Source organism: Triticum aestivum, chromosome 1D (assembly GCF_018294505.1).
Source record: "Triticum aestivum cultivar Chinese Spring chromosome 1D, IWGSC CS RefSeq v2.1, whole genome shotgun sequence".
In the NCBI taxonomy this organism is placed as follows: domain Eukaryota; kingdom Viridiplantae; phylum Streptophyta; class Magnoliopsida; order Poales; family Poaceae; genus Triticum; species Triticum aestivum.
In genome coordinates, this window is record NC_057796.1 from 389068451 (window position 1) to 389140539 (window position 72089).

Here is a 72089-nt window from a genome sequence, read left to right on the forward strand (position 1 = left end):
TGCATGCCATTCTCTTTCCTTTTTTCTACTACAGAATAATTCCCATGCGTGGTGCACATGAGCCTTATTTATGGTATCCAATTAGCGATTAATGCGTTAATACAGATAACCATTGGAATAGCACACATCTAAATGCAATCGAGTGGTGGAAAATCAAGGAGCTTGGGCACCTAGGTGTCCCAAACTGCCGTCCTATAAACAGTATTCTGATCACGGGATCAGAATAATATTCTGATCATAAACCTGAACTGCCTGAGTAACGCGTCTGAACTTCCCTCTGTACGAACCCGGCCTTCGGGCTATCTTCGCAACCGTGGCTTCCCCCGTGAATTATTCTTGTTAGTCGTGTTCTATATGATGTTAGTGTAATCTAGGAACGTTTTTAGCAACTAAATACCGATTTTAAATAGGAATCTCCCTCGTTGGCGGATTTTGCTCTCGAGTCGTGATGAAATTGCATTTTTTTTTCAATTTTACTGCCTGAGTTGTTCGACCTGAACTTCTCCCAGTGCTAGGTTGAACTTCCGCCAACATTGCCCAGACGGGGCTTGCGATATACCGTTGGAAAGCTATGGACACCAGTATCATGACCCAAGTTAATTTTTTGGCAAAATGTAAGCGGTTTAAGAGCAGTTTTGATAACCGTTTTTTTCCTTATACAAAAAACGTGAATCGTATTTTCGATCGCATTTTTAAACCGTCTATCGGAATGAGGCAAATAATACGGCGTTGGAAAGCTGCTGCAAAACCGCTCCTTCCATATGTTGAAAGTTTTCTCTATTTCCCTATGGATAAAGAGTAATTTGGAAAATCGTAGAATTTCGCAAACGGAACACCCGAGTTCGTATTTTCGATGACATTTCTAAACGGCAAATCCAATTGAGGCAAATAATATGGCGTTGGAAAGCTTATAAAATGCGCTACTTTTTCATGTTAAAAGTTTTCTCTAATTTTCAACGATTTAAAAGTAATGTAGAAAACGATACAAGTTCTATCGAGTTCGTATTTTCGAGCTAATTTTTTAACCGTACGTCCGAATACAGCAAATGATATGGCGTTGGAAAGCTTGAACAAATGCGAAACCTTTTTGTATATATTGTTTCTCCCAATTCCCTACGGTTTTAAGTCAATTTTCAAAATGGCTAAAAACGTATTTTCCTCATAATTTATACAAACTTTATCGGAATGAGGCAAATAATATACCGCTGAAAAGCTACGGAAAATGTGAAACTTTTCCATGTTGTTGGTTTTCTCTGATTCCTAGCCGCTTTCATGTAATTTCGAAAACGGCGAGATCATTCGTTCTGTCTTTATCGCGAAACAGATTCTTCGAAAATGCACCGCGTGAAGAACCTGAACTTCTCGGCACGTGTACCTGAACTTCACTCTGTTTTTCACGTGATTTTTTTGCTCGTAGCTCTGCATCCACTGCTCGTAGCTCTCCATCCACTCACCGGAATTAAGCAAGTAATATACCGGTGGAAAGTTGCTGTAAGCACACAACTTTCCCGTGTTGATCGTTTTTTCATAGTCGCGATGATTTTAAAAGTTTTTCATCTAAAATAAATTCAGCATGGTAGTTGAACTTCGTTCTGTTTTCACGTTGAACTTCTGTGACGTATTTTCATTTGTAATTTTCTAATCCATTCGTCAGTGTTGCACAAATGATATTCCTTTTGTACAAAACTCTCTCACAATAATTTTTTTTACCTTTCTTCGACCGAGGACTTGAACTTATAAAAAACAAAATTTTAGTCTTTGCCTTTTTATTCTTTTTAATACAAAATACACACCGTGTAGACGTGAACTTATGCCAGTTATCAATCTGAACTTCTATCGGTTGTGTGAAAATATCTGAGTTTTTTATAAATATTAATCTGATTTTCTTAATCTTTTTTTATGAATTCCGAAGTGCTCTATTTTTAAAAGTTGAACTTCTTGTTATTTTATTTTTGAACTTCTTGTTTCCAAATCTTTAATAACGAGGGAAATGTGAGTTTTCTATAATCATCGAACTTCTCCATCTTTTTAATATGGACTTCCTGGGTTTTTTTTTCTTAATCTATTTTATGAAATTTTGAAGCGCTCTATTTTTAAAGTTGAACTTCTTGTTATTTAATTTTTGAACTTCTTATTTCCATTCTTTAATAATGAGGAAAATCTGAGTTTTTTATAATCATCGAACTTCTCCATCTTTTTAAATTGAACTTCCTGGTTTATTTTTTTCTTAATCTTTTTTATGAAATTTTTAAAACGTTCTATTTTTAAAAAGTTGAAATTCTTGTTATTTTATTTTTGAACTTCTCGTTTCCATTCTTTAATAACGAGGAAAATCTGAGTTTTCTATAATCATCGAACAAGTCCATCTATTTAATATGGACTTCTTGGTTTATTTTTTTCTTAATCTTTTTTTTTGAAATTTTTTAAACGCTCTATTTTTAAAAAGTTGAACTTCTCGTTATTTTATTTTTTAACTTCTTACTTCCATTCTTTAATAACGAGGAAAATCTGAGTTTTCTATAATCATCGAACTTCTCCATCTATTTAATATGGACTTCTTAGTTTATTTTTTCTTAATCTTTTTTTTTGAAATTTTTTAAACGCTCTATTTTTAAAAATTTGAACTTCTCGTTATTTTATTTTTGAACTTCTTATTTCCATTCTTTAATAACGAGGAAAATCTGAGTTTTCTATAATAATCGAACTTCTCCATCTTTTTAATATGGACTTCTTGGTTTATTTTTTAATCTTTTTACGAAATTTTGAAGCGCTCTATGTTTAAAAGTTAAACTTATTTTTATTTGAATTAACATTTTTTATGTGACGCCTTTTGATTTCTTCATGAATTACAAAAATTGCACTACTGTGTTATTTGAATTTGAACTTCTTAGTTCATTTTTTTATTAATGGGGAATTTTGAGTTTTGTAATCGCTTCATTACTTATATTTGCTTAGTTATTTAAAGTTGAACTTCTAGGTCTTCCTAGAATCGGAGAAAATCTATTTTTAATCCACAAGTTGAACTTCTCTGTTATTTTAATTTGAAGTTCTTTGTTTTATTCTTCAAAAGAAAAAAACAATTTTTAAATAAACTTCAAACTTTAAAAAAATGACATTCGTTTATTTTATTTTTCCTAGAAACGGGAGGAATTTGAGATTTTCGTATACATCGGAGTACTCTGTTTGTTGAATGAACATTTTTCGGTTTCATTATATTACTTTTTACTCTTCTGATCTTGTGGTGTTGGCTTACACTCACACAGAAAACACATTTTTCACATATGAGTTTTGCATACAAACATTTCTTTTATAAGATATTTTTAAGTTCGGTTTTTTTTATGTATGAACTTCTGATTTATTAAAAAAAAGCATACCCATAGCATGAGCACACCATTCACGACCACCACAGGCACGCACACACAACCATCTTATAAAAGAAATTGGTGGCGACACACTGTCGGCTTCCCAAGTTTACTAAATTGGTTCCATTTATCTAAAAATGAGGTTTAGTGGCGATTTTCCTTCTCTGTTGGTACTAGCAGGACTTCACACATTCACCAAACATGCTAGTTACTAGAGAGAAAACCATGCATGCGTAGGGAGCAGTGTGTGGGTACCGCTACCGGCGTGACATTGCGGACCTCGGCCTTACACAACTCGTACTTTTTCGCTTGCTTGTACATCTTGCATGCATCTGAGAACAAAACTGGGTTGCAAACATATGTTATTTCTTTTGCCGAAATTTTCTATGTGCTTCACAAGACAACATCGTGTCCAACCGTGATGAAACCCCAGATCAGGATAGAGAGCCCTTGCTCTACTCTCACGCTCGATGGCAAGGGTAACTAAGAGCAGCAGCCGCGCGAAGGTTCAGGGCCCGTCGTTGGCACGCAAGGCCCGGCCGTTGCTCGGGTTGTACACGACAGCTCATCGGCAGATGGCACGCATCAGCAACGCCTAATGATGTAGGACACCGCTGGCACCCCATGAAGGTCGGGTAGGCAACCCATGAAGGTCAAGTATAATGATGTAGGACACCTCTGGCACCCCATGAAGGTCGGGTAGGCAACCCATGAAGGTCAGGTATTGGGATGGTGCGGAGCCACGTCGGCGGCGTGCAGTTGGCCAGATTCGTGGAGGAGCAGGGCTCCGGCCGATGTAGCCGACGGCAACTACACCACTGGTACTTTCCTTCTGCAAACTTTCAGCATTCTCATGTTACTTGAACCTCTAAAATTATACTTATTGAACTTCATGTGGTTTTTGCAAAGAACTCGCCGGTATTTTTGTTTGTTGAATTTCGTTTTTGGTTTCCAAGGCTTTTTAAACATACGAACTTTACTGTGTTTTCAATGGATTTTGGATTACAACAAGCACCTATGGAGCATCCGCACTTGCACAACAAATTTGACTCTAAGTGCTATATATTTTGTGCAGTATAAAATACATATAACATGGTGCCAAACTGCAGAAAAAGACCAAATCCAAACTGCTCCCATATACTGTACCAAGCTGAACCTCAAGCATGTTACCTCAAGTACGGCCAAACATCAAGACCAGAAGCATTATACCACTACTGAACCTATACGGCCGACTAGCATTAGTATTTTTGAACTGCCCGTGATGGAGCACCTGGCCGTCAACAGCATCACGGGCTGCAGCTTGGCACTGCGCCCTCAGCCCGGAACAACTTGTAGGCAAACTTTTCTGCCTTGTTGAACACAATGTAAGTGAAGGAAAAAAATCACCTAATAACTGGGACAAAATGCATCGTACAAGTGCAGAATAAAAGTTAAGAAGAAACTAGTCTCCTTTTGCTCACATGGGCGGAGTAGCACGGCCTGAGGTGGCGAAGTTGAACAGCCTGTGCGCTGCTCATCTGTTCTCTTCGTGGTGAGTGATTTTTAAACTCCTTCGGTAGTCGTACATGACCTTCTCGCAAAGCAATATGTTCATAACATGAAAAACATCTCGCATGCACCAATAAACAAAAAGGAGAACAAAATTACTGTCAGTGAATCACCTCACAATTAAATCAAGTCTGATGCTCATACATAAAGAAACAATCAAGAATTTTAGTGTGTGCGGCAAAGCGATGCTTTTTTTACCCCACTAGGTGTTACCTAGCTAAAACCTAAATGATCTTATCCTTCTGTGCAACGAACATGCAATCTCCAACTCACCATTTTTCTTCTTCCGTCTTCTTCCTTGTGTGCCCAAATCCCAAGTTCTACCACCGATAGCAACTTAGTTTGTAAAATAAAATAAAATAAAACGTCAGCAGTTTGGCCTTCAGAACGGATTTGGCTGCAGTGCACTGAAAAAGCAATCTGAATGTACTAAAAATATATCTCCGAACCTTGATTCCCCATTACCTCTGAACTGCATTCCGCCTAAAAACTATCATGCGAATTGCTTCTGCAGAATAGGACGAGCTGGTTCGTCATGGTGGTGACTGAAACACAAGGCTTTACAGAAGCACACAAGAAGAATTAGCATTTCACGGCGTTGTTGCATTTTGGAGAAGAAAACTCTTTTTTCCAATATTGAAGGACCTGTGATACTGAACGAACATATCACTACATCCAACTTTTTTGCACCTGCAAATATGTCTGAACTTCAGACAAGAAAGTCACTTAGAAACAATACAGAAACTGGGCATAGTACAGCCGCATGGAACAACAGGTAAGCGAGATGGAGAGAGGATGGACCTTGCAGGCGTCGATGTGCTGGGCAGCCACATGCCACAAAGACCGGGCAGGTGGTGGTCCTGGTAGTAGCCGAGACGGGTGGAGGAACTTGGTCGCGCGGGTTGGCGGGTTGGATTGGAATCCAGGCGACACGGTGGACCGCGTTGGCCGGCGAGGTTGAACTCAGGGCCGGCCCTGAGGGGGGGCGGGAGGGGCGGCCGCCCCGGGCCCCCGATGGCGAAGGGGCCCCCGATGGATTGGTTTCCATACTTACGTGATAGACTCCCCTAACGACGAGTACGAAGGGGCCCCCGACGGATATGTTTCCATACTTACGTGATAGACTCGCCTAAAAATGTAATAGATAGATTTATTCTAATCAGATGGGAAAAAGGTAACAGATTGCAATATTCTCGGCGCAATCTTCTTCTTCCACTACTCCGCTTCTCCCATGGGCAACGAATCAGCCCCAAGATCGACTGCGTCCCGCCCGTGTCTTCTATTCGTGATTTTTCTGCTGCTATGCCTTGTGCGTGATTAGTGGAAGAAGGTACTCCGAGTACAAATTTTCAGATCTCAATCAACCTCCTCTTCAATGCAAATCCCTCTTTTTCTATAAGTCTTTATAGATCGTTCTTTGGTTTCATGAAGATCATCCCCGTACATATCTCTTTCTCACCCTCCAATTTCTTGTGTTGTTTGGGATTAGAGAAGAGGAGCTCTGTTTTTTGTTCGTGACTAGTAAGCAGAAGCGAAATCTTGCAATTTTTTATTTTCTACCAGGTACCTACCTCGTTCCAAGCTTTTGTTACCAATTTTTATTTTACTAACTGAGTTTTTAATGATCCTCAAAACAAACTGTGTTTTTAATTTCTTGTTTCATATGTTTGTGTGCTAATTAGCAAGATGTTATCTACAAAGTATCCATCAGGTAATGAGTAAAGAAAATAACCTTGCATATGAGTTGATTGAGTTTAAGAAAGGAGATATTGGCATATTTCTAGAACTAATACAAGTACTTCTACTAGAAATTCCGAGGAATGTCTTTTGTTACCGTTCAGGAACAACCTAGTGAGAAAATATTAAGTAGGCACGAACCTAATAGAAAAATATAAGTGCGGATTGAAAAAACGACCAAATTTTCTGTGAATGTCTATGACCTTTATTTGTTGGATAGTTGACATGACAAGGCAACACCAATTATAGTGCATCGAGTATTTATTTTTGTGTCCAACATCGAGTATTGCGTTGAATTGAAATAGAGAAAAATGTGGCTTTAGGGCCCCTTTTCGCTGTGTTGCCCCGGGCCCCCGAAATCTCAGGACCGGCCCTGGTTGAACTGAGCGACAGGGGAGGGGCTGGCCGGTCCTGCTGAGTGCGGTGGTGGTGCGGCGGCGGACGGGCCTCGCGCGGCGGCGGGAAGATGTCGCCCAACGGTGACGGGATCTCGCGCGGCGGCGGGAAGATGTCGCCCAACGGCGCGATCCCGCGCGGCAGCGCGGCGGTGGTAGGTGGCCGGAGTTAAGTGGAGGCGGGAAGCACGCCGGAGCCGTGGGGAAGCGGCGGGAGGCGCCAGTCCTGAGAGGCGCGCCGGAGCCAGGTAGGCGGCGGCGGGAGGTTGGTCGGGGAGGTTGTGGGAGGATGCGGGGGGCCGGGGGAGTGGATATGATGGGCGCCGAGGGATTTTTTTCTTTTACTGGAAGTTCGGGTGGGCTGCCTTTTTTCAGATCCAGGAACATCTCCGTGCGCCCCATATATATACTCCATTAACTTTTATGGATCGGCTAGAAATGCCTTTAAAGGAAACCAAAACCTCACGGCCTAGGTATGTACACAATCATTCTTTTATACAATCATTCTCTATTTACAGCTTATAGATGGTACTTTATCTTTTCCTTACCCTAATCCGTATTAAAGTTGAGCATCATATTATCTAAAAGAGAGGTCTTCTAAATTACTCCCTCCGTTTTAAAATAAGTGAACTAAAATCACAACACCTATTTTGGAACGGAGGGAGTAACAAATATCATGTTCTTTGATTGGAATCATGCAGATTTTATTTAGTACTTGAACCGATAAATATTTAAACCAGGTCTACTTGTGTTGAAAACCCATGGGCTTGCTTGGAAGAACCATATTGATTCATTAACTGAAGCCTTTTACATCATAATAGCTTGGAGACCTAGCTTGGAGCCCCGGGTTTACTTTCAAAAACAAAAAAGTAACGCTAGGTTCGAGGTTTTTTCTTCATATCTGCATTTTATCTCTTCCAAGAATATAAGAGATTAGTTAATAACAAAAAGAATGCGAGAAATTAGGTAATTGGAACTTTTCACTTCACATTTGCATTTTTGCCTCTTCCAAGTTGCAACAACCTGAGAGATTAGATAATTGAAAGATGGACGAGAACTTGATGCTCTCGGGTACCCACGCACCATATATGCGCAAAAAAAATTAGTAATTCAAAAAAAGTTCAAAAAATTCTAAATCTTGTTTGGAATCAAAGATGATCAGGTATTGTACTCGTATAAAAAGTTTGGAAAAGAAATGATTCCTATTCACTTCAGGGCAAAAAAGACAAGTTTATGACGATAATATAGCGTGTATGGTACTTGTATATAGCATTTTTTGTCAAATCTTCGACCCAGGATGCAATGAAAGTCATTCTCTGACGAATCTTTTTATACGACTACAATACTTAATCATGTTTGTTACCAAAAAAGAATTGGAATTTTTTCAACTTTTTTTGAATTACTATCTTTTTTTGCATATAGGGTGCGCTGGTACCCAGTTTCTCCTTTGCATATAGGGTGAGCTACTTCAAGCACACATTGATGTCGTGCACACCCAAGATTCGTATATAACATGAGACCCCAAGTAACAGTACAGCGGATCAGACAGGTTCTCCATGTAAAAACAGAGAGACTATCCTGCTAAAATCCTCAGAAGAAAAACATCACCTTGTCCCACACACACACCATACCCATCTACCATGCATTTTGTTCAGGTGTACTAGCTTGTTTCCCTTCTGAAGCTGTTGCGATTGGCTTGCTTGGAGCCATCAGCAGCGCCGGTGGGAGACACGAGGTTGCTCAGCGCCCTCACCATCTGGAGCTTGACCTGGCCCCTCTTCGCCGGAGGCCTCTTCTCCTTGGCGAAGCTGCCGGCGCCGCCGCTGATGTACTGGTACTCGTACTCCATCGCCGCCGATCTTCTTCTTGCTCCTCCTCTCTGCTTCTGTGCTGTGTTGTATTGTGTGTGGAGTCCAAATGCTCACTTGAGGAAGGCATTTATAGGCGTGCACCTTGTTCGCTTCTTATCTCATCTGCAGAATGAAATGCCATGGTGACAAATGATTCAGATACTTGCACTTTCTCTCTTCTCCTACCTGTAAGATACACGCTTGTGTCGTAAGATATTTGCGATAAAGTGACAAAGATCTTCGTCGACCACGGTACAGCAAGACCATAGCACAGCTTTCCTCTCGAAGATATTTATATGGAACTTCCTTTTGAAGATATTTATGTGGAACTTGCTAGGCACACCCCTCACTCTACAGGGTCAACTAGCACTTCACATAAAAGCCCTAATTTTCTGGGGAAGAAATAGGAGTGGATTCAGCAGAATTATGGAAGGGAAAGTTGCCTGTTTATCTTGCTTGTGAAGTTTCTTGTTTTAAGCAAGTCGCTTTTCGCTAACAAATGGGTTTATATCAGGCTTCTAGTAGCTTGTTGCTCAACTTGTTGACAAGTTGCACGTGTGGGTGGAACAATCTAGGATGTAGATGCTTGAAGAATCTGCGGGCCATTGATAAGTCAAGAAATCCCCTGATGATCAGCCGTGGAAAAAATCTATCTATATATACCTATATTAATTCTAGACTCCCAAGAAATTCCCACGTTAATTAGATTTTACGAGCCGTTAATCTGATGGGACCGAGTTATTACGTTCAAGATTAACTATCTGTTTTTCTTTCGGTTTACAAAATTATAACGACTCAGATTAAAGGAAGTCTCCATGTGACCAACGACTCCCCCATATACTCCATGTAACCAACGACTCTCCCATATACGGGCAAGTATTTATTATATTATATTATACCTATACTAATTCTAGACTCCCAAGAAATTTCCATGTTAATTAGATTTTACGAGCCGTTAATCTAGTGGGACCGAGTTATTACAGTCAAGATTAACTATCTGTTTTTTAGATTAACTATCCGTTTTTCTTTCGGTTTACAAAATTACGACGACTCAGATTAAAGGAAGTCTCCATGTGACCAACGACTCCCCCATATACTCCATGTAACCAGACTCTCCCATATACGGGCAAGTATTTATTATCTTAAACTAGAACAATCTACTAATAGTTTCCTCAGAATAAAAAAATCAAGGCCGATGCTACGCATCATTCGGCTGATCCCCGCGCCGGATCAGCCGCCTCTCCAGCCACTCGATCGGTTCCTCTGAAATCGTCACCAGCCGTGGGATCCACGGAGTCAGCTTTCCTTTGCATGGCTCGAGCCGTGGCTGGTTTGCCGCTGAAGCAGTAGCCTTTTTTCTGCTTTGGCAATCGGGCCCATGGGACCTAGCTTCAGAACCTAGCTAGCTCTTAAAAAAAGGCTAACACGCTGTTGTGCGCAATTCTAGAACAACTTAACCTAGCTAGTTTGCTTTGCATGAATCATTTTCTCTCAGACTTACGGTGTATGGGTGCAGTAGCTTGGTAAAAAATAAAAGAAAATGCTATGCGCCAACCGGTTGGTCTTTTGAACAGCCAGCCGTCACATAGCTGTCTAATTTATTTTTATTTTTTGATAAAAGATACTTCCTCCGTTCCATAATATAAAACGTTTCTTGACACTAGTGTAATATCAAAAAATGTCTTACATTATGGGACGGAGGGAGTAGCTCTCTCTCCGATTTCCACTAAGAGAAATCACCAAGTCTTACAGAAAGAAAAAAGAAGACGCAAAAGCTACTACAACAATCTCCCCGGCGAGCACTGGCTGTTGAGAATGAGGGGGAGCCATCCCCCCCCCCCCAAATTTTTAGCCCCCAAAGCACTACAAGTGCTTTGCAACATGAGTCATGTTACACTCAGGGGTTGCAACATGACTCATGTTGCGCTCGAGGATTTTGTTACAAAGATGTTGCGACTACAACTTGGGAGATGTTGCGACGGCCGCAATGTCGGCGATGTTCACTGCAACATGAGCGATGTTGTGCGAGGACGATCGTAACTTGGGAGATGTTGCAACGGCCGCAATGTTGGTGATATTCACTGCAACATGGGCGATGTTGTGCGACGACGACTGTAACTTGGGAGATGTTGCGACGGCCGCAATGTTGGCGATATTCACTGCAACATGGGCGATGTTGTGCGATGTCGACTGTAACTTGGGAGATGTTGCGACGGCCGCAAAGTTGGCGTTTTTTTGCGGTGGTGAGTGTTTGCAACGCCCGCCCAGTTCCAAACCTCCCCGAGCGCACCATCAGTTGCAAACGGTGAGTGCAACATGACTTGTGTTGCAAACGGTGATCGCAGCTAAATAACTAATGTCAACAACCAATTGAGTGGTTTTCGATCGGTTTGAAACGTCAAGTGTTTCCTTGCGCTATTCCGTGCGGCCGACTTTGCAGCACGACAGTCTGGGTTTTCCGTTGATTGCCTTGCAACGTCAAGCATCCGGCTTGCAGCATTCAACGTCGCGTGATCGACTTTGCAACACAGCAATCCTAGTTTGATGTCGATTGGTCTTGGACCGTCAATGTGTCCACCTTCAGCATGCAGCGCCATGAGGCGGGCTTTGCAACATGACCGTTCGGTTTTACAGGAAAAAAAACGGTGGACGAATGGAACATTTTGTATGCCTTCATCAGTACAAGTAGTCATCCAACTTTGCAACACCACACGTCTAGTTCGTAAATTAGGGGCACCCTCTCGATGTTGTTTATGATCAACAGGGTGTACCCAATTTGGCAACTAATACAAATATACAACTGCTCAATCTTTGTACAATAACAATAACCATGGTGTTAATTCTCTAAATGCTAGTGGTGTCTTGTGGTTACTCCAACTGGCTATGTGGCAGCATATTATATTAGCATGTGGAGCGGCGGTGGAGATCAAAAGAACACATGCATGCAAAAGGAATCTAGCTATGGCAGCAAAGGGGCACACTCGTGTAAAAAGGTCAGGGACCAGCAGATGTAGTTCAAAATGAACACAGACGAAGGGAACCCAGGGGACCAGAGTGCACCCGCGTCAAAATCGTGATTAGAGTAGACGATCTGACGGCCCAGCGCTGCGACGCGTCCGTCAAATCCGACGGCTCGGGAGGAGGCTTACGTAGATAGAAAATCAGTCGGTTGATTCTAAGAGTTTTCCAAAAATCAACTAATAAACCTAGACCATCTTCAAGGCCTTCGTGGTAGCAGCCTATGATATGGCCAGCCGTCAAACCCAGGCACTGCACGGCTGCACCACGCAATAAGAAACTGCTGCTGGCCGCCGTTCCGCTGGTCCTCGCTGCCGCCATCAAGTTCAACAGTCGCGAGCTACGCTGATCGCAGGACGATGTTGCCGCCGAATCCATACGTCGACCTGTTGTTGCATGTACGCATTGTTGCCTGCAGTTTTCAAGTCGCAAGCGCTGCACGGCTGCGCCACGCAATAAGAAACTCCTGCTGGCCGCCGTTCCGCTGGTCCTTGCTGCCGCCATCAAGTTCAACTGTCGCAAGCTACGCTGATCGCAGGACGATGTTGCCGCCGAAGCCATACGTCGACCTGTTGTTGCCCGTACGCATTGTTGCCTGCAGTTTTCAAGTCGCTTCTCCTCTTCTTGCTGCGGGCTGCCATCAAGTTCTACTGTCGTGAGCTACGCTGATCGCAGGACGATGTTGCCGCCGAAGCCATACGTCGACCTGTTGTTGCATGTACGCATTGTTGCCTACAGTTTTCAAGTCGCTTCCGCTCTTCTTGCTGCAGGCTGCCATCAAGTTCTACTGTCGTGAGCTACGCTGATCGCAGGACGATGTTGCCGTCGAAGCCATACGTCGACCTGTTGTTGCCTGTACGCATTGTTCCTTGCAGTTTTGCAGTTTTCAAGTCGCTTCTGCTCTTCTTGCTGTGATGCGTGGGGTGTGTGTGATCTAGCTACCAATTAGAGAAAGAAACAGATCTGAAGTGTAGACAATGCTAGAGAAGCTCACAGCTTGCTTCAGGAGAGTTTGACCCAAAGAAAGAAGGGAATACAACCAATTGGAACGAAGGAGAATTTGTGAGCTTGCCATGGAAGAATGATTCCATGCAGCAAAGGTAAACCCTAACTATATTTAGTCATTAGTTGGATATTATGTAGACAGATTCGAGAGATTTATGCTATCTATTTATCTTGGGATTGGTCGCCTTGCGAGCCTGTAATTTAGTTGTAAAACTGGTATTAAACAGTGCGTAATCTAAAATTAAGCGAATGGTAAAAGTTGTGGGATTCACAATAAATTTTCCTACGGGGCCAATTTTGCTCAACTCTGATTTATGGTTTGCAAGCTGTGACTAAAAATCTAATGCTGCATACCGCTGCAGTTTACAGAAGAACAGAAGTGTATATTCCATCAACCTGGAGTAAGAATTACATTATGTTTCAGAATGAAAGTTGTAAATGTCATGAGCATATCATTTTTTTATATTTAGATAAACATAATAAAATATGCAAAGTTAGTTTGAAAGGATTCGCCGACTCACAAGTTCAGGCCCGCAGTATATTTTTGTGTGACAATCTTCGAATAGTTTCCGAAGTGTCTTTGCCTCACAGGTATGGACAGTTGCAGTGCGAGGATAGCTGCAGCTTTCAGTAAGAACTGATTACTGTTTAGAATATTATCCATCAAATTTGAGGAAGAATTACATTATGTCAGAAGCATGAAGTTGTACATATTTTCATCTTGATATCATGTGTGGAATCATTTGCTATGTTTGGAACTTTGGATAAACATATTAAAGATACAAGGTAATTAGTTCTAAACAGTTCACGACGTTTGCCGAGCGACGAATATGGGGTTGTAGTATATTTTTGGATGACAATCATTGAATAGTTTCTTAAGTGAGTTTGCTCGCAGCAGGTAATGCAGCTTGAGGTTATTCCTTCTGTTGATTGGCTGGGGAGTCCACCTGCTACATGGCATCCATGTACAAGGCCATGTTGACGGTGATGTTGATGGCCGCTTCATTCTACAAGCCGCATACATTGCGAGGGCATGAACTGGCTCAGCCCATTCGAGCAGGAAAACTAGGACCCTCAATTATGCCAACTAACACAAAGGATGCTCGGCATACCGTCGAAAAATATATACCACTTTGACATTGTCTTGGCGCCTAACTCATAGGTGTCGGCTACATCTTCTCTCAAGGAAAAAGAACCGTCCACATCAATTTCATTAACTATGTCATAGAGGCATGCATGTTGAGGTATGTAATCATTTGGAATCCATAAGTGGTGTAGCCGTAGCCTGCCTTTATACGCATTTGCAGCAAAATTAAGTATATGCATTACCTGAATTGTTTGTCAGCTGCTCCACGGGGTGCACATAACAAGTACAAGTTCTTCACTAGAGCGAGGAGACAAAAACACATGATATGCCGGGATGCTGCACCATGGCCAACTCTGGATTACCATTTCAAATATAAGACGGCTGTGAATCAACACGTAATATTGTAGTCAGTAAGATTCTCCTTCCCACTGTATAAAGTTAAAAGAATAGATTCCCAAATGACCACGTCCACAATGAGAGGAATTGGTAATATTTAAAAAGTTGAGAGGAATTGTTTCCCAATAATACTGAAGTTTCTTACTCTTAGTTTTTCTAATATGTAAATTTTGTTCACAACTTCTGTGTGAACTTGCAAACAAAACACAATCGAAAAGGTTATACAGTGAAATTTTTGCATGATAAATTAATCTAAAAAACACATTACACATATGCAAGTAACATAATTTTTTTTTAAATCGTTGTGAAAGAGAAGTATAACATCAGACTACCTAAAACATCTTCTACTTGAACACACCAAGATGTTTATTTTTTTAGCTCTGCCACAACTAATGTCTCATTTTTTATATTATTGGCAGGAGTAACAATGATAACCAACATGATGCTCCACAATTCTTCCAAAACAAGTTAATAGTCTCACTGTTCAAAATTGCATCTTATCTAAAATGCATTTCTACAGTATGTTTTCTTTATAAAAAACTTTTAACATGTATAAAGAGAATATGATACCAGTAAAAATGTATAAAGAGGATGTCCTACTGTAAGCATACATGCAGAAATTTAAATGCAGCGTTTGTTCTAGATATATTATTTGGGTCATATGCTACATGTACTTTTCTTGGAATTTTGATTCAAAATTTTATAGAAATTAAATTATTGCAACCTGCAGATATTCAGAGAATTGAAAACTGTAGTTTCAAGACACTTACTTTTGTTTGTAAGTATAAACATAAAATAAAATCCATATAGTTTAAAGTTACACCGGCCTAGGGACAGATACATACATAGACAAACTTAACGGTAGTTGTTATTATTAGCATGGAATGAGACATGGTCAATTGATGATTTTGTGTTGATGATATTTTTGAGGCGCCACTACAACTTCATAGTGGTTAGTCTATATTTGAAAAATATAATATATCTAAATTGATGGCATATAGTCGACAAAAGGCTCGACTTCATCATATGTTGATTGTAAGAAAAACAGATGGTAGTTTCTACATCTTAATATCTAGCCCCGTAGACATTGACAAGGGTATAGACAGTACAACCTTAGGATTATATACATGACTGATTTATATGGGAATTTTTGAAATAGTGCATATAGTAACAAGTAAAGGTGATTCTATAGGATATGCCTTATGAAGGATCAAATGCGAGCGGTCTGATATTTTAGATGATAATCTATTATAAAAACATGAGTTTACACAAGACACGGGAGTTGTATCAAAGTTCTTTTCAGGAAAAATAATTTACTCAGGTCAACAAACAACAATAGTCATTTTTGGCTAAATACAAAACCTGAAATCCTTAGCATAGCTACAACTATGAGAAATTTAGTAACCATTATCATTATGACATGTAATGTCTTCAAAGTAGTTTTCTTCGTAATATTGTACTTCTAGCTGATATGCTTCCAACCCAGCAAAACATAAATGTTCCCAAATCTATCATCTATGACAAAAGAGTTTATATTTAGTATGACTTTCCCACGTTATTTGTATAAAACAAATGCTCCCCCCGTATTTTGTGAAGTCATAGTTAAAGATTTATTTTGCAATTTTTATGTGAATTGAGTTCACTTTCAGAAAAGTCTTTTGTTTCAATGTATGGAGAGTATGCACTTTATATACTACTAGGGGAAAAAGTGTAGATCTACTGTACTTTGCAAATAAAAATGAATGCAAATTATAGCACACACAATGATGAACTCAAAAATATAAATACAATACAAATCTTAAAGTTATAAAAAAATTAGAAAAATAAACAAAGACAAGAGTTGTGCTGACCAATGTATCAAAATCTAAATTAAGAACTCAGGTATATTTGTTACACACAGATACAAGTATATATAAAGTGTAAATATGATGGAAACTATGTTATAGGAAATTCAATTTGTGAAGTGTGCATGGTCCAAATAACAACAATGGCTCAAAATCACAAGAACCATTTATAAATAGTCTATAGTCTAGCCCGTGCGAAAGAAAGGCACGGGCTCTAACTAATTTCATTAAGATGAGAGGATGTGACAAATACAAGAGTTATTAACATGACTGAACAAGATAATTAAAAAGAAAGGAAAGAACACGTACTCTGCAAATCCTGGAAAATGCTTCTGACTGAAGGGACCAAAATTGGTAAAGGAAGTATTGAATACAGTCTATCGTCGTATTTGTCCATCCATGAACATAGCTTTTTCACCATCCGCAAAAAACTTAAACAAAAACAGAGCTTATTCAGCAATTGGGTTTTGCAGGCCTAAAAATAGGAGTACAGAAGTTTGCAGACGAGGGAACATAAATTAATCGTGATGATCAGAAGAAACATAGGAGTACAGAACAATGTTGACATATCACACCACATTTCACGAAAATACACACGAGCTGGGTTCACCGGAAATCTTTATACCCACTCCCAAAGTCCAAATCCCAGAGTCAATCGCTCATTCAGCGAGGGGATTGATCACATGGCCAAGGAACAGTACTGCGCTGGTTCTCTCCTCAACAATGACGAATAAGAAGCCCAAATACTCAATCGTGCAGCTGCGCTCAATGGACGTCGCGAGCGCACGCTCATGGACCGAACGATGCAACAAACTGTTTCCAGATTTGGTAAACTGTCCACCCACTTATTCTATATATGGAAAGATTCTTCAATTACAGTGCGTTGATTTTTCTTCACCTCGTCCGACCAACCGTGTCAACCCAGCGATGACATAACGTGCATTAATTCTGATACAAGAAAATTCAAAAATCTATAACTTTCACATCGCGTGTCCGAATGATGATCCGTTTTCACCGCTGAATTCCTTGTGACAAGCTCTTCAAAACTAGATCTCATATGAATATGTTTTGATGATCTTTTCTAAAAAGCAACTTTGATGATAGATGAGGCAAGTTTAGTGGTAAAGATGAGCAACTTCGATGCTAGAAGAATTGCACGAGGCTCATACCAGGCGCTACGGCGCTGAAGTATGTAACTGATGCCATGCTCCCAGGAAATGCTCGAACGACCTTCAACAAAAGGGTACCTGTACCCGAAACCGACACCCACCATGTGCATAAGTGAATTCGCGTAGTAGCCTCCTACTTAGTTGCGTGCAATAGGTAATAGGTGGTTACATAGTTTGTTGCCTACCATATTGTGAAAGTTGTTCACCGTAAAGTGGAAAGTTGTCTAACATGGTTTCTTAGTTGTCTGCCTCAGAAACCAAGTTGCCTAAATCGCTACGAAGCTTCCCACGAGTGATCCGCAATTGCCTAAAATACTATGAAAGTTGTCCATCAGGGGACCTAAGTTGCCAACACTACTGAGTGCATGGTCGTTGGCTAGTCAGGTCGCGGTGTTAGATGAGAAGTTGCATAGGGGGTTATTAGAAGTTTCATAGCAGGGTGGATCAGACAATTGCCTATAAACGTACGCAAATCCTTAATTTTTGGTTGAGTTGCCTACAAAAATCATTGAAATCTTCAGATCTAATGATGGAAAACACACATGAGTTGGCTAGTCAGGTCGTGACCAGCTTTCCAAAACTAAACTCCACATGAATATGTTCCTTTAATATTTTTAAAAGCAACTTTGATGCTAGATGAGGCAACTTTAGTACTAAACAGAAGCAACTTCACTCCATTAAAAATAACTAATTAGCAACAATAAGAATCTAACTAATGATACAAAACAACTTCGAAACAGAGGTATATAGCATCACAACTTTCCTTCTACCAGAGGCAACTTTAGTGCTAAAAGCAGGCGACTTCACTACATTCTGTGTCCTAGTTAATTTTGTCTAATGTTCTCCTAACTTCCTCGCCAGTACCTCTAATTTGCCTATTGTTCACGCTAGTATGTCGTGTTGGGGAACGTAGTAATTTCAAAAAAATTCCTACGCACACGCAAGATCATGGTGATGCATAGCAACGAGAGGGGAGAGTGTTGTCCACGTACCCTCGTAGACCGAAAGCGGAAGCGTTAGCACAACGCGGTTGATGTAGTCGTACGTCTTCACGATCCGACCGATCAAGTACCGAACGCACGGCACCTCCGAGTTCAGCACACGTTCAGCTCGATGACGTCCCTCGAACTCCGATCCATCCGAGTGTTGAGGGAGAGTTTCGTCAGCACGACGGCGTGTGACGATGATGATGTTCTACCGACGCAGGGCTTCGCCTAAGCACCGCTACAGTATTATCGAGGTGGACTATGGTGGAGGGGGGCACCGCACACGGCTAACAGATCAAATCAATTGTTGTGTCTTTGGGGTGCCCCCCTGCCCCCGTATATAAAGGAGCAAGGGGGGGAGGTGCGGCCGGCCAGGGAGGAGGCGCGCCAGGAGGAGTCCTACTCCCACCGGGAGTAGGACTCCCTCCCTTCCTTGTTGGAATAGGAGAAGGAGGGAAAGAGGAGGAGGAGAGGAAGGAAAGGGGGGCGCCGCCCCCCCTCTCCTTGTCCTATTCGGACTAGGTGGGGAGGGGGGCGCGGCCCTACCCTGGCCGCCTCTCCTCTTCTCCACTAAGGCCCACTATGGCCCATTAACCCCCGGGGGGTTCCGGTAACCCCTCCGGTACTCCGGTAAAATCCCGATTTCACCCGGAACACTTTCGATATCCAAATATAGGCTTCCAATATATCAATCTTCATGTCTCGATCATTTCGAGACTCCTCGTCATGTCCGTGATCACATCCGAGACTCCGAACAACCTTCGGTACATCAAAACTCATAATATAACCATCATCGAAACTTTAAGCGTGCGGACCCTACGGGTTCGAGAACTATGTAGACATGGCCGAGACACGTCTCCGGTCAATAACCAATAGCGGAACCTGGATGCTCATATTGGCTCCCACATATTCTACGAAGATCTTTATCGGTCAGACCGCATAACAACATATGTTGTTCCCTTTGTCATCGGTATGTTACTTGCCCGAGATTAGACCGTCGGTATCTCAATACCTAGTTCAATCTCGTTACCGGCTAGTCTCTTTACTCGTTCCGTAATACATCATCCCGCAACCAACTCATTAGTTGCAATGCTTGCAAGGCTTGAGTGATGTGCATTACCGAGTGGGCCCAGAGATACCACTCCGACAATCGGAGTGACAAATCCTAATCTCGAAATACGCCAACCCAACAAGTACCTTCGGAGACACCTGTAGAGCACCTTTATAATCACCCAGTTACGTTGTGACGTTTGGTAGCACACAAAGTGTTCCTCCGGTAAACGGGAGTTGCATAATCTCATAGTCATAGGAACATGTATAAGTCATGAAGAAAGCAATAGCAACATACTAAACGATCGAGTGCTAAGCTAACGGAATGGGTCAAGTCAATCACATCATTCTCCTAATGATGTGATCCCGTTAATCAAATGACAACTCATGTCTATGGCTAGGAAACATAACCATCTTTGATCAACGAGCTAGTCAAGTAGAGGCATACTAGTGACACTCTGTTTGTCTATGTATTCACACATGTATCATGTTTCCGGTTAATACAATTCTAGCATGAATAATAAACATTTATCATGATATAAGGAAATAAATAATAACTTTATTATTGCCTCTAGGGCATATTTCCTTCAGTCTCCCACTTGCACTAGAGTCAATAATCTAGATTACACAGTAATGATTCTAACACCCATGGAGCCTTGGTGCTGATCATGTTTTGCTCGTGGAAGAGGCTTAGTCAACGGGTCTGCAACATTCAGATCCGTATGTATCTTGCAAATTTCTATGTCTCCCACCTGGACTAGATCCTGGATGGAGTTGAAGCGTCTCTTGATGTGCTTTGTTCTCTTGTGAAATCTGGATTCCTTCGCCAAGGCAATTGCACCAGTATTGTCACAAAAGATTTTCATTGGACCCGATGCACTAGGTATGACACCTAGATCGGATATGAACTCCTTCATCCAGACTCCTTCATTTGCTGCTTCCGAAGCAGCTATGTACTCCGCTTCACACGTAGATCCCGCCACGACGCTTTGTTTAGAACTGCACCAACTGACAGCTCCACCGTTCAATGTAAACACGTATCCGGTTTGCGATTTAGAATCGTCCGGATCAGTGTCAAAGCTTGCATCAACGTAACCATTTACGATGAGCTCTTTGTCACCTCCATAAACGAGAAACATATCCTTAGTCCTTTTCAGGTATTTCAGGATGTTCTTGACCGCTGTCCAGTGATCCACTCCTGGATTACTTTGGTACCTCCCTGCTAGACTTATAGCAAGGCACACATCAGGTCTGGTACACAGCATTGCATACATGATAGAGCCTATGGCTGAAGCATAGGGAACATCTTTCATCTTCTCTCTATCTTCTGCAGTGGTCGGGCATTGAGTCTTACTCAACTTCACACCTTGTAACACAGGCAAGAACCCTTTCTTTGCTTGATCCATTTTGAACTTCTTCAAAACTTTGTCAAGGTATGTGCTTTGTGAAAGTCCAATTAAGCGTCTTGATCTATCTCTATAGATCTTGATGCCCAATATATAAGCAGCTTCACCGAGGTCTTTCATTGAAAAAACTCTTATTCAAGTATCCCTTTATGCTATCCAGAAATTCTATATCATTTCCAATCAGCAATATGTCATCCACATATAATATCAGAAATGCTACAGAGCTCCCACTCACTTTCTTGTAAATACAGGCTTCTCCAAAAGTCTGTACAAAACCAAATGCTTTGATCACACTATCAAAGCGTTTATTCCAACTCCGAGAGGCTTGCACCAGTCCATAAATGGATCGCTGGAGCTTGCACACTTTGTTAGCTCCCTTTGGATCGACAAAACCTTCCGGTTGCATCATATACAACTCTTCTTCTAGAAATCCATTCAGGAATGCAGTTTTACATCCATTTGCCAAATTTCATAATCATAAAATGCGGCAATTGCTAACATGATTCGGACAGACTTAAGCATCGCTACGGGTGAGAAAGTCTCATCGTAGTCAATCCCTTGAACTTGTCGAAAACCTTTTGCAACAAGTCGAGCTTTATAGACAGTAACATTACCGTCAGCGTCAGTCTTCTTCTTGAAGATCCATTTATTTTCAATGGCTTGCCGATCGTCAGGCAAGTCAACCAAAGTCCACACTTTGTTCTCATACATGGATCCCATCTCAGATTTCATGGCCTCAAGCCATTTGGCCGAATCTGGGCTCACCATCGCTTCTTCATAGTTCGTAGGTTCGTCATGGTCTAGTAACATAACCTCCAGAACAGGATTACCGTACCACTCTGGTGCGGATCTTACTCTGGTTGATCTACGAGGTTCAGTAACAACTTGATCTGAAGTTCCATGATCATCATCATTAACTTCCTCACAAATTGGTGTAGACGTCACAGGAGCCGGTTTCTGTGATGAACTACTTTCCAATTAGGGAGCAGGTATGGATACCTCATCAAGTTCTACTTTCCTCCCACTCACTTCTTTCGAGAGAAACTCCTTCTCTAGAAAGGATCCATTCTTAGCAACAAATGTCTTGCCTTCGGATCTGTGATAGAAGGTGTACCCAACAGTCTCCTATGAAGACACATTTCTCCGATTTGGGTTCGAGCTTATCAGGTTGAAGCTTTTTCACATAAGCATCGCAGCCCCAAACTTTAAGAAACGACAACTTTGGTTTCTTGCCAAACCACAGTTCATAAGGCGTCGTCTCAACGGATTTTGATGGTGCCCTATTTAACGTGAATGCAGCCGTCTCTAAAGCATAACCCCAAAACGATAGCGGTAAATCAGTAAGAGACATCATAGATCGCACCATATCTAGTAAAGTACGATTACGACGTTCGGACACACCATTACGCTGTGGTGTTCCGGGTGGCGTGAGTTGCGAAACTATTCCGCATTGTTTCAAATGTAGACCAAACTCGTAACTCAAATATTCTCCTCCACGATCAGATCGTAGAAACTTTATTTTCTTGTTACGATGATTTTCAACTTCACTCTGAAATTCTTTGAACTTTTCAAATGTTTCAGACTTATGTTTCATTAAGTAGATATACCCATATCTGCTTAAATCATCTGTGAAGGTGAGAAAATAACGATATCCGCCACGAGCCTCAACATTCATCGGACCACATACATCTGTATGTATGATTTCCAACAAATCTGTTGCTCTCTCCATAGTTCCGGAGAACGGCGTTTTAGTCATCTTGCCCATGAGGCACGGTTCGCAAGTACCAAGTGATTCATAATCAAGTGGTTCCAAAAGTCCATCAGTATGGAGTTTCTTCATGCGCTTTACACCGATATGACCTAAACGGCAGTGCCACAAATAAGTTGCACTATCATTATCAACTCTGCTTCTTTTGGCTTCAACATTATGAATATGTGTATCACTACTATCGAGATTCATCAAAAATAGACCACTCTTTAAGGGTGCATGACCATAAAAGATATTACTCATATAAATAGAACAACCATTATTCTCTGATTTAAATGAATAACCGTCTCGCATCAAACAAGATCCAGATATAATGTTCATGCTCAACGCTGGCACCAAATAACAATTATTTAGGTCTAATACTAATCCCGAAGGTAGATGTAGAGGTAGCGTGCCGGCGGCGATCACATCGACTTTGGAATCGTTTCCCACGCGCATCGTCACCTCGTCCTTGGCCAGTGTTCACTTAATCTGTAGTCCCTGTTTTGAGTTGCAAATATTAGCAACAGAACCAGTATCAAATACCCAGGTGCTACTGCGAGCTCTGGTAAGGTACACATCAATAACATGTATATCACATATACCTTTGTTCACCTTGCCATCCTTCTTATCCGCCAAATACTTGGGGCAGTTCCGCTTCTAGTGACCAGTCTGCTTGCAGTAGAAGCACTCAGTCTCAGGCTTAGGTCCAGACTTGGGTTTCTTCTCTTGAGCAGCAACTTGTTTGCTGTTCTTCTTGAAGTTCCCCTTCTTCTTCCCTTTGCCCTTTTTCTTGAAACCGGTGGTCTTATTGACCATCAACACTTGATGCTCCTTCTTGATTTCTACCTCTGCAGCCTTTAGCATTGCGAAGAGCTCGGGAATCGTCTTATCCATCCCTTGCATGTTATAGTTCATCACGAAGCTCTTGTATCTTGGTGACAGTGATTGAAGAATTCTGTCAATGACGCTATCATCCGGAAGATTAACTCCCAGTTGAATCAAGTGATTGTTATACCCAGACATTTTGAGTATATGCTCACTGACAAAACTATTCTCCTCCATCTTACAACTGTAGAACTTATTGGAGACTTCATATCTCTCAATCCGGGCGTTTTCTTGAAATATTAACTTCAACTCCTGGAACATCTCATATGCTCCATGACGTTCAAAACATCGCTGAAGTCCCAGTCCTAGGCCGTAAATCATGGCACACTGAACTATCGAGTAGTCATCAGCTTTGCTCTGCCAGACGTTCATAACATCTGGTGTTGCTCCTGCAGCAGGTTCAGCACCTAGCGGTGCTTCTAGGACGTAATTCTTCTGTGCAGCAATGAGGATAATCCTCAAGTTACGGACCCAGTCCGTGTAATTGCTACCATCATCTTTCAACTTTGCTTTCTCAAGGAACGCATTAAAATTCAACGGAACAACAGCACGGGCCATCTATCTACAATCAACATAGACAAGCAAGATACTATCAGGTACTAAGTTCATGATAAATTTAAGTTCAATTTAATCATATTACTTAAGAACTCCCACTTAGATAGACATCCCTCTAATCCTCTAACTGATCACGTGATCAAAATCAACTAAACCATAACCGATCATCACGTGAAATGGAGTAGCTTTCAATGGTGAACATCACTATGTTGATCATATCTACTATATGATTCACGCTCGACCTTTCGGTCTCAGTGTTCCGAGGCCATATCTGCATATGCTAGGCTCGTCAAGTTTAACCTGAGTATTCTGCGTGTGCAAAACTGGCTTGCACCCATTGTAGATGGACGTAGAGCTTATCACACCCGATCATCACGTGGTGTCTGGGCACGACGAACTTTGGCAACAGTGCATACTCAGGAAGAACACTTTTATCTTGAAATTTAGTGAGAGATCATCTTATAGTGCTACCGTCAATCAAAGCAAGATAAGATGCATAAAAGATAAACATCACATGCAATCAATATAAGTGATATGATATGGCCATCATCATCTTGTGCTTGTGATCTCCATCTCCGAAGCACCGTCATGATCACCATCGTCACCGGCGCGACACCTTGATCTCCATCGTAGCATCGTTGTCGTCTCGCCAATCTTATGCTTCTACGACTATCGCTACCGCTTAGTGATAAAGTAAAGCATTACAGGTTGATTGCATTGCATACAATAAAGCGACAACCATATGGTTCCTGCCAGTTGCCGATAACTCGGTTACAAAACATGATCATCTCATACAATAAAATTTAGCATCATGTCTTGACCATATCACATCACAACATGCCATGCAAAAACAAGTTAGACGTCCTCTACTTTGTTGTTGCAAGTTTTACGTGGCTGCTACGGGCTGAGCAAGAACCGTTCTTACCTACGCATCAAAACCACAACGATAGTTTGTCAAGTTGGTGCTGTTTTAACCTTCGCAAGGACCGGGCGTAGCCACACTTGGTTCAACTAAAGTTGGAGAAACTGACACCCGCCAGACACCTGTGTGCAAAGCACGTCGCTAGAACCAGTCTCGTGTAAGCGCACGCGTAATCTCAACAAAAGAAACTAAGTGGGTGTACAATACCGCCGAACCAAAGTATGACATGCTGGTAAGAAGTAAGACTTATATCGCCCACAACTCACTTGTGTTCTACTCGTGCATATGACATCTACGCATAAAACCTGGCTCGGATGCCACTGTTGGGGAACGTAGTAATTTCAAAAAAATTCCTACGCACACGCAAGATCATGGTGATGGATAGCAACGAGAGGGGAGAGTGTTGTCCACGTACCCTCATAGACCGAAAGGGGAAGCGTTAGCACAACGCGGTTGATGTAGTCGTACGTCTTCACGATCCGACCTATCAAGTACCGAATGCACGGCACCTCCGAGTTCAGCACACGTTCAGCTCGATGACGTCCCTCAAACTCCGATCCAGCCGAGTGTTGAGGGAGAGTTTCGTCAGCACGACGGCGTGGTGATGATGATGATGTTCTACCGACGTAGGGCTTCACCTAAGCACCGCTACAGTATTATCGAGGTGGACTATGGTGGAGGAGGCACCGCACACGGCTAAAAGATCAAATCAATTGTTGTGTCTTTGGGGTGCCCCCTGCCCCCGTATATAAAGGAGCAAGGGGGGAGGTGCAGCCGGCCAGGGAGGAGGTGCGCCAGGAGGAGTCCTACTCCCACCGGGAGTAGGACTCCCTCCCTTCCTTGTTGGAATAGGAGAAGGAGGGAAAGAGGAGGAGGAGAGGAAGGAAAGGGGGCGTCGCCCCCCTCTCCTTGTCCTATTCAGACTAGGGGGGAGGGGCGCACGGCCCTGCCCTGGCCGCCTCTCCTCTTCTCCACTAAGGCCCACGATGGCCCATTAACCCCCGAGGGGTTCCGGTAACCCCTCCGGTACTCCGATAAAATGCCGATTTCACCCGGAACACTTCCGATATCCAAATATAGGCTTCCAATATATCAATCTTCATGTCTCGATCATTTCGAGACTCCTCGTCATGTCCGTGATCACATCCGGGACTCCGAACAACCTTCGGTGCATCAAAACTCATAAACTCATAATATAACCGTCATCGAAACTTTAAGCGTGCGGACCCTACGGGTTCGAGAACTATGTAGACATGACCGAGACACGTCTCCGGTCAATAACCAATAGCGGAACCTGGATGCTCATATTGGCTCCCACATATTCTACGAAGATCTTTATCGGTCAGACCGCATAACAACATATGTTGTTCCCTTTGTCATCGGTATGTTACTTGCCCGAGATTCGATCGTCGGTATCTCAATACCTAGTTCAATCTCGTTACCGGCAAGTCTCTTTACTCGTTCCATAATACATCATCCCGCAACCAACTCATTAGTTGCAATGCTGGCAAGGCTTGAGTGATGTGCATTACCGAGTGGGCCCAGAGATACCTCTCCGACAATCAGAGTGACAAATCCTAATCTCGAAATACGCCAACCCAACAAGTACCTTCGGAGACACCTGTAGAGCACCTTTATAATCACCCAGTTACGTTGTGACGTTTGGTAGCACACAAAGTGTTCCTCCGGTAAACGGGAGTTGCATAATCTCATAGTCATAGGAACATGTATAAGTCATGAAGAAAGCAATAGCAACATACTAACCGATCGAGTGCTAAGATAACGGAATGGGTCAAGTCAATCACATCATTCTCCTAATGATGTGATCCCGTTAATCAAATGACAACTCATGTCAATGGCTAGGAAACATAACCATCTTTGATCAACGAGCTAGTCAAGTAGAGGCATACTAGTGACACTCTGTTTGTCTATGTATACACACATGTATTATGTTTCCGGTTAATACAATTCTAGCATGAATAATAAACATTTATCATGATATAAGGAAATAAATAATAACTTTATTATTGCCTCTAGGGCATATTTCCTTCATGTCGTTGTTTCTAAATTGTCTATAATACTATGAAGTCATCTACCGGTGATGCTTTTGTGTCTACTATTGCTAGTTATGGTAGGCAACGTGATGATGAATCTTGGCCACTTTAGAGTGTTTGTAGGCAACTTAGGAAACAATGATAAATAACTTCATAGTATTGTAGGCAACTATTTTGAAAAGTTAGGCAACTGTGCAATAATTGTAGGCAACTAATTACCAATAGCAGGGAACTATACATCAATTATAGGTAATTTATAGCATGTATAGGCAATTGAACATCAAGTGTAGGAACTGACCATCAACAATAGGCAATTGAGCAGTCATGATACGCAAATTGGGATAATGTTAGCAAAATTCATAGATACACACAGTGCAGTGAATTTGCTTTGTATGTAGCACTAAAGTTGCCTTATGTTTTGTGTGATTTTTCTCATTTTTTACGCAAACCAACCTAATAATCAGTCCTACTAGGCCAAAAAGAAAAGTTGCTTCCCTATAGCACTATAGTTGCCTCCATTGCACCCAAAGTTGCCCTTGAATTTTTTTTAACGAAACCTACTCATATAGGATCTAGTTTTGAAGAACTCGCCGTGAGAAACCTAACGGTGAAAACGGAATTGAATTTTGATGCCTGAATCAAAAGTTATGGCTTTTACAACTTTTTGAACCCCAAAATAAATGCACATGGGATAGGATTTAGGTTGATTGCATCGATAGCCATGTGCGTACATGGTATGGCCGAACAATTTCCTTTTCTAGTGTCGATAGTTGGACAAAAGGACATGTAATTACTATATACGGTTGTGCGCTCCAGACAACAAACGAGCGCCGCGGCGCTCTCTAGCCACGTCCAATAAGAAGGGCTGGTCCGCCACGAAATCCACTGGAGGCCGTGGCTGCTGGGGAACGTAGTAATTTCAAAAAAATTCTTACGCACACACAGGATCATGGTGATGCATAGCAACGAGAGGGGAGAGTGTGTCCACGTACCCTCGTAGACCGAAAGCGGAAGCGTTAGCACAACGTGGTTGATGTAGTCGTACGTCTTCACGATCCGACCGATCCGAGTACCGAACGTACGGCACCTCCGAGTTCAGCACACGTTCAGCTCGATGACGTTCCTCGAACTCCGATCCAGCCGAGCTTTGAGGGAGAGTTCCGCCAGCATGACGGCGTGGTGACGGTGATGATGATGCTACCGACGCAGGGCTTCGCCTAAGCACCGCTATGATATTATCGAGGTGGAATATGGTGGAGGGGGGCACCGCACATGGCTAAGAGATCAAGAGATCAATTGTTGTGTCTATGGGGTGCCCCCCTCCTCCGTATATAAAGGGGGGAGGAGGAGAGGGCCGGCCAAGGGGAGGAGGCGCGCCCAAGGGGGGCAATCCTACTCCAAGTAGGATTCCCCCCTCTTTCCTAGTCCAGGTAGGAGAGGGGAAGGAAGGGGAGGAGAAGAAGAAGGAAAGGGGGCCCGGCCCCCTAGTCCAATTCGGTTTGGGCTAGGGGGGCCGCGCGCCTCTAGCTGGCCGCCTCTCCTCTTCCACCACTTGGGCCCATGAGGCCCAATAACCCCCCGGGAGGTTCCGGTAACCTCCCGGTTTCTCCGGTATTTATCTGATAACCCCCGGAACTCATCCGGTGTCCGAATATAACATTCCAATATATCAATCTTAACGTCTCGACCATTTCGAGACTCCTCGTCATGTCCGTGATCATATCCGGGACTCCGAACTACCTTCGGTACATCAAAACACAAAACTCATAATACCGATCATCATCTAACTTTAAGCGTGCGGACCCTACAGGTTCGAGAACTATGTAGACATGACCGAGACACGTCTTCGGTCAATAACCAATAGCGGAACCTGGATGCTCATATTGGCTCCTACATATTCTACGAAGATCTTTATCGGTCAAACCGCATAACAACATACGTTGTTCCCTTTGTCATCGGTATGTTACTTGCCCGAGATTCGATCGTCAGTATCTCAATACCTAGTTCAATCTCATTACCGGCAAGTCTCTTTACTCGTTCCGTAATACATCATCTCGCAACTAACTCATTAGTTACAATGCTTGCAAGGCTTATAGTGATGTGCATTACCGAGAGGGCCTAGAGATACCTCTCCGACAATCGGAGTGACAAATCCTAATATCAAAATACGCATACCCAACAAGTACCTTCGAAGACACCTGTAGAGCACCTTTATAATCACCCAGTTACGTTGTGACATTTGGTAGCACACAAAGTGTTCCTCCGGTAAATGGGAGTTGCATAATCTCATAGTCATAGGAACATGTGTAAGTCATGAAGGAAGCAATAGCAACATACTAAACGATCAAGTGCTAAGCTAACAGAATGGGTCAAGTCAATCACATCATTCTCCTAATGATGTGATCCCGTTAATCAAATGACAACTCATGTCCATGGCTAGGAAACTTAACCATCTTTGATTAACGAGCTAATCAAGTAGAGGCATACTAGTGACACTATGTTTGTCTATGTATTCACACATGTATTATGTTTCCGGATAATACAATTCTAGCATGAATAATAAACATTTATCATGATATGAGGAAATAAATAATAACTTTATTATTGCCTATAGGGCATATTTCCTTCACTCTCCCACTTGCACTAGAGTCAATAATCTGGATTACAAAGTAATGATTCTAACACCCATGGAGTTTTGGTGCTGATCATGTTTTGCTCGTGGAAGAGGCTTAGTCAACGGGTCTGCAACATTCAGATCCGTATGTATCTTGCAAATCTCTATGTCTCCCACCTGGACGTGGTCCCAGATGGATTTGAAGCGTCTTTTGATGTGCTTGGTTCTCTTGTGAAATCTGGATTCCTTTGCCAAGGCAATTGCACCAGTATTGTCACAAGAGATTTTCATTGGACCCAATGCACTAGGTATGACACCTCGATCGGATATGAACTCCTTCATCCAGAATCCTTCATTTGCTGCTTCCGAAGCATCTATGTACTCCGCTTCACACGTAGATCCCGCCACGACGCTTTGTTTAGAACTTCACCAACTGACAGCTCCACCGTTCAATGTAAACACGTATCCGGTTTGCGATTTAGAATCGTCCGGATCAGTGTCAAAGCTTGCATCGACGTAACCATTTACGACTAGCTCTTTGTCACCTCCATAAACGAGAAACATATCCTTAGTCCTTTTCAGGTATTTCAGGATGTTCTTGACTGCTGTCCAGTGATCCACTCCTAGATTACTTTGGTACCTCCCTGCTAGGCTAATAGCAAGACACACATCAGGTCTGGTACACAGCATTGCATACATGATAGAGCCTATGGCTGAAGCATAGGGAACATCTTTCATTTTCTCTCTATCTTCTGCAGTGGAAGGGCATTGAGTCTGACTCAACTTCACACCTTGTAACACAGGCAAGAACCCTTTCTTTGCTTGATCCATTTTGAACTTCTTCAAAACTTTGTCAAGGTATGTGCTTTGTGAAAGTCCTATCAAGCGTCTTGATCTATCTCTATAGATCTTGATGCCTAATATGTAAGCAGCTTCACCGAGGTCTTTCATTGAAAAACGTTTATTCAAGTATCCTTTTATGCTATCTAGAAATTCTATATCATTTTCAATCAGCAATATGTCATCCAAATATAATATCAGAAATGCTACAGAGCTCCCACTCACTTTCTTGTAAATACAGACTTCTCCAAAAGTATGTATAAAACCATATGCTTTTATCACACTGTCAAAATGTTTATTCCAACTCCGAGAGGCTTGCACCAGTCCATAAATGGATCGCTGGAGCTTGCACACTTTGTTAGCTCCCTTTGTATTGAAAAAACCTTCTGGTTGTATCATATACAATTCTTCTTCCAGAAATCCATTTAGGAATGTAGTTTTGACATCCATTTGCCAAATTTCATAATCATAAAATGCAGAAATTGCTAACATGATTCGGACAGACTTAAGCATCGCTATGGGTGAGAAAGTCTCATCATAGTCAATCCCTTGAACTTGTCGAAAACCTTTTGCAACAAGTCGAGCTTTATAGACAGTAACATTACCGTCAGCGTCAGTCTTCTTCTTGAAGATCCATTTATTCTCAATGGCTTGCCGATCGTCAGGCAAGTCAACCAAAGTCCACACTTTGTTCTCATACATGGATCCCATCTCAGATTTCATGGCCTCAAGCCATTTTGCGGAATCTGGGCTCACCATCGCTTCTTCATAGTTCGTAGGTTCACCTTGGTCAAGTAACATGACCTCCAGAATAGGATTACCATACCACTCTGGTGCGGATCTTACTCTGGTTGACCTACGAGGCTCAGTAGTAACTTGATCTGAAGTTTCATGATCGATATCATTAGCTTCCTCACTAATTGGCGTAGGTGTCACAGGAACCGGTTTCTGTGATGAACTACTTTCCAATAAGGGAGCAGGTACAGTTACCCCATCAAGTTCTACTTTCCTCCCACTCACTTCTTTCGAGAGAAACTCCTTCTCTAGAAAGGATCCATTCTTGGCAACGAATGTCTTGCCTTCGGATCTATGAAAGAAGGTGTACCCAACAGTTTCCTTTGGGTATCCTATGAAGACACATTTCTCTGATTTGGGTTCGAGCTTATCAGGTTGAAGCTTTTTCACATAAGCATCGCAGCCCCAAACTTTAATAAACGACAACTTTGGTTTCTTGCCAAACCACAGTTCATAAGGCGTCGTCTCAACGGATTTCGATGGTGCCCTATTTAACGTGAATGCAGCCGTCTCTAAAGCATAACCCCAAAACGATAGCGGTAAATCAGTAAGAGACATCATTGATTGCACCATATCTAGTAAACTACGATTACGACATTCGGACACACCATTACGTTGTGGTGTTCCGAGTGGCGTGAGTTGCGAAACTATTCCACATTGTTTCAAATGTAGACCAAACTCGTAACTCAAATATTCTCCTCCACGATCAGATCGTAGAAACTTTATTTTCTTGTTATGATGATTTTCCACTTCACTCTGAAATTCTTTGAACTTTTCAAATGTTTCAGACTTATGTTTCATTAAGTAGATATACCCATATCTGCTCAAATCATCTGTGAAAGTGAGAAAATAACGATGCCCGCCGCGAGCCTCAACATTCATTGGACCACATACATCAGTATGTATGATCTCCAACAAATCAGTTGCTCGCTCCATAGTTCCGGAGAACGGCGTTTTAGTCATCTTGCCCATGAGGCATGGCTTGCAAGTACCAAGTGATTCCAAAAGTCCATCAGTATGGAGTTTCTTCATGCGCTTTACACCAATATGACCCAAACGACAGTGCCACAAATAAGTTGCACCATCTATTGGGGAACGTAGTAATTTCAAAAAATTTCCTACGCACACGCAAGATCATGGTGATGCATAGCAACGAGAGGGGAGAGTGTTGTCCACGTACCCTCGTAGAGGGAAAGCGGAAGCGTTAGCACAACGCGGTTGATGTAGTCGTACGTCTTCACGATCCGACCGATCAAGTACCGAACGCACGGCACCTCCGAGTTCAGCACACGTTTAGCCCGATGACGTCCCTCGAACTCCGATCCAGCCGAGTGTTGGGGGAGAGTTTTGTCAGCACGACGGCGTGGTGATGATGATGATGTTCTACCGACGCAGGGCTTCGCCTAAGCACCGCTACAGTATTATCGAGGTGGACTATGGTGGAGGGGGGCACTGCACACGGCTAAAAGATCAAATCAATTGTTGTGTCTTTGGGGTGCCCCTCTGCCCCCGTATATAAAGGAACAAGGGGGGAGGTGCGGCCGGCCAGGAGGAGGCGCGCCAGGAGGAGTCCTACTCCCACCGGGAGTAGGATTCCCTCCTTCCAAGTAGTAGGAGTAGGAGTCAAGGAAAGGGGAGAGAGAAGAGAAGGAAGGAGGGGGCTCAGCCCCTACCCCTAGTCCAATTCGGACTAGGCCTTGGGGGGCGCCCAGCCTCTCCTCTCTCTTTCCCCTAAAGCCCAATAAGGCCCATATACTCCCCGGCGAATTCCCGTAACTCTTCGGTACTCCGAAAAATACCCGAATCACTCGGAACCTTTCCGATGTCCGAATATAGTCGTCCAATATATCGATCTTTACGTCTCGACCATTTCGAGACTCCTCATCATGTCCCCGATCTTATCCGGGACTCCGAACTACCTTCGGTACATCAAAACACATAAACTCATAATATAACCGTCATCGAACTTTAAGCGTGCGGACCCTACGGGTTCGAGAACTATGTAGACATGACCGAGACACGTCTCCGGTCAATAACCAATAGCGAAACCTGGATGCTCATATTGGCTCCCACATATTCTACAAAGATCTTTATCGGTCAGACCGCATAACAACATACGTTGTTCCCTTTGTCATCGGTATGTTACTTGCCCGAGATTCGATCGTCGGTATCTCAATACCTAGTTCAATCTCGTTACCGGCAAGTGTCTTTATTCCTTTCATAATACATTATCCCGCAACTAACTCATTAGTTGCAATGCTTGCAAGGCTTAAGTGATGTGCATTACCGAGTGGGCCCAGAGATACCTCTCCGACAATCGGAGTGACAAATCCTAATCTCGAAATACGCCAACCCAACAAGTACCTTCGGAGACACCTGTAGAGCACCTTTATAATCACCCAGTTACGTTGTGATGTTTGGTAGCACACAAAGTGTTCCTCCGGTAAACGGGAGTTGCATAATCTCATAGTCATAGGAACATGTATAAGTCATGAAGAAAGCAATAGCAACATACTAAACGATCAAGTGCTAGGCTAACAGAATGGGTCAAATCAATCACATCATTCTCCTAATGATGTGACCCCGTTAATCAAATGACAACTCATGTCTATGGCTAGGAAACATAACCATCTTTGATCAACGAGCTAGTCAAGTTGAGGCGTACTAGTGACACTATGTTTGTCTATGTATTCACACAAGTATTATGTTTCTGGTTAATACAATTCTAGCATGAATAATAAACATTTATCATGATATAAGGAAATAAATTATAACTTTATTATTGCCTCTGGGGCATATTTCCTTCAGTCTCCCACTTGCACTAGAGTCAATAATCTAGTTCACATCATCTTGTGATTTAACACCAATAGTTTACATCACCATGTGATTAACACCCATAGTTCACATCGTCATGTGACCAACACCCAAAGGATTTACTAGAGTCAATAATCTAGTTCACATCGCTATGTGATTAACACCCAAAGAGTACTAAGGTGTGATCATGTTTTGCTTGTGAGAGAAGTTTAGTCAACGGGTCTGCCACATTCAGATCCGTATGTATTTTGCAAATTTCTATGTCAACAATGCTTTGCACGGAGCTACTCTAGCTAATTGCTCCCACTTTTAATATGTATCCAGATTGAGACTTAGAGTCATCTGGATCAGTGTCAAAACTTGCATCGACGTAACTCTTTACGACGAACCTTTTTTGTCACCTCCATAATTGAGAAACATATCCTTATTCTACTAAGGATAATTTTGACCACTGTCCAATGATCTACTCCTAGATCACTATTGTACTCCCTTGCCAAAATCAGTGTAGGGTATACAATAGATCTGGTACACAGCATGGCATACTTTATAGAACCTATGGCTGAGGCATAGGGAATGACTTTCATTCTCTTTCTATCTTCTGCCGTGGTCGGGCTTTGAGTCTTACTCAATTTCACACCTTGTAACACAGGCAAGAACTCTTTATTTGACTGTTCCATTTTGAACTACTTCAAAATCTTGTCAAGGTATGTACTCATTGAAAAAACTTATCAAGCGTCTTGATATATCTCTATAGATCTTGATGCTCAATATGTAAGCAGCTTCACCGAGGTCTTTCTTTGAAAAACTCCTTTCAAACACTCCTTTATGCTTTGCAGAATAATTCTACATTATTTCCGATCAACAATATGTCATTCACATATACTTATCAGAAATGTTGTAGTGCTCCCACTCACTTTCTTGTAAATACAGGTTTCACCGCAAGTCTGTATAAAACTATATGCATTGATCAACTTATCAAAGCGTATATTCCAACTCCGAGATGCTTGCACCAATCCATAGATGGATCGCTGGAGCTTGCATATTTTGTTAGCACCTTTAGGATTGACAAAACCTTCTTGGTTGTATCATATACGACTCTTCTTTAATAAATCCATTAAGGAATACAGTTTTGTTATCCATTTGCCAAATTTCATAAAATGCGGCAATTGCTAACATGATTCGGACAGACTTAAGCATCGCTACGAGTGAGAAAATCTTATCGTAGTCAACACCTTGAACTTGTCGAAAACCTTTTGCGACAATTCGAGCTTTGTAGATAGTAACACTACTATCAGTGTCTGTCTTCCTCTTGAAGATCCATTTAATCTCAATGGCTCGCCGATCACTGGGCAAGTCAATCAAAGTCCATACTTTGTTCTCATACATGGATCTCATCTCAGATTTCATGGCCTCAAGCCATTTCGTGGAATCTGGGCTCATCATCGCTTCCTCATAGTTTGTAGGTTCGTCATGGTCAAGTAACATGACCTCCAGAACAGGATTACCGTACCACTCTGGTGCGGATCTCACTCTGGTTTACCTACGAGGTTCGGTAGTAACTTGATCTGAAGTTACATGATCATGATCATTAGCTTCCTCACTAATTGGTATAGTAGTCACAGGAACAGATTTCTGTGATGAACTACTTTCCAATAAGGGAGCAGGTACAGTTACCTCATCAAGTTCTACTTTCCTCCCACTCACTTCTTTCGAGAGAAACTCCTTCTCTAGAAAGGATCCATTCTTAGCAACGAATGTCTTGCCTTCGGATCTGTGATAGAAGGTGTACCCAACTGTCTCCTTTGGGTATCCTATGAAGACACATTTCTCATATTTGGGTTTGAGCTTATCAGGATGAAACATTTTCTTATAAGCATCGCAACCCCAAACTTTAAGAAACGACAACTTTGGTTTCTTGCCAAACCATAGTTCATAAGGTGTCATCTCAACGGATTTAGATGGTGCCCTTTTTAACGTGAATGCAACTGTCTCTAATGCATAACCCCAAAACGATAGTGGTAGATTGGTAAGAAACATCATAGATCGCACCATATCTAATAAAGTACGGTTATGACGTCCGGACACACCATTACGCTGTGGTGTTCCAGGTGGCGTGAGTTGCGAAACTATTCCGCAATGTTTCAAATGAAGACCAAACTCGTAACTCAAATATTCTCCTCCTCGATCAGATCGTAGAAACTTTATTTTCTTGTTACGATGATTTTCAACTTCACTCTGAAATTATATGGACTTTTCAAATGTTTCAGACTTTATGTTTCATCAAGTAGATATACCCATATCTGCTCAAATCATCTGTGAAGGTCTGAAAATAACGATACCTGCCGCGAGCCTCAATATTCATCGGACCACATACATCAGTATGTATGATTTCCAACAAATCTGTTGCTCGCTCCATTGTTTCGGAGAACGGCGTTTTAGTCATCTTGCCCAAGAGGCATGGTTCGCAAGCATCAAGTGATTCGTAATCAAGTGATTCTAAAAGCCCATCAGCATGGAGTTTCTTCATGCGCTTTACACCAATATGACCTAAACGGCAGTGCCACAAATAAGTTGCACTATCATTATTAACTTTGCATCTTTTGGCTTCAATATTATGAATATGTGTATCATTACGATCGAGATCCAACGAACCATTTTCATTGGGTGTGTAACAATATAAGGTTTTATGTAAACAGAACAACAATTATTCTCTAACTTAAATGAATAACCGTATTGCAATAAACATGATCAAATCATATTCATGCTCAACGCAAACACCAAATAACACTTATTTAGGTTCAACACTAATCCCGAAAGTATAGGGAGTGTGCGATGGTGATCATATCAATCTTGGAACTACTTCCAACACACATCGTCACTTCACCCTTAACTAGTTTCTGTTCATTCTGCAACTCCCGTTTCGAGTTACTACTCTTAGCAACTGAACCAGTATCAAATACCGAATGGTTGCTACGAACACTAGTAAAATACACATCAATAATCTATATATCAAATATACCTTTGTTCACTTTGCCATCCTTCTTATCTACCAAATACTTGGGGTAGTTCTACTTCTAGTGACCAGTTCCTTTGCAGCATAAGCACTTAGTCTCAGGCTTAGGTCCAGACTTGGGCTTCTTCACTTGAGCAGCAACTTGCTTGCTATTCTTCTTGAAGTTCCCCTTCTTCCCTTTGCCCCTTTTCTTGAAACTAGTGGTCTTGTCAACCATCAACACTTGATGTTTTTCTTTATTTCTACCTTCGCCGATTTTAGCATTGCGAAGAGCTTGGGAATTGTTTTCGTCAACCCTTGCATACTATAGTTCATCACGAAGTTCTACTAACTTGGTGATGGTGACTAGAGAATTCTGTCAATCACTATTTTATCTGGAAGATTAACTCCCATGATTCAAGCGATTGTAGTACCCAGACAATCTGAGCACATGCTCACTGCTTGAGCTATTCTCCTCCATCTTTTAGCTATAGAACTTGTTGGAGACCTCATATCTCTCAACTCGGGTATTTGCTTGAAAGATTAACTTCAACTCCTCGAACATCTCATATGGTCCATGACGTTCAAAACGTCTTTGAAGTCCCGATTCTAAGCCTTTAAGCATGGTGCACTAAACTATCAAGTAGTCATCATATTGAGCTAGCCAAACGTTCATAACGTCTGCATTTGCTCCTACAATAGGTCTGTCACCTAGCGGTGCATCATGGACATAATTCTTCTGTGCAGCAATGAGGATAATCCCCAGATCACGGATCCAATCCGCATCATTGCTACTAACATCTTTCAACTTAGTTTTCTCTAGGAACATATCAAAATAAACATGGGAGCTAAACGCGAGCTATTGATCTACAACATAGATATGCTAATACTACCAGGACTAAGTTCATGATAAATTAAAGTTCAATTAATCATATTACTTAAGAACTCCCACTTAGATAGACATCCCTCTAATCCTCTAAGTGATCACGTGATCCATATCAACTAAACCATGTCCGATCATCACGTGAGATGGAGTAGTTTCAATGGTGAACATCACTATGTTGACCATATCTACTATATGATTCACGCTCGACCTTTCGGTCTCAGTGTTCCGAGGCCATATCTGTTATATGCTAGGCTCGTCAAGTTTAACCTGAGTATTCCGCGTGTGCAACTGTTTTGCACCCGTTGTATTTGAACGTAGAGCCTATCACACCCGATCATCACGTGGTGTCTCAGCATGAAGAACTTTCGCAACGGTGCATACTCAGGGAGAACACTTATACCTTGATAATTTAGTGAGAGATCATCTTATAATGCTACCGTCAATCAAAGCAACATAAGATGTATAAAAGATAAACATCACATGCAATCATAATATGTGACATGATATGGCCATCATCATCTTGTGCCTTTGATCTCCATCTCCAAAGCATCGTCATGATCTCCATCGTCACCGGCATGACACCATGATCTCCATCATCTTGATCTATATCAATGTTGAAAGAACATGCGGTGCCCCCATGTTTGGTTTTGGTAATTAATGACAATCTCTATGGACTAATGGTTGCCTTGAGTTACATTTGAAGGGTTTGTCCATAGGCTTTTCTTGGAGCCCATTTGTTGGTTTCAAGGAGAGTTCGTGATGACCAAGGTGCTATTAAGGAATTATCCAAAGTTTGGTCTTGTGAGGGTTGAGCTTAATTGCAAGCATGTCTTGAAGAAGAAGAGTGTGTGATCATTCATGTTTACCTTCAAGATATCATCCAAATGAAGAGAGTTGAAAAGATTCAAGGTTGATCAAGACTAAGTCAAAGAGTGAATCAAGTTGATCAACACACAAAGCATAGAAGATGTACCGAGAGGGATCAAGCGATCCCATGGTATGGTAAGCATTGTCAATTACGCTTTGTGTACTAACCCATGGTCTTCGTGAGAGTTCTTTGTGGGGTTAGGTTGTGGTGTGCAAGTTCAAGTAGGATCATCACAAAGAGATCTTATGCTTGAAGCTTTCCGTCCATTGTGGTGACAATGGATTTGTGAAGATGTGCCGAAGAGTGGCTCACCCATAGTGGAGTATGGGGGAGCAATCCACTAGTCTTCACCGAGCCAACGCAATCAAGAAAGGTGGTCCAGCTTGAGGGAGTCAAGATCGTCATCATCCAGCTCAAGTTGACTATGTGCAAGGAAAAGGTTTGCCCTTGATAGGTTTTCTATTTTACCGGTCTCATGGTAGTTGTGGGAGACCGGGTTATAGGATCGATTGCGTACTATCAAGGGGGCTCTCGATGAGTAGCTTGATCGTATCGTTCGTAGAGAGCTCAAACCATTGCATCCTTGCATCATCTTTATTTGTTCTTGTTTGGTTCTTCTCTTTGTGAGTTTTGGAGCTTTTGGTCATCTTGTTGACAAGCTCGAGTTCATCGAAAACGGAGTTAACTCGCATCTTCTATGATGTTTTCGATGTTGGAGGTTATGTCGGTTCTTCTCTGTTGGAGGTTTCACTCCTCTATTTGTTAGGCATACCTCCCCTGCCTCTTCTTAATATAACTAGTCGCTGTTTTGATGCTACTCGCCGTCTTGTATCCAACAAGCTTGAGTTTTCTCAATTCGGAGCTCATTTGCAGAAGTTTTGGTAGTTCTGGTTTTCCTTGGACTATACTTATTTTCGTGGAAGTGGCATAAGGATGGCGCCAGCGGTAGTACCGCTGGGCCGGAGCGGCAGTACCGCGTATCGCCACAAGCGGTAGTACCGCTGCCCCACAGCGGTAGTACCACCCATGGCCATAAGCGGTAGTACGGCTCCGGTTCCACGCTGGTACCGCCTCGACTCGAGACGTGGTTTTCTCGTGTCGGGTTCAGCGGTAGTAGGAGCGTTAGTACCGCTCGTGTGCGGTAGTACCGCGGCTACCACCGCCCCTAGTGCCGCTCAATGGCCCTCCTCCCTGTTCCTTCTCCCTGTGCTCGTGGTAGGCGCTGTGCGCGGTCCCAGCGGTAGTACCGCTGGGCCAAGCGGCAGTACCGCTGCGGCTAACGGTAGTACCGCTGGCTCCAGCGGTAGTGCCGCTCATACGGCTCTGCCCTGCCCTCTGTTTTGCTCTGCTCTCCGTGTTCTACCGCCCGGGCGGTAGTACCGCTTCCCTGAGTGGTAGTACCGCTCGTGCGCGGACTGGGCACATAACGGTTGGATTCGGGAGCTCCTATTAAAGGGGGTCTTCTTCCTCATTCAACCTTATCCTTTGAGCTCGTGTTCTTCCCCCATTGTTGACCTTCTTCGAGCTTGCTAACTCTCAATCCCTCCATGGATTCTTGCTAGTTTTTGAGGGAAAAGAGAGAGGAGATCTAGATCCACATTTCCACCAATCACTTTCTCCTCTATGTGAGGGGAACCCCTTGGATCGAGATATTGGAGTTCTTGGTGTTCTCCTTCTTGTTCTTCCTCTCAGTTTCGTCCCTAGCATTAGTTTCTTCGGTGGGATTTGAGAGAGAAGGACTTGGGCACTCCGTGTGCCCTTGCCATTGCATTTGGTGCATCGGTTTGAGTTCTCCACGGTGATACGTGGAAGTTACAAGTTGAGAAGCTTATTACTCTTGGGTGCTTGGTACCCTTGAGCTTGTTCCTCTTGGGTGCTTGGGCGCCCTAGACGGTTGGTGGTGTTCGGAGCTCAATCATTGTGGTGTAAAGCTCCGGGCAAGCGTCGGGGTCTCCAATTAGGTTGTGGAGATCGCCCCGAGCAATTTGACGGGTTCCGGTGACCGCCCCCAAGGGTTGCCAAAGTGTACGGGTTCGGTGACCGCCCCCAAGGGTTGCCATTTGTACGGGTTCGGTGACCGCCCTCAAGGGTCCCTTAGTGGAATCACGGCATCTTGCATTGTGCGAGGGAGTGAGGAGATTACGGTGGCCCTAGTGGCTTCTTGGGGAGCATTGTGCCTCCACACCGCTCCAAACGGAGATTAGCATCCGCAAGGGTGTGAACTTCGGGATACATCGTCGTCTCCGCGTGCCTCGGTTATCTCTTACCCGAGCCCTTTACTTATGCACTTTACTTTGTGATAGCCATATTGTTTCTTGTCATATATCTTGCTATCACCTAAGTAGTTTTTCTTGCTTAGCATAAGTTGTTGGTGCACATAGGTGAGCCTAGTTGTTGTAGGTTTTGTGCTTGACAAATTAACCGCTAGGTTTATTCCGCATTTGTTCAAGCCTCAACCGTAATTATTTTAAAACGCCTATTCACCCCCCTTCTAGGCGACATCCACGATCTTTCAAATGTGTCGTCACATGGTCATCTCGCCAACTATTGTTCTTGCAACTATTGCTATCACATAGCGATAAAGTAAATCAATTATTTGGCGCTTGCATCTTATGCAATAAAGAGACAACCATAAAACTTTTGCCAGTTGCCGATAACTTCAACAAAACATGATCATCTCATACAACAACTTATATCTCATCACGTCTTGACCATATCACATCACAACATGCCCTGCAAAAATAAGTTAGACGTCCTCTACTTTGTTGTTGCAAGTTTTACGTGGCTGCTACGGGCTGAGCAAGAACCGTTCTTACCTACGCATCAAAACCACAACGATAGTTCGTCAAGTTAGTGATGTTTTAACCTTCTCAAGGACCGGGCGTAGCCACACTCGGTTCAACTAAAGTTGGAGAAACTGACACCCGCTAGTCACCCGTGTGCAAAGCACGGCGGTAAAACCAGTCTCGCGTAAGCGTACGCATAATGTCGGTCCGGGCCGCTTCATCCAACAATACCGCCGAACCAAAGTGTGACATGCTGGTAAGCAGTATGACTTGTATCGCCCACAACTCACTTGTGTTCTACTCGTGCATATGACATCTACGCATAAAACCAGGCTCGGATGCCACTGTTGGGGAACGTAGTAATTTCAAAAAAAAATCCTACGCACACGCAAGATCATGGTGATGCATAGCAACGAGAGGGGAGAGTGTTGTCCACGTACCCTCGTAGACCGAAAGCGGAAGCGTTAGCACAACGCGGTTGATGTAGTCATACGTCTTCACGATCCGACCGATCAAGTACCGAACGCACGGCACCTCCGAGTTCAGCACACGTTCAGCCCGATGACGTCCCTCGAACTCCGATCCAGCCGAGTGTTGAGGGAGAGTTTCGTCAACACGACGGCGTGGTGACGATGATGATGTTCTACCGACGCAGGGCTTCGCCTAAGCACCGCTACAGTATTATCGAGGTGGACTATGGTGGAGGGGGGCACCGCACACGGCTAAAAGATCAAATCAATTGTTGTGTCTTTGGGGTGCCCCTCTGCCCCCGTATATAAAGGAACAAGGGGGGAGGTGCGGCCGGCCAGGAGGAGGCGCGCCAAGAGGAGTCCTACTCCCACCGGGAGTAGGATTCCCCCCTTTTCAAGTAGTAGGAGTAGGAGTCAAGGAAAGGGGGAGAGAAGAGAAGGAAGGAGGGGGCGCAGCCCCTCCCACTAGTCTAATTCGGACTAGGCCTTGGGGGGGGCGCCCAGCCTCTCCTCTCCCTTTCCCCTAAAGCCCAATAAGGCCCATATACTCCTCGGCGAATTCCCGTAACTCTCCGGTACTCCGAAAAATACCCGAATCACTCGGAACCTTTCCGATGTCCGAATATAGTCGTCCAATATATTGATCTTTACGTCTCGACCATTTCGAGACTCCTCGTCATGTCCCCGATCTCATCCGGGACTCTGAACTACCTTCGGTACATCAAAACACATAAACTCATAGTATAACCGTCATCAAACTTTAAGCGTGCGGACCCTACGGGTTCGAGAACCATATAAACATGACCGAGACACGTCTCCGGTCAATAACCAATAGCGGAACCTGGATGCTCATATTGGCTCCCACATATTCTACGAAGATCTTTATCAGTCAGACCGCATAACAACATACGTTGTTCCCTTTGTCATCGTATGTTACTTGCCCGAGATTCGATCGTCGGTATCTCAATACCTAGTTCAATCTCGTTACTGGCAAGTCTCTTTACTCGTTCCGTAATACATCATCCCGCAACTAACTCATTAGTTGCAATGCTTGCAAGGCCTAAGTGATGTGCATTACCGAGTGGGCCCAGAGATACCTCTCCGACAATCGGAGTGACAAATCCTAATCTCGAAATACGCCAACCCAACAAGTACCTTCGGAGACACCTATAGAGCAGCTTTATAATCACCCAGTTACGTTGTGACGTTTGGTAGCACACAAAGTGTTCCTCCGGTAAACGGGAGTTGCATAATCTCATAGTCATAGGAACATGTATAAGTCATGAAGAAAGCAATAGCAACATACTAAACGATCAAGTGCTAAGCTAACGGAATGGGTCAAGTCAATCACATCATTCTCCTAATGATGTGACCCCGTTAATCAAATGACAACTCATGTCTATGGCTAGGAAACATAACCATCTTTGATCAACGAGCTAGTGAAGTAGAGGCGTACTAGTGACACTATGTTTTTCTATGTATTCACACAAGTATTATGTTTCCGGTAATACAATTCTAGCATGAATAATAAACATTTATCATGATATAAGGAAATAAATAATAACTTTATTATTGCCTCTAGGGCATATTTCCTTCACTATCATTATCAACTCTGCATCTTTTGGCTTCAACATTATGAATATGTGTATCACTACTTTCAAGATTCAACAAAAATAGACCACTCTTCAAGGGTGCATGACCATAAAAGATATTACTCATATAAATAGAACAACCATTATTCTCAGATTTAAATGAATAACCGTCTCGCATCAAACAAGATTCAGATATATTGTTCATGCTCAATGCTGGCACCAAATAACAATTATTCAGGTCTAAAACTAATCCCGAAGGTAGATGTAGAGGTAGCGTGCAAACGGCGATCACATCGACTTTGGAACCATTTCCCACGCGCATTGTCACCTCGTCCTTAGCCAGTCTTCGCTTAATCCGTAGTCCCTGTTTCGAGTTGCAAATATTAGCAACAGAACCAGTATCAAATACCCAGGTGCTACTGCGAGCTCTAGTAAGGTACGCATCAATAACATGTATATCACATATACCTTTGTTCACCTTGCCATCCTTCTTATCCGCCAAATACTTGGGGCAGTTCTGCTTCCAGTGACCAGTCTGCTTGCAGTAGAAGCACCCAGTCTCAGGCTTAGGTCCAGACTTGGGTTTCTTCTCTTGAGCAGCAACTTGTTTGCTGTTCTTCTTGAAGTTCCCCTTCTTCTTCCCTTTACCCTTTTTCTTGAAACTGGTGGTCTTATTGACCATCAATACTTGATGCTCCTTCTTGATTTCTACCTCCGCAGCCTTTAGCATTGCGAAGAGCTCGGCAATTGTCTTATCCATCCCTTGCATATTATAGTTCATCACGAAGCTCTTGTAGCTTGGTGGCAGTGATTGAAGAATTCTGTCAATGTAACTATCATCCGGAAGATTAACTCCCAGTTGAATCAAGTGATTGTTATACCCAGACATTTTGAGTATATGTTCACTGACAGAACTATTCTCCTCCATCTTGCAGCTGTATAACTTATTGGAGACTTCATATCTCTCAATCCAGGCATTTGCTTGAAATATTAACTTCAACTCCTGGAACATCTCATATGCTCCATGACGTTCAAAACGTCGTTGAAGTCCCGGTTCTAAGCCGTAAAGCATGGCGCACTGAACTACCGAGTAGTCATCAACACACAACTGCCAGGCATTCACAATGTCTGCAGTTGCTGGCGCGGGTGGTACACCTAGCGGTGCTTCCAGGACGTAATTCTTCTATGCAGCAATGAGGATAATCCTCAAGTTACGAACCCAGTCCGTGTAATTGCTACCATCATCTTTCAACTTTGCTTTCTCAAGGAACGCATTAAAATTCAACGGAACAACACCACGGGCCATCTATCTACAATCAACATAGACAAGCAAAATACTATCAGGTACTAAGTTCATGATAAATTGAAGTTCAATTAATCATATTACTTAAGAACTCCCACTTAGATAGACATCCCTCTAATCATCTAAGTGATCACGTGATCCAAATCAACTAAACCATGTCCGATCATCACGTGAGATGGAGTAGTTTTCAATGGTGAACATCACTATGTTGATCATATCTACTATATGATTCATGCTCGACCTTTCGGTCTCAGTGTTCCGAGACCATATCTGCATATGCTAGGCTCGTCAAGTTTAACCCGAGTATTCTGCGTGTGCAAAACTGGCTTGCACCCGTTGTAGATGGACGTAGAGCTTATCACACCCGATCATCACGTGGTGTCTCGGCACGACGAACTTTGGCAACGGTGCATACTCAGGGAGAACACTTTTATCTTGAAATTTAGTGAGAGATCATCTTATAATGCTACCGTCAATCAAAGCAAAATAAGATGCATAAAGGATAAACATCACATGCAATCAATATAAGTGATATGACATGGCCATCATCATCTTGTGCTTGTGATCTCCATCTCAGAAGCACCGTCATGATCACCATCGTCACCGGCGCAACACCTTGATCTCCATCGTAGCATCGTTGTCGTCTCGCCAACTATTGCTCCTACGACTATCGCTGCCGCTTAGTCATAAAGTAAAGCATTACAGGGCGATTGCATTGCATACAATAAAGCGACAACCATATGGCTCCTGCCAGTTGCCGATAACTCGGTTACAAAACATGATCATCTCATACAATAAAATATAGCATCATGCCTTGACCATATCACATCACAACATGCCCTGCAAAAACAAGTTAGACATCCTCTACTTTGTTGTTGCAAGTTTTACGTGGCTGCTACGGGCTGAGCAAGAACCGTTCTTACCTACGCATCAAAACCACAACGATAGTTCGTCAAGTTAGTGTTGTTTTAACCTTCTCAAGGACCGAGCGTAGCCACACTCGGTTCAACTAAAGTTGGAGAAACTGACACCCGCCAACCACCTGTGTGCAAAGCACATCGGTAGAACCAGTCTCGCATAAGCGTACTGTTGGGGATATTACCACTGGGCGTAAACCGGCCAGGAGTGGCCGGGTTAACCCCATAAGTAGTTCATCTGTATCTGAAGCCTATGAGGACAGACGGTGACGCTTCATGAAGGCCCAGGGCCCAAAGCCGGTTTAAGGCCTATAGACATAAATCGGCATTGATATGTAAACTTGTGTTGTAAGATAGAAGTAGCAGAGACCGAGCCGGACACGATTATGAGCCGGCCTCGGAGTCTGTAAACCGACGGGCGTCAACCCATGTATATAAGGGGACGACCCGGTGGCGGTTCAAGGACAACAGACAACAACTCGAGACTCAGGCAAAGCGTATTCGCTCCCTGGTCATCGAAACCCCATCAATTCCATCACAACTAGACGTAGGCTTTTACCTTCATCGTAAGGGCCGAACTAGTATAAAACTCTCTTGCGTCCCTTGTCCGCTATAACCCCTTTAAGCTAACCCGTAGCGATGGCTCCACGACTAAGTCCTTTCTCTAGGACATCTGCCGTGACAAAACCACGACACGTACGCGTAATGTCGGTCCGGGCCGCTTCATCCAACAATACCGCCGAACCAAAGTATGACATGCTGGTAAGTAGTATGACTTGTATCGCCCACAACTCACTTGTGTTCTACTCGTGCATAAACATCTACGCATAAAACCAGGCTCTGATACAACTGTTGGGGAACGTAGTAATTTCAAAAAAAAATCCTACGCACACACAGGATCATGGTGATGCATAGCAACAAGAGGGGAGAGTGTGTCCACGTACCCTCCTAGACCGAAAGCGGAAGCGTTAGCACAACGCGGTTGATGTAGTCGTACGTCTTCATGATCCGACCGATCCGAGTACCGAACGTACGGCACCTCCGAGTTCAGCACACGTTCAGCTCGATGACGTCCCTCGAACTCCGATCCAGCCGAGCTTTGAGGGAGAGTTCCGTCAGCATGACGGCGTGGTTACGGTGATGATGATGCTACCGACGCAGGGCTTCGCCTAAGCACCGCTACGATATTATCGAGGTGGAATATGGTGGAGGGGGGCACCGCACACGGCTAAGAGATCAAGAGATCAATTGTTGTGTCTATGGGGTGCCCCCCTCCTCCGTATATAAAGGGGGGAGGAGGAGAGGGCCGTCCAAGGGGAGGAGGCGCGCCCAAGGGGGCAATCCTACTCCAAGTAGGTTCCCCCCCTCTTTCCTAGTCCAAGTAGGAGAGGGGAAGGAAGGGGAGGAGAAGAAGAAGGAAAGGGGGGCCGGCCCCTTAGTCCAATTCGGTTTGGGCTAGGGGGGGCGCGCGCCTCTAGCTGGCCGCCTCTCCTCTTCCACCACTTGGGCCCATGAGGCCCAATAACCCCCCGGGAGGTTCCGGTAACCTCCCGGTTTCTCCGGTATTTATCCGATAACCCCTGGAACTCATCCGGTGTCCGAATATAACATTCCAATATATCAATCTTAACGTCTCGACCATTTCGAGACTCTTCGTCATGTCCGTGATCATATCCGGGACTCCAAACTACCTTCGGTACATCAAAACACAAAACTCATAATACCGATCGTCATCTAACTTTAAGCATGCGGACCCTACGGGTTCGAGAACTATGTAGACATGACCAAGACACGTCTCCGGTCAATAACCAATAGCGGAACCTGGATGCTCATATTGGCTCCTACATATTCTACGAAGATCTTTATCGGTCAAACCGCATAACAACATACGTTGTTCCCTTTATCATCAGTATGTTACTTGCCCGAGATTCGGTCGTCGGTATCTCAATACCTAGTTCAATCTCGTTACCGGCAAGTCTCTTTACTCGTTCCGTAATACATCATCTCGCAACTAACTCATTAGTCACAATGCTTGCAAGGCTTATAGTGATGTGCATTACCGAGAGGGCCCAGAGACACCTCTCCAACAATCGGAGTGACAAATCCTAATCTCGAAATACGCCAACCCAACAAGTACCTTCGGAGACACCTGTAGAGCACATTTATAATCACCCAGTTACGTTGTGACGTTTGGTAGCACACAAAGTGTTCCTCCGGTAAATGGGAGCTGCATAATCTCATAGTCATAGGAACATGTATAAGTCATGAAGAAAGCAATAGCAACATACTAAACGATCAAGTGCTAAGCTAACGGAATGGGTCAAGTCAATCACATCATTCTCCTAATGATGTGATCCCGTTAATCAAATGACAACTCATGTCCATGGCTAGGAAACTTAACCATCTTCGATTAACGAGCTAGTCAAGTAGAGGCATACTAGTGACACTATGTTTGTCTATGTATTCACACATGTATTATGTTTCCGGTTAATACAATTCTAGCATGAATAATAAACATTTATCATGATATGAGGAAATAAATAATAACTTTATTATTGCCTCTAGGGCATATTTCCTTCAGTGGCACCCTTGCACTCTCCTAGATCCCCACGGCCGTTGCTGCGGCGGCCACGGTGCCCTGCTCGTCCACCTTGATGGTGGCCTTATGGTACATGCCCGTGATGAAGAGCCCATCCCCGCCGCTCACCATGCCCGAGAAGTCGCCGCCTCCAAAAGCCCTGGTGACCCCGAGCTTCCGCATGTCCGACGACGCCTCGAACTCGAACGTGAACTTGAACTTCGGGACCATGAACCGCCCGACCAGGACCTGGGCCGCCGGCGTGTGGCTCTTGAGGCACCCCGGCGTCGCGACCGACTTGTCGTAGAGATCGGCGAGGCCGAGAGCGGCGCCGTCCGGGAGGAGGAGAAGCATGTATAATGCTGCCTCGGCTCGCGGCCCCACGTGGTCGTCGTCGTTCTTGTAGGACAGCTTGAGGGCCCTGAAGCCCCGGTAGACGGCGACATGCTGCTCGAACGGGAACCGGCCCGTCGTCATGAACGGCGCGCGCACGATGGCTCCGTCTGGGACGTGGAACAGCGCGGTGAAGGTTGCCGACTGGTCGAACGGCTGAGACCACGTCCCGTTGAAGTAGAGCGCGTTGGCGAGGATGACTCGCGTGGACGCACCGACCGAGCCGGGCAGGAGGACGTCGCGGATGCGCCCGTCCGTCACGCCGGCGACGAAGGCGTTCACTCGCCGCCTCGCCTGCTCGGGGTCCGAGGAGAAATCCACGGATTCCGCGGTGGCAGCGTATCTCGACGCTGCGGTGGCCATGAACTCCGGCTCCAGCTCCTGCCCGCGGTCGACCCACACGCCGCATGCGAAGGACGTCTACGCCAGGCCGTTGAGCCTGCCCGCCAGCTCCGTCGCCAGCACGCCGTGCAGCTCGTCGAGCGACGCCGAGCGGGAGGAACCCCAGTGTTGAAATATATTGCCTGCCTTCCTCCATTAGTTTAGACTTTTGGATGAGTTAACTGGAGCATGAATTCAATACCCAGGAGCTCCTCGCGCGTCTTGCCCCGCGTGCCGGCGGCCACCAGCGCAAGCGCCGCGTGGATGGACAGCGGCGAGACGATGAAATTGCCTCCCCCGCCGGCTGCCGCCCGGACGCCGACCTCCCTGGCGAGAGGCAGGCACGACGCCTTCCCGCCCGCGTCGCCGCCTACCGCCGCAGACACAGAGTGGCCACCCGGAGGCGCCTCGGTGAGCAAGGGGGTGCGTGCTTGCGTCTCTGCATGGCTGGAACTGTAAGGGCGGTGGAGGTAGCTCTGGCCGCTGCAAGGGCAACGCTGCGTGTAGTCAAGCCGCGGGCGCCGGGAAGTCATCGTCCTGAATTCCACCTGCGACCGCCATGCGGCAAACAGCTTCAAGCAGAGGACGGTCTTCCACAAGGGCGACATCCAGATTGCCGATCTGCAGGGTGCAGACTAGCCACTAGTTACCTTTGAGCCCAGAGTCATTTACACCATTAGTGATAGAACTTGGCACAAATGATCACTTTAGCGCTAAAACTTGTGATGTACATATAAGTGGTTCAAGAACTTGATTTGATGGTGCAAATACAGTGTTGCATACGCCTGCCACACTGACTAGGCGTGCCAGCATGGCGGGACACGCTGTCAGTGACAGAAAGGGGAGGGCAAGGCATGTGGCCTGTTTTGTTTTGCGAAAATACCCTCAACAATTTTTTTCTCTTATGAAAAAGTACAAAAAATATAATGGTCCGCCGGAGGTTAAAACCAGCGACATGCGGATTGCCAGCCAACCTAGACGGCCTTGTTGTCACTTGAGGATGCATATCCTTTATATATTTGACTAAACAATTTTAATCTAAAAAATCAGTGCATGCTCAACCTTAGGGTAAATAAGTGCCAGGACATACCACTACAACAGACAAGGTCACTTATTTGTGATGTCTAATTACACTTTTGTGAATATAACACAACGCGATCGCGTGACTAAACTGAATTGCAGTCAGTGAAACCATTTTCAACATATTAGTTTTTTGCATCTTTAAATTTGGTAAAAAAAATGTAAATTATAATTATGTGCTATAAATAATATACATATAAATAATATAAATACATTAAAAATGTTCATATAACATCAAAACAAATCCACCTACTAATTAACAAAAATCCATATAATTAAATTAGTGCCCGGGGATACAACTCCAACCAGAGAGGTAACATACTCTTCAGTATAATTACACTTTATGACTATAATGGAAAACGATCGTGTGGTTGAACTGCATTGCAGTCAGCGTGGACAGTTTCAACATTTTAGTTTTTGCGATTTTTAAAATTTTGTAAATTATAGTAATGCATCATAAATAATATACATATAAATTAAATAAATTACATTAAAAAATGTTCATATAACATCAAAACATATCCATGTACTAATTTAACAAAAACCCATATAATTAACTTATGAACTTTTAAAAAACTATGATTTTAAAAACTGTTCACATTTTAAGAAAACATTTTATTTAGTTTTAGAATTTTTATATATTAAATAAATTCTTATATATATATATATATATATATATATATATTGAATTTTTCCTGATTTTTAATATCATATTTATGTAGTATACAAAAGTGATCATGGTTTAAGAAAAAATGTAGGTTGTTTTAAAAAGAGTTCACGTGTTCGAATATTTTTATTGTTTTCTAAAAACATTATTTATATACTTTAGTTAAAATTAAATATAGAATATGTTTGAAAAATAAAAAAATGAGCCTAGTGTTCTGTCAGATTGCAGATTCTAAAATTTTGTATTATTTAAAATCTTATAAACAGATTTTTATAATTCATAAATATTTTAAATTGTGTGAACATGTTTTAAAATAACACATGAATTATTTTTTAAATGAGATGATTTTTTTTAAATTATGCAAAGCGTAATTATACTTTGGACATCTTCTGTTGGGGTGGTATGCCTGGGTATGTAACCTGCTGTATTTTGTTTTTGCGTCTAAAATTCTTAATTTATATGGTTAAGCCTAAAGTATATAAAGCCTATGTATCTATGCTGACATCAAATCCAAATTATTGTGCTGGCTAGCCACCGGCGCAGGTGACCTATATGTCGCGAGTTCGAACGACTCCTTTTTTCTTTTGTGTACAGTTTCTCTCGAGGGACTTTTTTGTGAGAAAAAAATATCGAGAGGCTTTTCGCAAAAGACAAGCCACACGCCTTGTCCTCCCTTTCCTGTCACTGACAGTGGGCTCTATGTCAAGCTGGCGCGTCGCGGGCATGTACAACACCGTATTTGCTCCGTCAAGCCAAGTTCTTGAACCACTTATATGTACACCACAAGTTCTGGCACTAAAGTGAACTTTTGTGCCAAGTTCTAGCACTAGTGGTGTAATTGACTCTTGAGCCCACTGTCCGTCCATCGAGGCATCGACCAGGTAGAGGTAGAAGAAGCATTTCTTTGGTGAATGACAGGATAGGCTCTCTCATTTCGATCTCAACTCTAAGTAAACCAATAAAAACCACCCATCAGTAAGCTCGTTTACTTAGAACTTGGAAGTTACTCGCTAACATGGCTGAATGAGTTGTCGGAATCTTTTACCATCTCCTCTGATTGTGATTCGTTGCCTGTACTGCACCACCTAGCTTGACCAGCGTCTGAAGAAATTTTTCTAAGCATGATCTGTTTCTTACTTTCTTACACCCTGCACAGGTTGTTCCTTGCACCCTGTGGCCATTGTGGTATATCCCAGTCTCATTTGTGATACTAATAAAAATGGTTCAGGCCGACGTAAGCCTGCCGTAGCATCGTCAAAAAATAAATCAAAACCCGAGACATCCCAGTCTACAAATTGCTACGGCGTAGAACCATCGATGAAACGAACATTCCAACAGTTGATAACAGTGAGTGCACATCAAACGGAAGTGCAAGTGAAGCCATGGTACAAACATGTCATCGAAAATACAGATATATCATCGTCTTGAATGCAGCACAGCACAAAACATGTGCTTTATTTCTACTAGTAGTACAAATTAAACTGACAAATCATTTTCAACAGGTAAACAAAGTTGTGAAACAAATTCAAATAATTTATTGCAATCTGTATTTTGGCTATTTAAGTATTATATATAACTTCAAATGTGTACTGAACTGTCAACCGGTGTCTCATAGATAGTTTCAAAAGAACAGAATGTTAGAAGTATATTTGTGTAGAGATAAGGAGTAGAGATATACTACGACTTGTCTTGCACTTCAAATCTCACCCCACGATATAATCTATATATACCCCTACGACAGATCAATACAACAACAATTTCATCCATCCTATAATTTTCTACATAGAATTCAACACACACAAAAATTGTGATTCCTTTGAATCAAAGAGGTCTCAAATGGTTTCGCTTGATATTCCCTTTTACTGTCTCTGAAGATGTACACTAATTGACAATACACTCAGTCCATACATCACACTAAAAGTTTGTCCATAACATGGAACTTTCTTTGTAAAAATACATCCATAATGCACACATAACTCGGAGCAACTTCCACGCAAGAAAAGTTACATTCTGGTGGATCACACAGGCGCCAGTACTACTGAAAGGCCATCCTGCTAAACTCCCCAAAAGAAAAACAGCTAACTAGTAGTAGTAGTAGTAACATAATCCAGTCCCAGACACCATACCCATCTAATATTTCGTTTAGTTGCAGGCATGTTCAGTAGCTAGCTTGCTTCCCTCGTGAAGCTGTCGCGGCTCACCTTCTTCGAGCCATCGGCGGCGGCGGCGCCGCTGGCGCTCGGCGAGACGAGGTTGCTCAGCGTCCTCGCCATCTGCATCATGACCTGGCCCCTCTTCGCCGGAGGCCTCTTCTCCTTGGCGAAGCTGCCGCTGCTGATGTACTGGTGCTCGTACTCCATCGCCTCTCGATCTTCTTCTTGCTCCTTCCTGATTCTTTGGTTCTCTGTGCGTTGTGTTTGTGTATCGAAGCTAGATGCTCGCTTGAGGAAAGGATGATGATGCAGGGAGGTACTTATAGGAGCATGTTGCCCGCACGCACCAGTGACCAGTTGGCATGTGCATCTTTTCTCACTTATTATATTCTTACTTATATTCACTTCTATCTGCAGGAATAAAGTGGCTACGCTTTTGGGGTCATGGTGTTCCAAGTGTGAGCGTATCTGCTTGCTGGGGGAATCCAACTATCGAAGAAACATCACTGTTTTGTTATACTGTGTGTGCCCCAAAATTGCTTTTGGAGCTCGGCCTCCAAGTTCAATTTTTGAATTTCATCAAAATTCGTATTTTTACGTATCAACAAATATTGAAAAAAATTACAGATATGCATGAAGGCATAACACACTTGTGTGTAAATTTTCAGGGCAAAACACGTTGAAATGAGGGCTGTGCAAAAAAAAAATTTGGAGCTTTTTAACACATGATACTATTTGTCCTCCCAGACCATGAATTTATCTTTTTTATACAGATCTCATTTCAAGGTATTTTATCCTAAAAATTTACACACATACACATAACATCCTTGTTACTTGCACAATTTTTTCAGATTTTTTTAAACCGGAAAGTTTGAATTTTGAATTTTTAGAAATTTCTGAGCTCCAGTGAGCTCGGTCACTAAAAGGATGTTCTCCTGTGTACCACATATGTTTGGTTCAGAATACAATACTTCATAATAAAAAATATTACAACTCCCTACCCCAGCCCCTCTCTATCCGTGTCTAAGGTGGGCACTTTTTCCTTTGATTTTATATACACGATGAATATATTTTTAGAAAAAATATCTTTTCATATACGGGCATTCTTAAAAACACAATGGTTCATGAAATATTTTTTAACTACGTAAATTTTATAAAATACATAAAAATTTATTATTATTTAAACTGCTTCTTCACAAAAGTTTTCATTAAATCTGTTATAAAAAGGGAAATGCCTAAACTTGTATGGGTGACAAAGGAAATGACGAAATGAGGAGACGGCTTAAGTTTTTTTTTTAGTGTAGTGGAGACGGCTTAAGTTTTTTTTTTTGTGTGTAGGGGAGAACGGCTTAAGTGAGAAGCTGAGGAGGGGGGAGGTTTTTTTTTTTTGAGGGAAGGAGGGGTAAGCTATGTTTTTTTTTCATAGCTTCCCCCTCCTTCCCTCAAAAAAACAAAAGGTGACAGAAAAGAACCGGGCCGAATAAGAGCGCTCAGACTCGCTTGGGCCTCTCTTCCGATGTAGTCGGCCTTGGGCTTGTACTAGGTAACAGAAAAGTTTCCCAAAAAAGAGGGTGACAGAAAAATGAGCTGAAGGGTAAACCCTATTCGTCACTCAGAGCGATGAATTGTCGGCATGTGGCACATAGGGGCGATTGGGCAGTCCTATGTTTGCCCTTTTCCCGCTATTTTTCCTTTCCCATATATACTTTTTTAGGGGTTCCCATTTTTACTCTGGTTCAATGATTTTTCTTCTGGTTCATTGGTGTTTCTTTTTAGTTTTCTTCCTGGCTTATTTATCTTCTCTATTTTTCTTTTTTCTTCATTTCCTCATTTTTCAGTAGTAAACATACGTTCTTTTATGAGTATAAGATCATTTTTAAAAATACATGATAAAATTATTTAGAAAAATAGACGTGAACAGTTTTAAGTACAAGGTGACCATTTTGAACACAAGTTGATTTTTTTTTAATATATGATGAACAGTAAGTGTTCATGCATTTAAAAAATAAAGTGCTCAAGAATTTAAAAATTATTTTTTAAATGTGTATAAATTTTTGAAAATTATTCATGTAACTAAAAGAGTGATCATATTTTGAAATTAAACAATGTCAATGCTTTTATGTATAAACAAACAAACCTCTACGGAACAACCTGAAAGAAAATAAAACAAATCGTTGGAACCGGCAAGTGAAGCACTTGTTAATGGGAAGGATACATCACCAAACTGAATCGAGCTGGCCCACGAACACACGCGCTTGCATGTTTAATGGACAGAACGACCCAGTGCGAGGCCAGTTTTTTTTTTGGCCGGGTGAAAGGCCAGTTGGTTTGATGCCAATATATGGCTTTACAAAAAAAAAATTGAAAAACCAAAATTTAGCAAAAAAATAAAACTTACCAGTTCTTTTTTTTTTAACTAAAGCCACGACACTTATTTTGGATCCCTCATCCAGTTAGTAGTTTTTCTTAACTTCCCAAAATGTGCAAGACAAATGTTGGCATCAAACCAATCGATCTCGAAGTGTCATACAGGAGCACTCCTAATCAAGCACATGCTGGGTGTTATGCATACTCAAAGCTTGTATATACATTTAAATTTCTTCTTGAATACATAATGCACACTCAAGCTTGGAGCAATTTCCGCTCAAGCCAAGTTACAGTACAGTGGTAGTGGATCAGACAGGTTCTCCATTTATAAACTGGGACACCATCCTGCTAAAACCCTCAGAAGGTAACAAAACAGCTAGCTAGTAATACCACCATTTTGCACCCCACACTGACACACGGACGCACCATACCCATCTAATTTCCTTGGTTCAGTTGTAGCTTGTTTCCCTTCTGAAGCTGCTGCGATTTGCCTGCTTCGAGCCGTCGGCAGCGGCGCCGGGAGAGACGAGGTTGCTCAGCGCCCTCGCTATCTGCAGCTTGACCTGCCCCCTCTTCGCCGGAGGCCTCTTCTCCTTGCCCAAGCTGCCACTGCTGTTGTACCGGTGCTCGTACTCCATGGCCTCCGCCGTCCGATCTTCTTCTCTGCTTCTTTTGTGTTGTGTACTGCACCTCTGCACTGTGTGGTGAAGCCAGGTGCTCACTTGTGAAAGGGATGATGATGTAGAGGTATTTATAGGCGTATGCAATGTACGTTGCCTGCACCAGTTGGTGTGTGCATCTTATATTCGTATTTATTCACTCATATCTGCAGGAATAAAGTGGCTGTGCTTTTGGGGCCATGGTGTTCCAATTGTGAACGTATCTGCATACCGGGGGAATCCAACTATCGAAGTGTAAACGGGATCACGGAACTAAATCACCGGAGAATTTGTGCCTGCACACTGGGAATATTTATTTTTTTGAAACGGACACACTAGGAATTTGAAGCAGTAGTGAAGTGTTCCAAGGAACCAACAGCACAGCAAGAGAGTTTTTTTTCTTCTGCTTTTTCATTTTCAGACTTTTGTTTTTTGGTTTTAGCAAGAGAGTTATTGAATAGATTGAAGGATTTTAATCTTTTCGACACCCCCTGAGTAAGTAGGTATGTCTCTAGATAAAAACATCTGATCTGTGACTAGCACTAGTAAGTATTACCTCCCTCCGTATTAAAATATAAGACGTCTTTGTAGGGTACACGCTACTCGATATAATTTCCATCGACCAAAGTATATAACTCTATGGACGGTAAATGTAACAAATATCAGCTTTCCACTTTAAGATATTCTTTCGCGAACAGCATCCTCTTGAAGATACTTCTGAAGATATTTTCATCACCATCGTCCTATGGATGAAGATATTTCCACGGACCACGGTGGTCGACCGAGAGTCCAGCTCTCTTTTCACGACTTTTGGGCAGGGTGCACGTGTGGATCAAGGGTTGATTATGCGCTCCATAGGTTTGAGGAATATCTTCAAAAATGTGACAGTGGCTCTTGCTCGAATCACTTCAAAACGTGGTGGCTGCGGGTGGGACTAGTATTTCATGCATGCTGTATATCATGTTTATCAAGTGATTCAGGTGGGAGATAAATATCAGTTTTTGGAAGAACAAATTGACTGCTTTTTAGGTAAAGACCGGGTCTGAGCAAGGCACTAATTAATAACCGGGGAATTTATGCTAGCTGTTAAAATAGAATTAGCGGTAGCCGGTAGGCCCTGAAATGTTTTAACCGTGACTATCTGAAGCGTCGATACGATGAACGGGCCCATGTCCGCTACTAACATCGGCACCCCGCTTTATAGAATTTTTTTCGATAAAGGGGCTATTTTATTATCTCAAATGTAGCATCAAGCGGATACAAAACATTATGAGTAACACCCGGCCTCTGCATAACTAGGATGCGCACGGTCCAATATGAAGGTCTGACAAAAATTAATGAAAAAAAACCGACAAATCGGCAACAGTAGAGCCCTATAGACCGACACTATGTCTATGTCAATGGAGGTGGTTGATCGATCCGAAGGTTATGTTGCCACTCATGTTGGGAAAAAACCTCCATAGTCACCTGCTCCAATCGCATACACACCACCTTGAACAGCGGTTGGTCCTCCGATCGTTGTAACATATATAGCAATTGCATACACCGGAAAATAACCTGTAGAGGAGAAGCATTTATTCCATTAAAAACAAAATTATTTCTACATAGCCAAAGCGACCAAATTAAGGCATACGCTCCCATCTTTATTAGCGCTTTGAACCTATTTGAAATACCGTCCAACCAATGACCAAAAATATTGGCAACAGTTGTGGGCGGATACAAATTTGACGCTATTTGGATGACTGACCACGTAGACGTGCAAACTTGCATAAGAAAAGGAGGTGTTTGATTGTCTCGTCATGAGTACAAAAACAACACTTCTTACTCCCTTGCCAGTTGCGTCGTGCGAGATTGTTTTTGGTTAACACAACTCCCCTACCAAGATACTACATAAAAATTTTCACTTTTAGTGGAATTTTGGACTTCCAAATTTTCTTGTTATTACTCACTGGTACCTCAGAATATGTGAGCGCACGATACATAGAGTCTACAATGAAAGACCCGGATGTAGTAAGGTTCCAGCGAAACACATCCCGGCCTTCTGTCAGGTTAATCGAATCCAGCCGGGATAAAAGATTATGCCATGACACAAGTCGGGGGCCAGTCAAATCCCGCCTGAACGAAATATTCGGCGGAAATGAACTGAGCACTTGCGCAATAGTATTATTCTTATCGCGAACAATGTTGTATAAGCCTGGATATTGTTCTCGAAGACTGGCATTGCCTAGCCTGATATCTTCCCAAAAACGAATCTCCGACCCATCCTTTATCGCGAAAGACCCAAAGAGAAAGAGATGTTTCTTTGCCGCCATTAGGCCAGCCCAAAAGTGCGAATCGCCAGGTTTCCAAAATGCCTGGGACACCGCCTTTTGACCTAGATACTTGTTGCGCAGCATGGTTTGCCAAACACCATCCTCAGTAAGAAGTTTGAACAACCATTTACTGAGTAGGGCCTCATTTTTGACCTGCAAGTCATGAATTCCGAGCCCTCCTTGGTCTTTAGGCCTACAAACCACGCTCCATTTGACCAGCCTGTATTTTTTCTTTTCACCGTCTCCTTGCCAAAAGAATATGGATCTAAAATAATCCAGACTTTTTAGGACCCCTTTTGGGAGTTGGAAGAAAGAAAGCATATTTTTAAAAAGGGGGAATACCCCCGGCCTCTGCATCTGGACGATGCATACGACCAATTTATTAATTATTAACACAAGACCTTACAAAGTCGTACAACAGTAAGACCAAAGCCACCATCTTCGCAACCTCTGTCGCTACTCCTATCTAACTGATGAAGGGGCGCTGATGGTCTAGGCCTAATACCAAACAGACCTCGCAGCCAAACCTAACATCGAAGACCCGAGGTCCCAACCAGGACGCCTGCCGGGTATGGGCACCCACCAGTCCGGCGGGCTCCTCAACCAGGACGCCTGCCGGGTATGAGGCCGCCACAGCCACCTGCCACATATCCATCTTCAGAGTTGTACTGTTGCATCGGCCTTGCCCGGTCTCGCTGCCGCCGACGCCACCACGACGCCAGACAGCGTCGACCTCCTGCGCGTGTCCGTCACCACACATCTGACGCCAAGCCTCCACTGCTCCATGCCGCCAAGAGCCGCCGCCAAGAATATATAGAAAGAAACACCGCTCCACCGAAAGGAAGGCAACACATCCCCACCCCTCACCTGCAGACCCTTCCATCCGATCCCAATGTCCTTGGCGTCGCCTCCAGGAAGGTTACGGTGCACGGGGCGCCGCCGACGCCCGATCCGCATCGGATCTTGGGCTTTCACCCGGACATGGGTCGGAGTGGAGAGATGGTGCCCTCAGCAGCGCCCCCAAGGAGGAAAATGATGCCAAAAAGCGGCGTCGCCGCTGCCGGCCAGCCAAGGCGGCCAAGGTTTCCCCCGGACACCGATCTGCTCCACCAGAACACACCGGAGGTGGATCCGGCAAGATCCAAACCAAACCGGGGACTGGGAAGGGATGCATGGAAGGGAAGGGGGCAATACCTCCAGATCTGGCACGCCTGCGGCTCGCCGTCCTCACGGCCGAACCCTCAGGCACGCCGCACGCCACGCCAGCAGGGGCCGCCGCCCCCTGGATCCGATGGCCTCCGTGAAGAAGAAGCGCCGAAGACCCCGCCGCCACCTTCCCCGGCGCCCGCGCGGGCTTTCCCGGCGGTCGTCTCCGGTGGCGGCGAGGGGGGTGGGGGAGGTGGGGGGAGGCGGCGGGGGAAAACCCTGGACTCCCCCCGAGTCGCCCTAGGGGCGACGCGAGGGACATGAGGGACGGGAGGGACGTGATTCAGCTAGAAAGAAAGCATATAGAGAACCATATTTGTGAGGACAGAGTTAATCAAAACCAACCGTCCTCCAACTGAGTGTAGTTTGCCTTTCCAACTACTCAACCGTTTCTCTAGACACTCCTCTACATGTTTCCACTCCGCAATGGTGAGGCGTCGATAATGAATAGATAGCACCTGCAACTACTTCCTCTGTATCGAAATATAACAAGTTGAGGGAGTAGCAAGTACTTCAAGTACCAGTGTGGACGGTAGTTCCCCCCATTCGCCATCTTCCATGTCCTTAGCGGCTAGGACAAACTCTTTCTTTCAGGTTTATCTAATGAGATTATGGATTCACTTTCTCTTTGCCTGCTGCTTCGGCGGCCAATATCGGTGCATTCGCTTTGGCTAGTAGTTTAGGTTATGTTTTCTTGTCCTTCTAGGTGCGGGGCGGATGACATCACTTCTTCTTCTTCTTCTTCGAGTTTTACTTTCGGGCTCCGATCCGTCTCGAATTCGTCCATGTGAACATAACCGATGGAGCTTCGACGTAAATTCCCGCCTTCTCGCTGAAACGACGAGGTTACGGTATCTCGTGTGTGCGTAAGATGGCGAGATTTGATGCCAGGTGCTTCAGATATATTCAAGGGTTGAACACTGATGACTACAGCTCGATGATGATGGTCCTTAGGGACACGTGCATGAAGACTTTCGGCTGTCATCGACAAGGCCAAGTTAGCTATGACAATGGCATGTCGGCGGCTTGTTCTGACACCAATAGTGGTCGTTTGCTAGTCTAGGGGTTTTGACTTAATTTTTGTTGTGCTCATCAACTTTACATTCGAATCCTTTTTTTAATATTACTGTGCGAGAGTAGCCTCCGCAATAACGAATTGAACGACGAACCAACCTGTGGTTGGATGGTTAGGGGACTGTGGTATCTCCAGTCCATCAGGGGTTCATGTCCTGGTGCTCGCATTTATTCCTGGATTTATTTCAGGATTTTCGGCGATGCGCATTCAGTAGGAGGAGACGTTCCCGTCGATGACGAGGTGCCTACCGTGACTTTGTAAATTTCAAGATGATATGCCGGCTCAGTTTTTCGGAGATGCTCATAGGGTTAGGGTGTGCGTGTATGCGTTTATAGGGGTGAGTGTATGCGTGTGTATATGAGCGCTTGCGTCACTGTGTTAAGAAAATGACGAATTGAATGTAATCAGCGCTCCCCACATGCCAAATATCGTGCCAAAATTAAGAAGAGGCACGTAGCGGATAAGGTCACGGCCAAGATAGTCCGGTCGACCACGTGGGGTCAGCCAAGTTGACACCCTAGGCCAGCATAGCGCCACCGGCAGCAGCCCCACTAGCGAGCGGTGCACCGAACCTTGAAAGTTGAAACTCGCTACGGTACGAACCAGTGAGCCGTCGCGGTCACATGCGTCTCTCGGTGGCTGCAAACAGTCAATGGGCAGCACCGCTCACGGAGGAAACAGTCACCCCAGCCGGTCCCTCGTCGGCCTTGGTAATGAATCACTCCGGTCGTGTGGTTAAAGATGCCCCGGTTAGTGCCTTGTCGACGCAAATATCATCGGCCACAGCGCAGCCCACAAGTGGTCAATTATTTCCCGCAGGACAAATTAACATGTGCGGCGAGGCGCCGGTATTGACAGACAGAGCACACATGGTGGTTTAGCTCGCCTATAAATTCTTTTCACCTTCCCATCTTCTCTTCACACACACAGACACACTCACTCACAAGGAGAAGAAGAGCAAACAAGAAGAGGAGGAAAGACAACAGAGAAAGAAGAGCCATGGAGCACTCCTACAGCAGCAACAGCGGCATCACTACCAACTACGGCGGCGCAAAGGAGAGGAGGCCTGCGCTGAAGAGGGGGCAGCTGAAGCGGCAGATCGTGAGGACCATCAGCAACCTCATGGCGCCGAGGAACGACGGCGCGGGCGCGGGCAAAGGGGCGTCAGGCTGCACTAGCTTCGGCGCCTACAACTGAACCTCTCAAAGACGCCATCGAGTGTCTGTCAGATTAGCTTTTTACCTGGTAGCTTCATACTGGTTTTTCTTCCCAAGTCTTCTTCCCCGATTGTACAGAGTTCTGTGATTGTACAGATGAATAGAGAGGTTATGTGGAATTTCGTGTGCGGTGTACTCTCACTTTGTGATGCAGTGCTCTTTTTTCTTCTTCTTGAACGCTATTGTTTGGCTGTGCGTAGAACGCACGAGTGAACAAATACAGACTGAAGGGAATTCGGAGGCTGGCAGTGTTAGAAAAATAAGCGAAAGATCAATGCAAAGAAGTGTTAGAAAATACGCGAAAGATCAATGCAAAAAATAGGCGCCAGGATGTTTATCCCTCCTTAGAAGTGTTGTTGTGCAAGAAGTCAGACTTAATCGTTGGTGTTAATTTGCACGAGGATTTGCGGCACACAATTGCGGGGCAATCGGTCCCTGGTGCCGGCTTTTTTTTGGCATCCGATTTTTAATGTTCTATATCAATGTTAAAACTTAGTACGACTGTACGAGTGACTAATAAAAAACAATTATTTTGTGTCTACGACCGACAGACTTTTTTTAAAATTATATCGTTGAAACTTGGCATTTTTAGATGCAAAAATTGTAAGTTTTATCGTTAAACTTAAATCGTTTTGAGGGATTTTCTTTTTACTGTGGCCTCGTGCGGGGTTCAACTACTTCGCAAATCGTGAGGCAAATCGAGCGGACAGCAGGCTTTGGCAGGTGAGTGCCCCCCGCACTCGCGTGCCCCTGCGAATTTCCGTTGTTATTTTTCCTGTTTTATAGTCTACTTGTTGTATTTGATCTCATTGCCTTGTATCGTGGTTGTGTGCATCAAAATGATGCAGGGTTCGGGGTTTCAACATCATTTTCAAAGAAGAAGAAATAATTTATATGAAGCTGTAGATGTTATCATTTTCCTCTATAAATTTAAACAAGTTAATCTTAAGACAAACCAAATAAGTCTTGTAAACCCGACTGAAGGAAATATGATATAACCTAGCTTCGACTCATGAGTTTACTACAGGGAGTGCACACGACACCACCAAAAACTCCATAACTAAGGGCAACTCCAACACAGATCACCAAGCCCCTAGCAGATGTCCGAAACGGACGGTCCGGACACTTTTAGCCATTCAATGCAACTCACCGTATCTGTTGGGCCAGTCCGGACGTCTAAAATCTCACAAATCGTCCTCAAATTAGGGGAGCTTTGGAGGAGTTCAGGAATGCGCGACCGCTGCCAACTCAGCATCGGATCATACCACGAACTCACTTTTCACTCTTCCTCCTTTTTCTCTTCTCTCTTCATTGGATAAGGGGCAAACATTTGATGGATATGATTGAATGCCTTTGCCTGTTCGGTTGTCTACGAACATGTCTATGGACATATGGTCGATGGTGTTGAATAGGTGATCTGGGTTGGAGTTGCCCTAACGATCCATGCTGACCGCAACAAGCTTCTTGTTTTTTTTTCGAGTAGTAGGGGGTCCGGGTGGGGGAACAACTCCCCACCGCTTGTTATTATACTCTCAAGCCGACGTTGCGCCGGGTATAGATGCTCATACATGAGAACAGTTACAGTATTAAGGAGGAGGGGGAGGCGAAAGGAATAGACGCTGTCAAGCAGCAGCCGCACAAGCAAGGTGCAACCAAACCTTCTCAAGACCCGCCCTATCAAGGCTATCCTTAAACCGGCAGGACCAGAGGTCAAGATCACTAATAGTTTTTGTAATCACCTCAACCGGTTTAATATGACCTCAAAACATAATGTTCTCAATCTTACTCTACAACAAACTTATTGCTCCAACCCTGGATCTGAAAAACCCAAGTTAAGCAAGCTACACAGGTCCCTGAAAGTGGGGAATTGAAATCAATGTTCACATAATGGAGATAATGATTCATTTATTTATATTTTATACATGCAAAACGCCACTAAAATTAGATGGTAGCTAAACTAACCTAGTTAAATAACATGGGACTAAATGTAATGTTACTTTTATCTTAGGATTCAAATCTTTTGGGCACTCCATGGGAATAGTAGGTGTGGTTCTAGATAAGTACCTGATTTATTTTTTACTAGGAATGTTGCAAAATATATTCGACATCCATGTTTACAGCGACTCAAATCAACCGCGCGTCCAAGTGGAGAACATCTGCATGCACGTGGAATATTTGCATCGTTACGATATCTGAATGGATATGGATATCACCCTGCCAAAGTGAAAAGGTAAAACCTTGCTTTCACCTTCTTCCTTGAAAGCTGAATAAAACTGTTGCTTATAGATGATTTGGTGCGGCATACAAGAGTATATAAGAGGGTACAAACCGACTTGGGGTAGGGGTACAAAACTGACTTGGACTAGAAGTCGTATACCATAATGAATACTCTAACATCCCCCCGCAGTATCAACAGCAGGCTCGACGACGTTGAGACTGAAACAGATATCTTGAAACGGCTTAGTAGGCAGTGCCTTGGTGAAAATGTCAGCAAACTGAGCCGTAGAGGGAACATGAAGCACCCGAACCTGACCAAGAGCAACCTTTTCACGAACAAAATGAATATCAATCTCAATATGCTTTGTGCGTCGGTGTTGAACTGGATTGCTGGTCATGTAGACTGCTGATATGTTGTCACAGTAGACAATAGGCCTGCTCAATAGGCCTGTGTAGCTCAGAGAGTAACTGCCGAATCCAGATTGTATCTGCAACGGCATGTGCCACAGCACGATACTCAGCCTCGGCCGACGAATGTGAGACTGTAACCTGTCTTTTCGAAGACCAAGAAATCAAATTGTTACCAAGAAAAACACAAAAACCGGAAGTGGACCTTCGAGTGTCAGGACAACCAGCCCAGTCTGCATCAGAGTATGCGGTAAGCGAGTTTGGAGAAGAATTATTGAGGTGGAGACCATGATTGAGAGTTCCTTTTAAATACCGAAGAATGCGTTTAACATGATTATAGTGAGGAACCCGGGGATCATGCATATAGAGACATGCTTGTTGAACAGCAAAAGAGATTTCAGGACGAGTAATGGTGAGATATTGGAGAGCACCTGTTAGGCTACGATAGAGAGTAGGATCGGAAAAGGGTTCACCGGTAGCCGAAAGTTTAAAACTAGTATCGACAGGAGTGCGAGATGATTGACAGTCAAGCATACCAGCACGATTAAGAAGATCAAGAATATACTGGCGTTGGGAAAGAAAAAGGCTGGAGGAATCGCGAACAACAGCAATGCCTAAGAAATGATGAAGGAGTCCTAGGTCAGTCATAGAAAATTCAGATCTAAGAAGAGAGACAATATGATCTAAGAACTTTTGAGAGGAGGCGGTAAGAATGATATCATCTACATAGAGAAGTAAATAGGCAGTGTCAGAAGTTTGATGATACACAAAAAGAGAGGTGTCGGAGAGAGATGGAGTGAAGCCTATTGTTTGAATGAAGGAGGAGAAGCGTTGAAACCAAGCTCGTGGGGCCTGTTTAAGACCGTAGAGAGATTTCTGAAGAAGACATACATGAGTTGGAAAGGATGGATTTTCAAAACCCAGAGGTTGCTGGCAGTAGACAGTTTCTTGAAGGGAACCATGGAGGAAAGCATTTTTAACATCAAGTTGGTGAATGGGCCATGAAGAGGAGACAACAACACTAAGAACGGTGCGAATGGTGCTAGGTTTAACAACAGGAGAGAAGGTTTCTTCGTAATCAATTCCTTGTTGCTGAGAAAAGCCACGACAAACCCACCTGGCTTTATATCGTGAGAGGCTCCCATCGGAGTGGAACTTTTGGCGAAAAATCCATTTGCCAGAAACAATATTTGTATTGGGAGGACGAGGAACAAGTTGCCAGGTGTTGTTTTGAAGTAAAGCATTATATTCTTCTTGCATGGCAGCGGCCCAATTGGGATCAAGTAGAGCAGTTTTGTAATTCTTTGGAAGAGAAGTGAGAGATACGGAGGTATGAAGGTTTAGGCGGTCTTGGGGTTGATGAAATCCTGATTTGGCCCTAGTACGCATGCGATGATCATTAATCGGGGCTGCTGTAGGAATAGCACGAGGGGGTAAGGTGGGTACTGGTGAGTCCGGCGCAGCGGAAGAGTCGGACGAAGGAGTAGGGCTGGGTGGTGGAGTGGGAGCAGGGCTGGGTGGTGGAGTGGGAGTAGGGGCCGGGGGTGTTGGGGAGGGAGCAGGGGCGGGGGTGTTGGGGACGTCTCGGGTGGGGTGAGTGTATGGTTGGGATTGGCTATGGTGGGTGTTAATGGTGGTGGTGATAAGTTGTGTTCGGCAGGTAGGGGAGTATATAGTTGGAAAGGACGGGGAGAGGGGGTGTTTGCGGAGCTAGGGGTGTTGGATGGTGTAGTAGTGCGTTGTGAGAAAGGAAAAATGTGCTCAGCAAACGTGACATGACGAGAGACATGAACGTGTCCGGTGTGAAGGTCGAGACAGCGATAGCCTTTGTGCTCGTCAGAGAAGCCGAGAAAAGCACATGGGATAGAGCGTGGTGACAATTTATTTGCAGAAGTGGCGTAGGCATTGGGAAAACAGAGACAGCCGAAAACACGAACCGCGGAGTAGTCGGGGTGGGAAAGAAAGAGGGAATAATAGGGAGTAGTGTTGGTTTAGTTTTAGAAGGTCGAATATTTAGAAGGAAGGTGGCCATGTGTAGGGCTTCAGCCCAAAACTTGGGAGGCATAGATGATTGAATGAGGAGAGTGCGAACTATATCATTGAGGGTGCGAAGAGAGCGTTCTGCTTTACCATTTTGAGGGGATGTGTAGGGACATGAGAACCTAAGCAGGATGCCATGTTGTAAGAAGAAAGTACGATTTTTAATGTTATCAAACTCGCGACCATTGTCACATTGGATAAAGCGAATTGGAAGGAAGAAGTGAACAGACACATAACGTTGAAAATTAAGGAAAAGAGAATGGACCTCGGATTTGTTGCATAGAGGAAAAGTCCAGACAAAGTGGGTGAAATCATCTAGGATAACAAGGTAGTATTTAAAACCCGAAACACTTGCAATGGGAGAGGTCCATAAATCACAATGTATTAATTCAAAGGGATAAGTGCTACAAGAACTAGAGGAACTAAAGGGAAGACGCACATGTTTGCCTAATTGACAAGACTCGCAAAACACAGAATTATGAGAGTCCCTATTACATGGTATGGTAAATTCACTAAGCATGGAAGCTAAGACGGCGGGGTTGGGATGGCCCAAGCGACAATGCCAGAGATCGACGGAGGCCAGCATGGATGTTGGAGGGGTGGCGGCAGGAACTCCATTAAGAGAATAAGGATCACCGGAGCTATTGAAGCGAGCGATCTCGGCCTTGGTCAGGTAATCCTTCACAGATAAACCAAAAGGGTCAAATTCAGCCGAAACTAGATTGTCGCAAGTAAATTGGCGAACAGAGATAAGATTTTTAATGAGGGCGGGTGCAACTAGAACATCGCGAAGTAAAAGAGGTTTGGTGGAAGAGGGAAGTTGAGCCTGACCAACACAATATATAGGAATAGATGATCCATCTCCAAGGATAATGGAAGGGAAAGGAGATTTAGTGTAAGAAGATAACCAATTACTAGATGCAGACATATGACTAGAGGCCCCTGAATCAAAGATCCAATCCGTACCTGAGTTTCCTTGTGCAGCAAAGTTATTCATGGCCTGGAGAAAGGCAGCTTGATCCCAGCTCGGCGTCGCAGGTGAGGGTGGCGTCGGAAGCAGTGCCGGCGGATACGATGGTGAAGGCAGTAGGGCCGGCTGGGGAGTGTAGTAGGCATTGGCCGGCTGTGGTGGGGGTGGCGTCGGGAGCAGGGCCGGCTGAGCTGTGTAGTAGGCGCCGCCGTCGCTGGTGTAATGACCATAAGGAGCATACGTCGGGGCGGCGTGATAGGCATTGGCCGGCTGTCGGGGGTTGAGAACCCCGGGAGCACCAGTAGGCGGCCGAAGGCCGGGTTGCCAGGCACCTGAGTATGCCGGCGGAGCACCGAGGGTGGACGGAGCGGACCAGGGCATGGGCCATGCTTGAACAAGCCCCGTCCAAGGATCATGAGGAGGCCGCCATGCAACCGCAGATGGAGCACTGGTGGGTGGTGCAGGACTCGGTGCTGGTGATGTCGTAGGCGGAACCGAACGAGTCGACGGCGGCCTGTAGATAGGGTTTTTGCCGCGGTAGTTCGGACTAGGACGCCAGCCTGGGGGCGGTTGAACAGATGACAATGCGGACGGCCCGGCGGCAGGAGCCGGCCTGGAAGGCGGCGCTGGTTTAGACGACAGAGGAGGACGAGCCGCAGCATGAAAGACCTTGGGGCGAGAGTCCTTGCGAGCTTGTGTTTCCGCCGCGAGTTGTAGCAAGGAACGAACTTCAGCGAAGGTAGGAGGGGGCCGTATCATCGGTATGAACGAGGCTTGCTTGTCAAAGTCTTTGCTGAGGCTGATGACGACGATATTGATTAGCTGTGAGTCGCTAACTGTATCGCCGAGTTCGCGGAGCTCATCACCAATGGTCTTAACGCGCTGGCAGAACAGGTTCACCGGGGCGTCTCCTTGCACCATATTGCGAAGCTCGGTGTGGAGAGCGTTTTTCCGAGCGTCGGTGTTGCTTTGGAAGAGCTGACGGAGGGAGTGCCAGATGTTGGCAGCGGTGGCGCCGTCATGATCGAGCATGTTGAAGATCTCGGTGGTGATGCGGGTGTAGAACCACTGGACGATCGCGAGATCGTCTTTCAACCATTGCGGATCGTCGGGGCAGGGAAGACAGTTGACGGCGACATGCGAGCGCAGGTTGCAGCGGCCGAGGTGGAGATCGAAGAGATGTCTCCAATGGTAGTAGTTGTGGGCGGCGAGATCAAGAACTATGAGGATGTAGGGGCTGACGTCGGAGATTGTGTCAGCAAGAGATATTGGTGCGGCGAGGATGGATGCAGGGTAGTTTTATGGAGCTATGGTGAGGGCCGAGAGAGAAGCGGCCGCGGCGTTGGCAGCCTTGGCGATGAGTGCGGCCCGACGCTCGAAGTAGCCGGGCGGCGGCGGCGGCGGTGGCGTTGGCGGAGCCATACGCTAAACCCTGGGACCGGTATCTGATACCATGAAAGCTGAATAAAACTGTTGCTTATAGATGATTTGGTGCGGCATACAAGAGTATATAAGAGGGTACAAACCGACTTGGGGTAGGGGTACAAAACTGACTTGGACTAAAAGTCGTATACCATAATGATTACTCTAACATTCCTATCTGAAAGACACACGCATACTTGATATATATTCTCTCTTGTAAAAATAGTGAGGATTTTCCATCGACCAGAGTATAATTGCCTAATTGCTATAGGTGATACAGTAAATAACAGCTTTCAACTTAAAGAACATTTTTCTGTGAACAAATTCTTCGAAGATATTTCCATGCAAGTCGAGCTCTCGGCTCATGCATGCACTTATCTATTTTATATACATTTTTTGTTTTACAAGAGTAAATTAACTAGTTTCTAGGTAAGACCGGCTCTTATGAGGTGTCTGTGTAGTGTGGATCTGATCAAGGCACTAAGCAGAGAATTTATGCTAGCTATAAAAAAGAAACAGAGGCAGGTCTTGTGGTTGGATGGTTAGAGGGACAATGATATCCCCAGCCCATCACGATTTAAGTCTTGATGCTTGTATTATTTCTAGATTTTTTTTAAAAAATTTGGTGATACGTTTTCAGTGGAAGAAAACGTTTCCATCGACAACGAGGCGTGTACGGTGACTTCGTAAATCTCAAAATGATAGATAGTGTGTGCATTTATAGGGATAAGTGTATACGCATATATATGAGCACGTGCGTTTGTACTGTGTTAAAAAAAATGTAAGCTGGACGTGTGGATCAGGCAAGAGTTTGAGCGTCTCTGAAGCCTCCATGGGATGGACGGGCCAATGACATCGGCACCAGCTCGAGCCTACGGCAATTAGGATATCCATCAACGTAGTCCCAACGTAGCATATGCTAAAGCTCCGGTATCTTCTCTTTCCAGATAGTATAGTACCAGCATTGTCTCTTTTTGGCTAGGTACTGACAAGAGAATGCAACTGAAAAATGAGAGCGTCGTGTATCGTCTCGTAGTAATCAGTGGAGTATCATGCATGCCACGTATACCTGTCCATACCTTGGGCCGGGTCTAGCCAAGCCCGACGCAAAAAAAAACCCGGCCCGGCCCGGCCCGGCCATCGGGCCTCGTTTTTGGGCCCAAGCACGGCCCGCACGTGTAAAAGCCCGCCGGGCCTTGGGCTGTGCCCCTTCAAGAAATCGCAAAAACGACGGGCCCGGGCCCGGCCTGGCCTTCGGGCTTAAAATCTAGGCGGGAGTAGCATCGGGCTGGGCCAGGTCAGGCTTTTTCGGGCCGGGCTGCCCATGGCCATGACTAATCCCACTTGATTGTATACATTGTAAGAATTAAGAAGAGGCACGTCGTGGTCAGGATAAGAGCATCTCTACCTACCCCCCAACAGGCCCCAAGGCGCTTTTTTACCGCGAGCGTAAAAAAGTGCCTAGCCGCGTCCCCATGAGCCGAAATTTCGTCGGTTTGGCCCGAAATTGGTGCCGGCGGACTCAGGCCGAACATAGCGCGTTGGGGGGGGGGGGGGGAGGCGACCGGGGACGCCGGAAGAAAGAAAATGATGCGAAAACAAACCGCACAAGATCCCCTCTATGGGCCCATCGAGTCAGCGACTATGCTTCGTCGTTCTCATCGCGTCGCCTAGGCTCCCGCGTGTTTTAATGATGTCGCCGGTCAGCCTTCCATTGATGAAGGACGACGTAGTGATGGTGAGCCACCGCCACGTGTCCCCACCCTTTCCCGCCGCGCATCCCGCCCTTTCTGCCACGCGTCTACACCGCTCCCGCCCTCTCGCCGCTATAAAAGCCGACCTTCGCCGCCGCTCGCCGCACACTCGCCAGCCATCTCTCTCTCTCTCTCTCTCTCTCTCTCTCTCTCTCTCTCTCTCTCTCTCTCTCTCTCTCTCTCTCTCTCTTCGCCTGCCCCGCTCCAGCGCCGACCACATTACTTCTCACCTTTCTCGCCCAAAAAAGCCGGCATTCACCATGGCGGAGAGGTTTCCCGGCAACGGGGCGGCGACCAACGGCTTCAGGAGGCGAACTACCCTACGTTGGCCGACATGCGCGTACCGAGGGCATGGCGGCTGAGCGCCGGCGACATCCCCGTGCCTCCGCCGCCCTCCGACGCGGAACGCCCCGCCGAGATCGAGGCGATTCGGGCCAACCTGCTGGAGCACGCGCGCCAACAACCACGGTACGCGGCGGGCAACCACGCGTTGTGGACCGCATACTTCCAGCGACGCCACACCGAGCAGTTGTCGTCTACAAAACGGCGGCTTGGCGCCGAGGTGTTGGGGAACGTAGCATGCAATTTCAAAAAAAAATCCTACGCTCACGCAAGATCTATCTAGGAGATGCATAGCAACGAGAGGGGGAGAGTGTTTCCACGTACCCTCGTAGACGGAAAGCGGAAGCATTAGGTTAACGCGGTTGATGTAGTCGAACGTCTTCATGATCCAACCGATCCAAGTACCGAACGTACGGCACCTCTGTGTTCACCACACGTTCAGCTCGATGACGTCCCTCAAACTCTTGATCTAGTAGAGGGTCGAGGGAGAGTTCCGTCAGCACGACGGTGTGGTGACGGTGATGGTGATGTGATCCGCACAGGGCTTCGCCTAAGCACTATGACGTTATGACCGAAGGAGTAAACTGTGGAGGGGGCACCGCACACGACTAAGAGAACAATTGATGTGCCTTCGGGGTCCCCCCCGCCCCCGTATATAAACGAGGGTAGGAGGAGGTGGCCGGTCCTAGGGGTGGCGCGCCATGGGGGGGAGTCCTACTAGGACTCCACTCCTAGTAGGATTCGCCCCCTTCCTTCCAACGGAGAGGGGAAAAGGGAAAGAGGGGAGAAGGAGAAGGAAAGGGGGGCCGCGCCCCCACCCCTTGTCCAGTTCGGATTGGGCATGGGGGAGGCCCGCGCCTCCTCTTGTGGCCTTCCTCCCTCTCTCCACTATGGCCCATGAGGCCCATCAACTTTTCTGGGGGGTTCCTATAACCTCCCGGTACTCCGAAAA

The 72089-nt window shown here is 44.3% G+C and overlaps 2 protein-coding genes and 1 pseudogene across 2 annotated transcripts; all 3 read right to left on the reverse strand.

Moving 5' to 3' along the window:
• Window positions 1-8527: 8527 nt before the first annotated feature.
• LOC123182301 (uncharacterized) lies at window positions 8528-9034 on the reverse strand. Its single transcript, XM_044594824.1, has one exon. The coding sequence runs from the start codon at window positions 8889-8891 to the stop codon at window positions 8703-8705; it is 189 nt and encodes a 62-aa protein (XP_044450759.1). The 5' UTR covers window positions 8892-9034; the 3' UTR covers window positions 8528-8702.
• A 7867-nt stretch (window positions 9035-16901) lies between these two features.
• On the reverse strand, window positions 16902-49856 carry LOC123159462 (putative serpin-Z12; annotated as a pseudogene).
• Window positions 49857-55710: 5854 nt separating this feature from the next.
• LOC123170653 (uncharacterized) lies at window positions 55711-56658 on the reverse strand. Its single transcript, XM_044588474.1, has one exon. The coding sequence runs from the start codon at window positions 56151-56153 to the stop codon at window positions 55965-55967; it is 189 nt and encodes a 62-aa protein (XP_044444409.1). The 5' UTR covers window positions 56154-56658; the 3' UTR covers window positions 55711-55964.
• Window positions 56659-72089: the final 15431 nt, after the last annotated feature.

Bases quoted from the DNA above. Each gene is read 5' to 3' on its own strand.
- LOC123182301 (XM_044594824.1), bottom strand. From the start codon at position 8,891: ATGGAGTACGAGTACCAGTACATCAGCGGCGGCGCCGGCAGCTTCGCC.
- LOC123170653 (XM_044588474.1), bottom strand. From the start codon at position 56,153: ATGGAGTACGAGCACCGGTACAACAGCAGTGGCAGCTTGGGCAAGGAG.